The 72,089-nt window shown below is 30.9% G+C and overlaps 3 protein-coding genes across 3 annotated transcripts in view; all 3 read right to left on the bottom strand.

The window, feature by feature from the left end:
• Positions 1-9,600: 9,600 nt before the first annotated feature.
• On the bottom strand, positions 9,601-11,389 carry LOC107954197 (uncharacterized). The gene is made up of 2 exons (XM_016889686.2): positions 9,942-11,389; positions 9,601-9,858 (listed from the first exon to the last, which is right to left on the bottom strand). Exon 1 carries the CDS (start codon positions 11,093-11,095, stop codon positions 9,944-9,946), a length of 1,152 nt encoding a protein of 383 aa, XP_016745175.1. The 5' UTR covers positions 11,096-11,389; the 3' UTR covers positions 9,601-9,858; positions 9,942-9,943.
• A 27,819-nt stretch (positions 11,390-39,208) lies between these two features.
• On the bottom strand, positions 39,209-41,028 carry LOC107954198 (cytochrome P450 86A1). The gene has a single exon (XM_016889687.2). It carries the CDS (start codon positions 40,952-40,954, stop codon positions 39,410-39,412), a length of 1,545 nt encoding a protein of 514 aa, XP_016745176.1. The 5' UTR covers positions 40,955-41,028; the 3' UTR covers positions 39,209-39,409.
• Positions 41,029-71,589: 30,561 nt separating this feature from the next.
• LOC107956658 (josephin-like protein) overlaps positions 71,590-72,089 on the bottom strand; it is an 899-nt gene continuing 399 nt past the window's right edge. Inside the window, exon 1 of the mRNA XM_016892242.2 lies at positions 71,590-72,089. This exon is cut by the window's right edge and continues 399 nt beyond it. Coding sequence (XP_016747731.1) covers positions 71,870-72,089 — 220 coding nt within the window. The 3' untranslated portion in view covers positions 71,590-71,869.

Genomic DNA, 72,089 nt, shown 5'->3' with positions numbered 1-72,089 from the left:
AGGTTCGTCCAAGAGAATTCCACAAGGGGGACCTAGTGTTGAAAAAGATCATTCCAATACAAAAGGATTTTAGAGGAAAATGGATGCCAAATTGGGAAGGTTCTTATGTCGTAAAGAAGGCCTTTTTCGGAGGAGCATTGATCTTGAGTGAGATGGATGGTAAAAACTTGCCAAATCTCGTAAACTCAAATTCAGTCAAGAAATACTTCATTTGAAGAAGGAGGAAAGACCAATGTGAAAGCCCACAAATGGCACTTTGGGTTCTAAAAAAAAGACCAAGGTGAAAACCCGCAAAGGGCACTTTGAGTCCAAAAAATAAAAATAAAAAAATAAAAAATAAAGAAAAAGAAAATGGAGAGGCCAATGTGAAAACCCGCAAAGGGCGCCTTGAGACCAAAGGGGATTTGAGTTGAAAGCCCAAAAAGGGCAACTTAAATGTTGATCAAAATGAGGCACGAGATGATCAAAGCAGCTCAAATATTGATCAGAATGGGGCATGTGACGTTTAGGGCATCGACAAAGTACTGTAGATCTCCTAAACACATGACAAACTCAAAACGGTTCTTAGAAGTTCGTACGGAGAAGTTCAAGCTGCGATATCTAGGGTACCTAGTCTTCATATTACTTGTATTGGATTAGCCATTCTTGGAATACTTTATTCTTTTCATGATGCGTGTGCTCAATCAATTCCCTTTTATTTTTTATATATTATCCTTGATAATTTATTCATTCCGAGCTATGCTCCAAATCAATTTTATTCTTGTCCAGTGTTATGACCTTTTGACAAGCATGTTGCATTGGAATAATGATTAATGGACTAACAACACTTTCATAAAAGAAGTTCTGCATATTACTCTGGAAGTTTCTAAATAATACAAGAACTTAAAGTAGGACTATTGTTTAGAACGCACCCGGTTGGGAATATCTGAGAGGGAAAGTCTAAATTAGGACTATCCCTATGGATTTTGTTGCCAAAATATTGATTGAACAAAACGACAAAATGTCGCGTTGGTGATAAAGCTTAAATGAACGAACAAGCAATGATTGCAAAGCAATAAAAAGAGGTTTTTTGGGAAAAGGAAATTCTACATTGGTAACACGACACCCTAAGAGTGATGTAAATGACCAAGGTGATGGGAGAGAGGATTCACATCCTATACTCCTAAATTACAGTGGGAGGCGGATGATTCAAATTTTATGTCCCAAACTTACAGTAGATTGAACCTTGAAGATTACAGTGGATCGAGCCTTGAAGATTACAGTGGATTGAACCTTAAAGATTACAGTGGGGACAATCCGGTTAAGTAAGATATGAGTGTTACCGGCCGAACAAGATGGCGTTCTGGCGTGTTGGTAATAAAGCCTTAATGAATAACGAGCTATAACAATTCAAGCATTAAGGGATCATTTGCATGACATACTACATTCATGCATGCACATTTAGTTAAGAGATTTTGATTCATTTTGATCATAACATCCTAGTCATTAGGCATAAATAGGCCCATGAAATGAATTTTACAGGTCATGTTCCTCATAGAACATATCGATGAAACCATAAATCCTATACCGTTGAAGTTTTAGTGGAACAGATTAAAGCTGAAGGCGGCGAATCTTGTTTCCCTGGCATTGGAACAGATTAAAGCTGAAGGCAGCGAATCTTGTTTCCTTGGTGTTGCAATAGATTAAAGAAGAATGCATCAAGTCTCATTTCCCTGGAGTTGCAGTGGGACAGGCTAAAGCTAAAGGTAGCGAATCTTGTTTCCCTGACATTGCAGTAGAGCGGATTGAAGCTGAAGAGGAGCAGATTAAAGCTGAAGGCAGCAAATCCTATCTCCTTGGTGTTATAGTGGAGCAGATTAAAGCTGAGGGCAGCGAATCTTATCTCCCTAGCTTTAAAATTGAAGAAACTAATCCTATCTCCCTGGAGTTGTAGTGGAGCGGAATAAAATCTTAGATCTTATCTCTCTGAAGTTGTAGTAGAGCAGATCGCATCAAGTCTTATCTCCCTGAAGTTGCAGTGGAGCAGACTGAAGATGGAAAATTTCGTTCTCTTGAAAAGCTACGAGTTACGAATCCTATCTCCCTGAAATTGTAGTGGAGTGGATCGAAACACCAATTCCTATACCTCTGAAGATGCAGTAAGAAGGAATGAGGCTACTAGAAGAAAAGGAGCACCAAGATCCAACATGACCGGGCAAAATAGGTCATTTCCAAAGTCTTTGCTCCGTTCCCGGTACACGATAACAAGCAAAGAGAGGCAGCTGTAATACCCAATTTACCCGGCCCATAATAAAAATCAAATACAGCCCAAATCAAATAATATTAGTTCAAAATAAAAATAACAAATAAAAAACCCAAATAACTAAAACTTAAAACCAATAAACAGGCCAACAAACCCATTAGCCCAATACCCAATTCAAACCCAATAACCCAAAGCTAACCCTAGCCCAAAACAAAATGAAAAACAAAACCCTAGTAGCAGCCACCGGCAGCCGCCACACCCCAACGGTAGCCCCCGCGCGCACCGCCTTCTCCACATATGCCGCCACATTTGTACCTGCAAAACGAACTAGGAGAGTCCAAAGGCAAAGAAAACAGTGTAAAAAAATAGAAAAAAATAGAGAAATAGGTGATATTTTTGGGCTATAAAAAGGGCCCCAATTTTGTGTATTTTTACTTACGAATGAATCTAAAGAAAATGGAAAAAAGTCAATTCAAATACAAGCCATTTTCGAAGGTAGATATTTTTACCTTCTGATTTTTTATTTATTTAAAAAATCGAGAATATAAAAAAAATAAAAATAAAAATCGTACCTTTTTGCGAGGGAGGTACCGATTCCAATGAAAATCGGTGTTTTCTAGGTCCGAGGGTTGAAAAAACAAAAAAAAATTGAGTGATTTTTTGTTTCTTTTAAGACGAGGAAGAATGAATCTTTTTTAAAAAAATTTGGGTTTTATAAGCAAATGAAACGGCACCGTTTAGGGCTGCTCTCTATAGCCCAAAACGACACCATTTTGATCCTTATGGCCCCGTAACCCGCGCGTCGACCCTACCCGGGGAAGGATCTGCATGTTTTCTATTAATGGGCTATTTACACTTTAAGTCCTTCCCCATTTTCGATCTGTTTTAATTTAGTCCTTTTTGCACTCTTTTCTTTATTTTCAAATCGAGGTTCAAGTTTTTTTTATTGGCAATTTAGTCCCTAACACGCCAGTCCTCTGGGGACACGACATGTGTTCAGCAATTAGACTTATTGCTCATTTGGCCCTCGTTTCTTCGCTCGTATTACAATTGAATCTATTTCGATTTACCCTTTTATTTTATTACGAATTTTACTCCAAATTTTATTCTGATTTCAATGTAATCCTTGGATTAATTTTACTTTATTATTTACCTATTAACTTGTCTTTTGTTTTTCGTTTTTAGTTAATATTATTTCTTATATCTATTTTTCATGTATATTTGAACCTTAATATTTTTTTTCCTTATATAAGTCTTAAATATAGTCATATGTATGTTTTATTTACGCACTTATTATCTTGTTTTGATAATATTTTTACTATTATTATAATCATTATCATTTTCATCATTTTTTTACCGTGTTATTTAATATTCCATTTAATATTTTATTTATCTATCTACTTACTCTCATTTCATAAATTCATCATATATCAGTTCTTATTTTATCAATTTTTTTTATATACTGGATTGTTTATTTTGTTTTATTTTGCCATTATTAGTGTTTTTTAAAAAAATTTTCTAGTTTTAGACCTATTGTTATGGTTATTATACATTCGTTATTATTCACTTATTGGTTGATAATATTAGAATTGAAATGAGCTAGGTTATATTATTATCGTTATTATATGTAAAACGATTTGCTTATTTGTAATCATTCGATAATTTGGTATTTTATTTACATATCACTCTAAATATTGCATAAATTTTTCGTCCAAATTCGAAGAAGATGTTTTTTTAAAGGCAAAAGAAAATATTTCGTATCTTTGGAATACGAGAAGTCGTTCCCTAACTTACAAGGTTTCGATTTTCTGGAAACTCCAATTATACGAACCATTTTTAAAAAATACATTTTTAAAAAATAATCTCGGGATTAATAAAGGACCGTGTTCTAACTTACGGAATATGGTCTTTTCTAAAATCGGGATGGTCAAAATTTCTAAAAATAAATAAATTTTTGGGTGTTTGTTCTCGTGTTGGGATTAAAGGTATTGTGTCCTAGCTCACAGGATATAATTTTTTCTCGATTAATGTGAAATACACCCTTTCTTTTTTTAAGTGATTTTAAAATGATCATATTTTTAAATTTCTTTTCGAATTTGCAATTTTTTTTACATCAAGACATCAATTAATAGATTAGGTACCAATTTTGGGCGTGACGAGTGTGCTAATCTTTCCTCACATGTAACCGACTCCCGAACTTGTTTTTCTTGATTTTTGTAGGCCAAAATCGTTATTCTAATAAATCAAAATGCTTTATTAAAATGATTAATCTCAAGGTGACCCGATCACATCTCGAAAAATATTGGTGGCAACTCCATTTTCGTTTTAAAAGTCGACCCCGTTTTTCAAAATAAAAATAGTTTCGACAAATTTTGAACGAGATTAATTTAAGACTTTGAACGTTTCTTAAATCGAATGATAAGAAGTTAGATGTCTCGTTTAAATATTGTCAACAGACTTCTTTTAGAGATTTAATCGGTTTGGAATATCAAATTGTGTGATTGGTTTTGGTGGGAATACAAGTACAACATGGGTGGAGTTAGAAGATTCTCCAAACAACTTGGCTGAGTTTGAATGTTTGGTGATGCCCAAAGCTTTATACAGTGGGCTTCTCCCCTAATTTACGTACCATCCTAGGGTTTAATCGGGTCCGACTCCATTTTCATGCTAAAAGAACTAATCAACTGAAGAAGGTTTAGTTGTTTTTGAAAATATGTCTGTTATTTAGACTCGGATTTGAAAATTCAATTTCTTTATTTGTATAACAAATAAAATGTAATTTGAATTTGGACAAATCCCTAAGTTGAAAGTTGTAAAAGTTCAATTTTAGATTTTAAAATGCATTTTAAAACTTAAAATCTAAAATGGATTAAAAAAGCACTGACAACTTTTTTATTCTCTCTTCTTTCACACTTTCTTTAGAACTCAAACAATAATTAATTAATTTTACTTATAATATATCATCAACAAAATTTAAGGTTTTCAGAATTGAACTAGTAGGTGAATTGGTCAAATCATTTGTTCTTGGTTCAACCAGTCCGATTGAATCAATTATTAAAAATAAAAAATATTTAAAAATAGGTAAAATTGGTTCAACCAGTTCGACTGATTCACAAGTCAACTAATCTGACCCTTTATTCCGGACTAGTACACCGATCAATTCTCGATCCAATCATTCTAACCGGTCGGCCTGATAAGGTTCTGAAAACAATGATGAAGCTTCATACATTTAATTTAATACAGTATAAATATTCAAAAATTTCATTGATACCATAACTTCCACAATTTTAATTTATAAACCCCTGACTTTTAATTTATACCTAAATAAGTCCACTTATTTAAGTACAAATCAAATTATAACATTTTATTTAGGTGCACACAAAGAATAAATGAAATGTATAAATAATATGAAAAAGCTGAGAGTTCTTTTTAATATTTTAACCAAAAAAATTTATAAAAATATTACAATAGAAAGTTACATTTTGTCGGAAAATGCATAATTTAAAAAATGATCTCTTTCAAAGAATATACAAAAACAACCAACCTTATCATAAATTGTTCATAACATAACGTAGTGGAAAAGGTATTTTTTTAATTAAAAATTGAAGTTTTTCATAATCGAACTAGTAAGATTGGTTTGATTGATATGATTGATTTGACCAGTTCGATCGGTCTAGTTCGTCCAATTCTATTAAATGAATTATTAAAAAATTAAAAAAAATGATTCGACCAATTCATCCACTCAATCAATTGGTTCGTACTAATTTTCGGGTCAAACGGTACCTTGCCCAGTTTCCAATCCGACTAGTCGGTTGGTCTAATTTGGCTCAAATAACAATGTTCAAAATCCTCTACATAATTAAATTTAAATATATATATATATATATTTAAAGCTTAGAATTAGTTGAAATAAAAATCTAAATTTTAATTATTCATGCAATGAATTTGAATTAATTCAAAATCTTGAATTTCAAATATTTTAATTCCCAAATAAAGAAGTTGGAAAAAGAATTAGTTAATTTAAAGGTTTAATACATAATTTAGTACATAAGTTGCCACTTTTTTCTAATGTAGTATCCATGTTATTTTTGGTCGAATATGATACATGTATTTGACAAAAGTTATATATTTTAGTGCCTAAAGGTAACAATCTTAATTTTTAATGTTTAATTCGAGTTTTAAAGTTGATTTGATAAAAATTTATAAATAGCTAATATATTAACAATTAACTTTCATCAATTCAACCCTAAAACCCAAAGTAAATGATATCCATCGAACTAACAAATTTGACAAATTCACAATTAATACTAAATTTATTCTATTAACAAAATCAAGAAAATCTCAAATCTAATAATATTAGCAATTAACTTTCATCAAATCAACCCTAAAAACCGAAATTAAACACTAAAAAAGTTAACATGGTTACTTTTGGATACCAAAATATATAACTTTCGTCAAATACAAATACTAGATTAGACAAAAAAGCACAAGTACCTAAAAAAATGTCAAATTTAGGTACCAAATGATATATTATGCTTAATTTAGTATAATTATATATGAAATATAAATTTGAAATACCTTTTAAGTAATTAATATAAATGGTTAAAATTAATGATACATAAAATATTACAAAATTATAAATATAATGATAAATACCAAACGGTATTACCCCAAACCTTGTTGAGAGCAAGTCAATCTTAGACCCTCAAACGGTGGATGAATTGAGCTTGAGGTGTTTATACTTAGTTTTATTTTTGGAACTTGTCTCTCAAATTTGTGTAGAGCTCAATAAATTCACGGTGGCTAAGTGCTCAACATTTCCTTGACGACAAGACACTCCCCAAATTTCATGAACTCGTTGAAATCTCTTTGAAATCTCTTTGAAGCCGGGAAACAACCCTAAAATAAAAAACTGAGCATAAATTTTTCAAAAACTATACCTCTCCTATTTGAGGGTCCAATACAATCTCCGTTTTGCCTATAAGTGAAAAAGTAGGGTTGTACCTAAAAACAATAGTTGTTAGATACTAAGGCGGTGAAAAAGGGACAATTTACCATTAAAAGCCAATTTTTTTTAAAATTTACCGAAATAGGTCCGGTATTTTATTATTTACCAAATGGGTCATTTTCCCCTAAATCGTGTTCATGTCAGCGCGATGTCAGGGGACGAGTCAGCAAACTCGTCCACGTCAGCAAACCACGTCCACGTAAGCACGGTTTGTGTCCACGTCAGTAAAGCGCGCTGACGTGGACGCAATTTGCTGACTTGTAGCGCGCTTTTGGGGACGCGATTTGCCCTACGCGTGAACAGTGCAACAGTCATTTTTTTGACCCTTCCCCCCTCCAACGGTCCAAAAAGAAACTATAAATACCCCCACCCTTTTTTTTCACAAACAACTCCTCTCTCAAATTTCCTCTCAATTTCCTCTAAATTTCCTCTCAATTTGCTCTCAAATTCCTTCTAAATTTCTCTCAAATCCATATCTAATCTCAATTTGCTCACAATTTCCTCTTAAATCCCTATTTTTAAATAATTTTAAAAAAAATATTTTTAAAATTTTTTTAAATCGTAAAAATTTGTACGATTTCAGCAATGGCCGGAGAATTGACTCGTCTTGATAAGCAGCACATATCGGTGGAACAAATGAAAATGGTAAGCGTTAAATTTAATTTTTAAATATTATTTAAGAATTTTTTATTTATACATTTTTAGATAATTATTAATTTATTATTTGTTATAAAAGTCTGTAGATCGGATATTGGAATTATCCGGATCAACAGAAGAACAAAATCGATACGTAATAGACAGAGCTTTCATTGGCGTCGTTCCGAAAATTTTACGCCTAATTCTTTTACGAAGTTCTGTCAAATCTATATTCTGGTTAAAAACCAGTCGTACCGTATTCTTCGACAAAAAAACAACACCATTCTCGGTGTGGCAAACCTCACCATCGTAGTAAATAACAACACTAATACGTTCACTCATATTTGAAACTCTAACCTTCTTAGCCTCTCTAAATTGTTTCTGCGGTGACTTATGCATTCTGAGAACATTTTTTTGCCTCATTTATAGCCTCAGCCCAAACATGTTACTGTAGCAAAAGCGCGTCCACATGAGCGCGATTTCACAAATTCTTCTCATAAAGCATCCTGCTAGAAGCGATTTTATACTATTTGCTCAGAAACGTCAAGTCGAAATTATTTTTCCAGGACCTACTGTAGCAAAAGCGCGTCCACGAGGGCGCGATTTCACAAATTCTTCTCAAATAGCATCCTGCTTGCAGCGTTGTTTTATACTATTTGCTCAAAAACGTCAACTCGAAATTATTTTTTTCAAGACCTACTGTAGCAAAAACGCGTCCACGTGGGCGCGATTTCACAAATTCTTCTCATAAAGCATCCTGCTTGAAGCGTTTTTTTAACTATTTTCTTACAAACGTCAACTCGAAATTATTTCTTCCAAGACCAACTGTAGCAAAAGCGCATCCACGAGGGCGCGATTTCACACATTCTTCTCATAAAGCATCCTGCTTGAAGCGTTTTTTAAACTATTTTCTCAGAAACGTCAACTCGAAATTATTTTTCCAGGACCTACTGTAGCAAAAGCGCGTACACATGGGCGCGACTTCAAAAATCCTTCTGATAAATCATCCTACTTTGATTTTATCTTAAAAACCCATAAACACGAAACGTAATCCAATTTTGAATAAATTTTAATTAATTTAATTATGAAACCCTAAACCCTAATCCCTTATTTATTTATTTTTTTCTCTAAAAACCCTAAAAATCCTAAAAATCCTAACCAGGAAAACACGGCGAAATCGCATCCACAGGGGCGCACTACGTGGCAGAAAATCGCGTCCACGTCAGCGCGCTTTGCTGACGTGGACACAAAGCGCGCTGACGTTGACGCGATTTGCTGCCACGTCAGTAAACTGTGCTGACATGGACGCAATTTGCTGACACGTCCCCTGACATCGCGCTGATGTGGACGCAATTTAGGGAAAAATAGTCTATTCCAGTAAATAATAAAATTCCTGGTCCATTTCAATAAATTTAAAAAAAATTAGCTTTTTTTAAATATTTTGCCCGTGAAAAAGAAAACAGAAATAAGGGGGTGCAGTGTTGTTAAAAAAAAAAAGACAGTCTTCTTCAACTTTCCAGGCCTCAGTAACTTAAGTTGGCGGCAATCATCGGTAGGGGTCCAGTTCCAGAGGTACTGATTGATTAGTGTTTCGCTTAACATATAGCAGCACTGTGCTATATGTAGGACCCACAAAAAGATTGTACTCCTTACTAACAACTTCTGCTGCAATATAGAAAACAACAGCTAGCAACTACTCTTATTTCACGGTGGCTATAATAAGTATGATGAACTTGAAATTAGATCTAACATCATAGTACAAAACTGACTTTTACATAAATACAGAAAGAAAGGCTACTAATTTGATCCAAACACAAGATTTACAATCTCACATTCTCTAAACACACGTTTATCCTAATTAACCAAGCAGGCATATTCTATTATAGCATCACAGCAATCTCCATCATATGGTTAATTTTAGCAGCAAACCCGTTTGTTTCTATTGGGGTCATAAGGGCAGATATGCAAAAACCTGTCAAACAAAAACACCATGAACCCATTCACTGCCCCCCCAAGTGATTAAATGAGATTAAAAAGGAAAATCAGATTACTTACACTCAAACAGTGTACACAATCACAAAGCAAGGCAGGACAGCCCTTGGATTGAAAACCAGCAGCTCTTCTTCATCAACCTTGGTATGATGTGCCATATTCCCCCCTCCCCTCCCTATCACCGAATCAAATCCGCCATCCTCCTTGTTTGTTTCATCCCCTTCTGACCCCACCCTACCCGCTACCACCCGGCAGACAAGCATGGCCCGTTTCACGTTCATGAACTTGAACTCTTCCTCTACATCCTCAGGGACCGCCATGTGTGCTCTCCAGCTCGTTGATAGCGTGGAGATTCCGTCCATCTTTGGTGAAAAGCCAGACTTGATTATCCCACAGACGCTGCAATACTGCTGGCTGCAAATGCCGGAACTCCCATTAAGTCCCAGATCACACATGAATGTTGAACAGTAAAATCTCAACAGCTCGTTCCCATCGGCTATGCACCTCTCGTCTCGTCTCCCTACTACGGCACCATTCCTAGCAGCTTTCACTTTCACAAGCTCCCTGTATTCTTCGAACCTCGCTAGAATCTTTGGGCTGTTATGGATCTTCAAAATACGATGGATTTCAGGGTTCCTAACTTTGTCGGTCCAACCTGTTTTGAAAATGATCCGGACTATGTTCTTCCCTGAATCACCATCAAGGAGTTGGGAGACGGCGTGTTTGGTGGCCTGGTGTTGCTCAAGAAAATGGGGTTTTTGGAAAACCTCACCGCAAGCAGTGCAGGGGAAGATATCATTACGCAGAGGGGAGAAGGGGTTGTCGGAAGAGATGTCGGATTCCGGATGAGGTGGAGGAAGAGAGGTCTCAGATAAATGAGTTTCGGGAGGAATAACCATAGAGACAAGGGATTGTTGGGAGTTTCTAGCAGAGGTTAACGCAGGAGTGGGGGCGGCTCTAGGGTGTGTTGGGATGGTGTTTCTGCAATTGGCTTTAGAAGAAGTAAAAATGCGTTTGAGATAAGACCAAGTTGAAGAAAGAGATTTATTGGCGTGGGGTTTATGAGAAGGAGAGGAAGGAGAAAGCGGCGAATGTTTGCGTTTCTTGGGTGGTTTTTGGTGGTCTTTGGCAGTGAAAATGAAGCAACCAAGGTGAAGAAGAAGGATGAAGAGAGATAGGAACTTGTTGAAGAATGACCCAAATTTGGGTTTTGCCATTGATACAGAGACAGAGCTTGACAAAAAGAAAAAGCTTTATTTTTATTTTTTCAGAATGAAGTTAATTAGGCTGTGGTTATAGTTTTAAGAGGGCATCAAGCAGTGAATTACGATGGAGAGACGAGAGAGAAAGGAAAGGAAGCATGGAAAGGGGAAGATGATTGCAGTGTGTGTAAGAGTGGGGGCATGGAATGGAAGAATAAAGTTTTAGGAGTAGTTGTAACGCAACTTCACAGTTGCACATTCCCATCTCCATTTCCCTCTCTAATTCCTTTATAACATCCCATTCATTTCATATCATATCCTTACTTGTCGGTTTTTAGATGACATTATTGCTCTTCCAATGTTTTGTTTATAATTTTAGTTTTTTATTTAAAAATTTTAATTTAATCATCATCGTCCATAGTTTTTATCAAAGTGTTTAGTGTTTTTTAAAATATTTCACTTAATATGAAGACAGCTTAAATAACATGTGAAATTGATAAATTTTATCGAAAAATGCTAATAAATTAATAATTGAATTGAAACATAAATTTAATAATAGTGTTAGGGTGGAAGCTAATTTAGTTACCACCTTTAACCCAAAGTGGCAGTGAATCCCCATCTTGTCACTTTTCGATCTTTCTTTCCATTTTTTATAATTATGAACAGAAAACCCTAAGATTTATTATTATGGTGAAGTATTATTATTATATTTAAGTATAAGAAATCAATGTTAACATATATAGCTCTTTATTCTTTTTATATAAGCTAAATTATTAAAGATCCGTGGCACGCTATAAGAAATTTTATTCTTCTCTAGTTGGGCGGTAAAACTTAACCTTTTGTTGATTTTATAAATTGGTTTTTATTGATAAAAAATTAATTACATTGTATTGTTAAAAACTAGCATGGTTGCAGTGATATGTGAAGCTAAATTTTGTGGGGGTGTAATTAAGATGTATATTTTTTTTATGGTAGTAAAGATATAATTTCATCATTTCAATGACCTATATTTTATAATTTTTAAATGATTAAATCAAATATTTATCATTTTGAGGGGCAAAATGTAAATTAATTTAAATTTTTATAAATTATAAAAGAGCATAAAAGAAATATTTTGTATTTTAGGAGGCACCTCATGTTGATGTATAAGAATTAATTCGTTGTTTGGTATAGTATAAAATAACTAGCAAATTGTTTAAAGGAAATTAAATTTTATAGACATTTCAGATTAACATGGCAGAAAAGAAAAAGTATGCGTATATAGTGTTACCGAAATTTTAACCTTGTGGGAAGCCATAATTTTGTTGGGCCTGATTAATTGACAAATTCAGGTAAATTAAATTGGAAATTAAAACTTAATCAAAATGAAGAGGAGAAATTATATATAAATATCTTGTGGACGTGGTTACACACGTGCATGTTCCCCATTTCAAGTGGCCGACCATTTCTTTTTTCTAAGTTAAATGTTCTTGACTTATTTTACTAAATTATTAGAAAGGGGCTTCAACTGCAAGTTTTCTCATTCATAAAATTATTCATCTGAATTGCAGAAGCCCTCCTTAGAATCCAAAGCTATCATTACTTTTATCTGTTTCAGGATTTATTCTTGAATATATTCGACTTCGAATATCATAGTCTTCACCACATGATTTTGTCTAAGTCCTCCTTGAGTCTTTTTCGTGACTAAGCTGAATGGGGCACTTGCCATTACAACCTGCCAGAGAGCTATTTTAATCTTTACAAAAAAAGCAACCAAATTGGATGTAAATAAATCTCAGGATTTAAGATACCCAAATCAAACCAATACTGGTTCTGTTTTTGTGGGTAATTAAATTGAGTTTAAGCGACTTCCAAAGAGAGGTGGAAAAAGCGAAGAAGCAATGTTTTAAGAGGAGAGAAGCTTTAGAGTAGATTACAAACATTACTTTTTCATATTTTCCTTTAGTATATACCCATTAAAGCATTCTAACTTGAGATTTATTTATTATGAAAATTTTATAGAGTGTTTACTAATTTCTTTTATAATTGAGAGTGTGATATGAAGTTGTTTGGGATCCAACCCAAATTATTATCACTATTATGTTAGTCAATTTTCTACCCTGAAACTTAACATCTTTGAGTATCAATATTTATGTGTTAATTTAACAAAACATGAGTCCTAAAAAGTATATTTTGAGAAATAAAATTCTCACTTACACATTTTGAATAAATAATATTAATGCCCAAAATATATCCTTTGTTGTAAAACCAAGCAAATTGGTTTCTCCGTCGCAAAACGTTTTATATATGCTACTTTGTTGGGATAGGAAATCGACATGTTTTGTCCTTCACATATACTTTACCATAGTCAACAACCTACAACGGAAGGCTATTAAGGTCTATGGCTCTAGCATCTAGATTTTACGATACTACTTACTTCACACATGTACATTCTATTTCATTTTATTCTTTTTTTATTTTCTGAGATTTATACTTCAATTTTAAAATAATATGATATTTTAACTCTTATAATGTCATTAGTTATCTAAATACTTTATTTCAATTACAATGTTGATGTGAATTTTTTAAGACTTGTTAACACTGTTAAAATTCTCTATAAAATTCAAGTCTATTATGTTGCCAAGTGATTTTCTTTTTAATTTCAAATTTTCACACCTAGAAATTTAACAAATGAATTTTAATAGTGCTAACAAGCACACCTACATTTTTTAACTTGAAAAAATAGAGAGACTAAATTTCTGAAAATAAAAAAGTATGAAAACTAAATTCCAAATATATTAATGGTACAAAAACTTAGAGCATATTGCAACCTTTAAATTTTTACTCTATAATTAACAAAGAAAATAAATATTTAACCCCACTAAGCATGGGTGGGAATCATACTAGTTTTAATTAAAACTTATTTATTTATATGAATTTTGATTTATTAATAGCTTTCATATATAACTTAAATGTATAATGATAAATTTAACTATTAACATTTACATTTTTATCATTTTGATCCTAATTTTAATTTTTCAAATCAATTTGATTCTCAACCTTCAATTTTTAGTTGGAAAAATTAATTAGGCCATTAAAATTTTAATTGTACTAACATGGTAACTAATGTGGTAGTTCACATGTACTTAATAAAAAAAATAGAGATAAAGATCAAAACTATTGTTGATACAGTGATACAACAAGGAGGAGATATGATGAGAGAATGAAGATTAATGTGGAGGCTAGTTCTGTAACCTCCCTAACTTGGCTTTGACGCTGTGGTCAAATCATGAAAGCTACATTAGCCACCGAAATGGATAAGTAGTTCATTTTACTTACGAAAACCCTAATCAATCTATCTTTAGGAAAATCGCCACTTTTGAACTTGATGTACGTTAAAACATTCATTAATTAGGCCCACTTTACATAGAGTCTGTCTTATTAATCGATTGCAACATTTTTGAAAAACAATTGAGTTGTCGTTTTTATTTATGAAAAAACCCATTTTGTTCTAATACAACGAAAATTTGTAAGTATGTCGGATTTTACTTTAGGTCGAGTAACATGCAATTACTGGTTATTAAATTCAAATTACTTGAGTGAATAATGCATGCATAAAAATCCCAAACCAAAAACCACCAAACCATAGTCCAAATAATAATTTTACAATCCAAAACCAGTGAAAAATTATAAAAAATAATTCGATATCAATAAAATAGTTTGATGTCGGGTCTGGTCCTAGTCTCGAGCATTACCTAAGAAGTTTTAGACTCAAGGGGTGAGCTTATGAAAGCTCAATGTGAGTCAATATAAGGTATAATCGTACAATCAATCATAACGAATAAGATTCAATAGTGTCATTTCAAAATTGTACATGGCTTAACTAATCAATGTATGAACATGTCATGTGTATGATGCAATGCAAAAGGTTCCTACCCAACCATCCACTACAAACCATGAGTTCCCCAAAATTCGTCTACCGAACACCAAATAGTGCAACTCGAAGTTTGTTATGGATAAACCATCAGTAACAGTAATGCAATAAACTGCCAGTATAAGTGCAAATGAGCTGACAGTAGTGTGGACAAGCCACAAATAATGATAATACAATTGAACTGCCAATAGCGTGCGCAAGCCACTAATAATGCAGACACGCTGTTAGTAATGCGATTAAATTGCCCAATCTCCTCGGTATTCTGGTGCAGTGCACTAACAACAATATTGCAGACTTTAAATGCCGTTGGTACTCCACGAAACCTCTCCGTCAACCACAAATACCCACCCTATGCAAATGCAATATGTCATACAATCGGTAAGCACGTCATGCTTTCAATAGCTGATTCAGTACAATGGCATACTTAACATGCATGTCAATATTTAGTGTCGATGTATGCTTTGTATACTTTCAATTAATGGTAACAATGGCATGCTCACATGGTTTCCATACAGTCAATATCGATCATGGCATAAACATGCATCTCAATCGATGTTTCAAAATCTAACATGCTATACATGCATTCAATGCACAATTTCATCATAGATTAAGAAATTAGAGTCATAACATATCAATCATACCATCAACTAATGCATAACACAAGTCATACATTTCATGTAGTCCATACTCAATTTCATCACACTTAAACAGAGCCTTTAAAATTCGGGCTTTCTAATTGATTATGTACCTGGCTTGGCATCCTACTTATTGGCACTTATACCATTCAGCCAAGTCAAACCCAACAAGAAAATTTAGCATTTAAATACGTATTAAATAATTTTTAAGATAATTAGACATAAGGAAAGACTTGCACCTTAATTCGCAAACCATAACACTAAACCGTAAAATTCGTACTTTCGAACTTAAGCCTTAGATGACCACTGATCTAATACGAAACGAGAGTGCGAATGAGATCTGACTTCGCTGCTGATCTGGGACGTTCCGATCAACACTTACAATTAAAATAACACTTCAAATAAGTAACTAATGATTAATTAAAGGTCTTAGAACATTCGCCCAACCAAAAAATGTAACAAAACTAATGCGACATAATAGCCTGCCTAAAACCGCACTTACACTTCTTGTTAAGTAGATCTGAGATGTCAGATGAGCTAGATCGGATACGCCTTTAATTTGAAAGGCTAGGGGTTGTTTTAAACAAAGAAGAACCAAAGAAAATGCTACTATAAATGCGTGAAAAAATAAAAAAAATACAACAGTCCATAAATAAACACCAAGGGGGTGGCACCACAACCGGTGGCAAGAGTAAGCTGATTTGGGGTGGCACAAAATTGGATTTTTGGTAGCAATTGAGACGATTTGTAGAGGCTGGAAACAAAAATAAAAGGCTGTAAAAACAACAAAATCTACAAGTAAAGAGAAAGAAAAAAGATGGAAAAGAGGGGACAAACTAGCATCACCACGAGTGGAGAAAAGGGGCAAAAATAAAAGTTTAATGGTAGTAAAAAGAGGTTGATATAGACGGCTCAATGAAGGTTTTAGGGAACCAAAATAATAGGAATATGAGGTAGCCCAACAATGGTGGAAAAAATCTATGCTTGGGACGACACAAGGAGGAAGAAAGAATAAGAAAAAAATAGAAGAGGGAGAGAGAGGAGAGGAGAGGGACGACTAGGTAGAAAAAAAAGGGAAGAATGTAACACCCCTAACCCATATCCATCGTCGGAATATAGTTTAGGAGCATTACTAGGGTTTACTGATCAGACTTAAATATTTCATATTACTTTACATTCATATCAGAAATTAGTCATAAATTTATCATATCGTCCCTTATATGAGCCATCGAGTCCCAAAACATACATTAGAAACAAGTTGAGACTAAATTGAAAACTCAGAGAATTTTTCACAAAATCTCAAAATTTTTTCTAAGTTACAGAGGACACACACCCTTGTGGCCAAGCTGTGTGGCTCACACGACCAATTGACACACCCGTGTCTCAGGCCGTGTGGCGTTTGAAGTTGAGCACATGGCCGTGTCCCCAGCTTGTATAACTCTCTGACTTGTAATTCTTTTAGGTACATGAGTCACACGGTCAAGCCACACGCCCGTGTGCCAGGCCGTGTGATAAATTCTGAGCATTCTATTTGAAATTTTAAGATGCAGGGGACACATGGCCATGCCACTCGTCCATGTACTAGGCTGTGTGTGACACACGACCATGTCACACGCCCATGTACTAGGCCGTATGTCACATACGGTTGAGACACACGCCCATGCCTCTGCCCGTATGGACAAAATAAGACCATTTCTAAGCCCTATTTCTCACCTAATCTTGTCTACCACCTACATTAACACTTAAACACATCCCCAATCTTTAGAGTTATGGTATATCCGTAGCATATGCAGGACCACTATCTTTTCGGGAAACAGAACCCTGTATCCAATCGAATTTCATTCATTCAAACGGGATTTAACATTTATCGGGTATTTTTCAGATATATGATCATATTTCATATACATGCCCAATACATAATTCACATACAAATCATTCAAATTAATTCGAACATATAATTACACAATTAAGTTACACAAACTTACCTCGACAATGTTCGTGAGTTGTAATCTACTAATCCGTTACTTTTTCTTTACCTCGATCTAGCTCCGTATTTTGTCTTTCTGGATCTATACGAGTAAATTAACTCAATTTTATACAATTTTATACTCATTTCAATCCAATTTACATCTTAGGTAAAAGTACCATTTTTCCCCTATACTTTTGATTAATTCCAATTTCACCCCTAAGCTCGAAAAATGAAATTCATGTAATTTAATCCTTATTCCAAGCCTAACCAAAATTTTCATATAACATTTACAGTCCATGCATTTCACAAAATTAAAAATTTTTTCATGAATTTTACATCTTTTCAATTTAGTCCTAAAATCACAATTTCATGAAAATATCCTTTACAGAAGTTGTTTATCTATCAATAACCTATCATTTTCTACCATGAGTTTCAAAATTTCAACATACTCATCCATGAAAAAAATTTTATACTTTGATAACTTTGCAAATTGATCTCCAAAATAGATAGATTAGGTTATTACGATCTTGGGAATATAAAAATTACTAAAAATAGGACACGAATTCATACCTAATTGAGCCAAAATAACTTACTTCAACTCACTTTCTCTTAGCTAGGGTTTCCATGTATTTTAATTTGGGGAAGATGATAAAATAATATGATATTAGCTTATTCCATATTTAATTAATTCAATTTCCAATTTAGTCCTTTTCTTTTTCTAATTTTCCATGGATGAATCATCATAAATATCTACTAACTCCATTTAATGGTCTAATTTCTATAGAAGGACCTCAAATTTTGAATTCTATAGCAATTTAATCCTTTTAGCTACTAGAACTTAACTTTTACATTTTATGCAATTCGGTCCTTTCTATAATTAAACATGTAATCGGTAAAATTTTCTTAACAGAATGTTTATATGATATTCCTATCATAATCCAAACCATAAAATAATATTTAAAAGAATTTTCTTTTCAGATTCGGTTTTGTAGTCCTGAAACCACTGTTCCGATTTCACTGAAAATGGGTTGTTATAAATAGCTAATTTCTCTGATAAAATTTGTATTTAAACCAAGGGTTAGACACTATGTTAGACGACACACTAAGGGACTGGGAGCAAAAATAGCAAAATTAATTTATTTACTTAAGAAGGGATTCAAACTCGGGTCTTTAAGTCAATTACTCTATCTCCTTATTTCCCCTTAACCATTAAGCCAATAGCTCATTCTTGAAATAATTTTATGAATTTTAAACTAAAAATTTGGGATGTTACAAGTTCACCTATTCAGGGTGGAGAGCCGGAGGTTATAAAGAGTGAAAATAAAGATAGTATGAAAGCTTGAGGGCTAAAGATGAGTTAGCAAAATGTAGGCTTGGTATCTTTTAGAGTTGATCATTTCTTCATCATTCCTGAGGGTATTTATAGGCGAAGTTTTTATGTAAGATGATGTTAATGTGTTGAATCTGTCATTAAACCATCATTATGGAACACATGGAGTGGATGCCTTTGATGGGACAGATCCTATCATTTATTCTAACTTGATGGTATGGAGTGGTTAAGCCCACGTGGTATTTGGTGACCAAAAACTTCATGTTCCCGATGAAGCTTAGGGATCTAGATGATGGATGGTATGCGCTTGTCCGAATGGTCTTCTTGGAAAGGAGGCTTGTGGATGACCTTCCGACTTACTGAAAGTTGTCTTATTGTTTGGGTGTCCTCTTCACTTGCCACGTGTCTTGATACAGCTGGGGGTATAACAACTATAAATGAACTTTAGTCCAATATGCAATTTAATATATGAAGTTTGATTTAGTGCAATTATATACATGAAATTTTGATTGCGGTTCAAATGTATAAATGAAATTTTAATTTTGATTCAAGTGTATAAATTTAAATAAATACATGAATTTATTTTTATATAGGATGTGTGTAAATATTTGTTTACACAATATGTAGACGTAAAATGATGTTATAATGATAATGATGTTAGTGATTTGTAAAAATTGAATGAAATCAACATTTCAAGTTTAAAATTGCACAAAAATAAATTTAATGTATAACATTACATATTGGAACAAAGTGCCTTGGGACTTTATTAGAATTTTCAACAAATTTCAAAAAAAGGTTTATGATTAAAAAAAAACATTATCCACAAAAGCAATGGCCATGAAGGGTGCAAGGGGTAGGTAAGCCCTCTCTTAAATGACAAAATATCATTTTAGTCCTTTTAAAATTTTAAAATTATTAGTTAAATACACTGGGACCGTCAAGATGATAAAATTTCAGTCTAATTCCTTTAAAAGTTTTAAAAATAATAAGCATATACAATGAGAATTTCTAAAAATTTAAAATTAAATTTAATCTCCTTCTAAAATAATTTCTAAATTCACCTCTGGACTTCATTTTTGATAATGAAGTATACATAAATTGTCGTGTAAATTAATACATCTTAATATTTTAGTAAAGTTTTGCACTAAAAAATAAATTTACTAAAACTAAAGTAATAAAAAGGATAAGTGTTAGAGAGTAAATTTATTATTATAAAAGGAAAATGAAATGGAGTAAGGTATAGTATAGAATGATTGAATGGGACACAGAGATGAACATTGATTGAAAGTTGAACCACAAATTAACTAGTCGTCCGAGTTATTATATCTTGATTTCTCAAAATTTGTTCATGTCATGATAAATTGAGAGCTTGAAAAAGAAATATATGTATTGATGATGATGTGGGCCACCTGATCTTCTCTAAACTATAATCTTGCCGACAAGCTGGGTCCATATGATCTTCTCTCCCGCATTGTTTCAGGCGTTGTCCCCTTTTGTTGTATAAAATTATTACATACAAACGTATATACATACTTAATCCTTCATTTTAAAGAAATCCATCATTATTGAAATCTATAAATACTCTATAATAAAATTTGTTGCTTTCAAGGGTTTTTTCTCTCTCTAGATTTTCGTTGTTTGCAAATTTCTAATTTAAGATTTTATAAGCAATCTAAGTGTAATTTTTAAAGTTGCATTTCTATGTGTGTTTTTCAAATTACATTTTTACATATGTAAACATAAAATTTAAAGCCACTTAATTTTTTTGAGCTGATAAACAACGACCAAAAAGAAAACGTAGGATCAATATTTTTCCATAGAAAATTAATGGTGTGAAAGGAGACGAGGTTGAAGAAGTTATAGAAATTATTCAAATTTATCATTTTGTTATATCCTTCTCTTCTATGAGACAGACAATCCCAAAACCTCCAACCCTACAACTTGGTGTAAACTATTGCCATATAATTCTCATAGTTGCTTTGGAGCCTAAGCTTTTAAAACCTACCTCACCCTTTAAATTTAAACATCACATCTTCGAGATCCACACAATTTGAAAAAAAATATATGTTGAAAATATCACTGAAAACACCTATCAATCCATTACATCCAATAGCTTACCCATCTAGTCTCTTCGAGGCACTCTATCATGGCATGTAAGCCATATGAATGGGCCCACAAACGACTCTTTTTTTTTCTTATACCCCCTATGTCAAGAGAGGAGAAGGAAGACAACATACTTCACTCTCCTCAAATTTTCTTTCACCATCTATTTAGCTCTTTAAGAATAGCGACTCTCTACATCTGTCATAATGTGAATCATCCTTACTTCAATAGTTCTTTGCACTCCCATGGTGTGAACTGCCATTGTATGTCACCTTTTACTTTTGCATTATAAAACATGTGTCAATTTAATTTAAATTTATTTTAATGAATCATCTAAATATATATTAATGTAATGATAACTTCTCATTTAATAGTAACATTGATTGAATTTTAGGTCAACACCATTACTATTACAACAACTAAAAAATTTAGATTCAAATTTATAACTTTTTATAAAAAAAAATGTAACTTCATATTTTAGCCTTTAACTTAGGCACTAGATATAAGGTGCCATTTTATTAATTTTAAATTTTAGTTTTCAAATAAATGCTTATATGTTAAGAAAAGCCCTTAAGAAAATATAAAAAGAAATTAATTAATCCCCTATATTAAATTCGCACCTAATTAAATCCCTGCCGTTAATTAAAATAATTAATTAAGTCTCTTCGTTAACGATTTTCATCATTGACCATGTTGACCGTTAAAATAAAATTGATGAACCGATCAAATGGTGACATGTGGCAACATCTGGTTTAATCTAATATTTTTCTCATAAAAATGATTAAAAAATCAGAAACAATTATAAAAAATAAAAAAAATTATAAAATTATTAACTATTAAAAAATATTAAAAATTGATATAAACTTATAAAAATTATGAAAAATATAAAAACTTATAAATATTATAAAAATATTTAAAAATGTAATAAATTATACAAAAAATTATAAAATTAATATATTTTTTAAATAGTTAAAATTTTATAAAAATATATTAGAATTCTTAAAAATAATAAAAAATTACAAAAATTTGTTGGAGATCAACCTGTATAAACAATGAGATAGTAAAAGTAGGAACGAACGGACACAAATATTTTACATGAAAAACCCTCAAAGAGGGAAAAATCACGAGCAAATGAGGTATCGACTTTTCACTAAATGAGTAAACAAATAAGAGAACAATATGAATAAAACAAGCCTAAATGTACAACTTGTACGTTACCCAAAACCCCGAATACAAAGTTCAAAATCCTAAAGAGCAAACCGGTAAGCAAAACCCTCAATCTCATAGGGCACTCACAAGGAATAAAAATTCTCTCCATAATTACCACAGAACTCTCACTAAAACTCATATGCGACTACATCTTGTCGCCCTCAAAGAAAAAGCCTACGACTGTTTACCGGTCACTTAGGCATTTGATTGGCTTTTTAAAAAAGGGATACAATGACCCATTTAAATAGACTTAGATTACAGTTCTAATCATACTAAAATATCCATGAAATAATTAGAGTTTAACTGGGAGAAGAGGTCCTACTTGATGTCTAAAATGCGATTGCCAAATAGAGAACACGTCGTGACGTTGCAACGTCTCATTCGCCTCGTCACGGCATCGTCCATTGCGTCGTCTCGATGAGTCGGTGCTTCTCATCCCGATGTTTTAGTCTGTTGTTTCTTTTTTTTCGGTTGCTCGTTGATTCTCGTCTAAAGTGTCTGCAACATATTCGATAAATGCGATGCACATCCCACAAATATTCACATTGACTCGTTTTTATCACACCACCTTTTCTATACCCAGTCACAGGCCTAACTCGAATTTTGCTTAATGTTAACCAAGTCTAAATCGTGCTCAAACTTGGAAACTAAAAGACTCATAGTCTTCAAATCAAGGTTGTATAATGCAACAAGGGCCAGTAATACCCGAACAGGAGAGAAAACATCAATTATCTCCACCTGACTGTAACTCTCTGCGACTAACCTTGCCTTAAACACTCTGCAAATCATTCGAGTCCTTAAAAACAAAAAGGGATGAGATTCTTCTCTAAATCAGGCACATGCTTGACATCTTACACAACTCAACCTTCAAATGTATTATGAGAGCAATGAATCATCACCCTTGCCCTCAGTCACATCAGTTACCTCCGTAATTATCCGAAACTGTTAGAAACTGAAATTTGTGATCCGTCGAACTTCTCGATATCCAAAATCATTGTGTCACCAATGAGTCAATTTGCAGAAGCTAGACCAGGATCTGATACCAGATTATTGGGGATCGACTCGTATAAATAATGAGATAGTAAAAGTGTAGAAGAACAAATAAAAATATTTTACGTGAAAAACCCTCAAAGAGGGAAAAACCATGGATAAATGAGGCATTGAATTTTCACTAAATGAGTAAACAAACGATAGTACAATATGGAAAAAACCCTCAAACAGAGAAAAACCATGGATAAAAGAGGCATCGACTTTTCACTAAATGAGTAAACAAACGAGAGTACAATATGGAAAAAATAAACCTAAATATACAACCTATACATTACCTAAAACCTTGAATACAAAGCTCAAAATCCAAAAGAGAAAATTGGTCAACAAAACTCTAAATCTCATAGGGCACTCACAAAAGGGGTATAAAAATTCTCTCCATAATTACCACAAAACTCATTAATATGCGACTACATCTTGTCGCCCTTAAAGAAAAATCCTATGAATACATCTTGATTGACTTTTCAAAACAAAGATACAATGACCCCTTTAAATAGGCTTAGATTAGAGTTCTAATCATACTAAAACATCTTTAGAATAATTAGAGTCTAACTTAGAGAGGAAATCCTACTTGAAGCCTAAAACGCAACTACCAAATAGGAGAACATGTCATGACTTCGCAATGTCCCATTTGCCTCGTCACGACGTCATCCATCATGTCGTCCAGATGAGCCGACGTTCCTCATCTCGATGTCGAGTCTGTTTTGGCCTTTTTTGATTGCTCGTCGATTCTCGTCTAAGGTGCTTTACAACTTGTCTGATAAATGCAAGACAAACCTCACAAATTATTAAAAATATTAAAATTGATATAAACTTATAAAAATTATAAAAAGAATCATAAAAACTTGAATTGGATCGGATCAATCGGTTGGATCGATTAGCCTAAAATCGAGAAGGATATTGGTCTGGAGAAAGCCATTAAATATACTTTTTAATAATTTTTAACAAACCAAAATTACAATATCCAACTATTAGGATATGTCAGTGAAATATTCTTACCAAGGTTTTCAGAACTAGACTAGTGGTCAAACCGGTCAAGCCATTGGTTTGCCAATTCGATTGGTCTGTCCAGTTCAATTAAATAAAACATTAAAAAATAAAAGAATTGGTTCAACCATCCGGTTCCTAGGTCAATCGGTCTAATGGCTTTCTCCGGACTAATACCTTTACCGATTTTGGTTTAACTAGTCCAACCGACTGATCCGATCTAATTCAAGTTTTTTTTATAATTTTTATAATTTTATATCAATTTTAATATATTTTTAATAATTTTTAAAAATATTTTAAATATTTTTATAATATTTTAAATATTTTATTAGTTTATATCAATTTTAATAATTTTAATTTTTAACGATTTTATAAAATTTTATAAAATTTTATAAATTTTTTTCATGATTCTTAATCAATTTTATGGGAAAAATATTAGATTAAATCAGAAGTTGTCACGTGTCACCTTCCGATTGGTCTATCAATTTATTTTAATGGTCAATGTAGTCAATGATAGAAACCAGTAACAAAGGGGCTTAATTGATTGTTTTAATTAACGATAGGGGATTAATTGGATGCGAATTTAATATAGGGGCTTAATTGATTTTTTCTTTTTGCATTTTTAAGAGTTTTTTTGACATATAAACTTCAAAATAAACACATGCAAGTTTTTAAAATGAATTTTTTTTATAGGCATGACGGCTTATTTGACCTTCTAACTTTATACAAAAAGTCATTTTAGTCTTTAAATTAATTTTTTATTTTTTTTGATCTTTAAACTTGCGTTTTTTTAAATCACCTCAAAATAGATGAAAAAAGTAATATTTTTTTACTTTGTTGATGTGACATACACGTGGTTTGCCACATGTATGAGATGTCAATATCTAATTGATTTTTTTAAAAATTTTGAAAATTCAAAAAAATATAAAAATTATTTTTAAAATTAAAAATCATTAAAATTATTTAAAAAGAATAAAACTTATGAAAGAAATATTTTTTAATATTATTAATTTTTTTAAAAATAATTAAATGGATTGCCACGTGAATGATATGTCAACAAAGTTAACAAACGTTAATTTTTCCGTCCATTTTGAGATATTTTGATAAAAAAATACAAGTTTAAGGGTTAAAAAGATGAAAAATTAAATAGAACTTTTTTGATAAAGTTGGAGGACAAAAAAATCATTATTATTATATTACATAAAATGTTAGCTAAATTAACTAATTAATTTAATGTCGTCAAAATCGGGTGATGAAGCATGTAAGTTAGCCAAATAAAAATGAATCCAAAAGTTAATGAAATTTCCATGTTCGAGAGAAATTTTAATGAAATAAAATAACATAATGGTATAAAAAGAGCAGTAGAAAATATAAAAGAAATTGTAAAGTGAAGGAAGGCATTGACTTTGACTAAAATGAGAAGTAAAAGAACCCCAAACCGATCCTTTATTCTTTTTGAACGCTTTGCTTTCGTCTCCTTTTTCTTTTTTCTTTACTTCACTGCTCCCTTTGAATGTAAGAATGCTGCCGACATTATTGTGATATTAAGGTTTACATTTCTCTATTTTTTTAAATTTAAAATTTATTCTTTATATTTTAATTTTAAAACATTAAACCTTTTTTTCTCATTTAAAAAATTTACCCTTTTTATTAAAAATTTTCGTTAAAGTTAATAATATTAAATGTAAAATAACATTTTTTAACCCTTAACGTTTATAATTTTTTTGTTAATTTGATCCTTACCCTTTAAAACTACATAAAAAATTTAACAAATTATTATTTTTTCATATTTTCAATAAAAACATAAAAAATTAAAGAAATTATAAATTTAAAAAAGTAAAAAATATATAATTTTTAAAAATAAAAAAATTATGAAAAAAACTCTTTAAAATTAAAAAAAATAGTTTTAAGAAAACAAACAAAAAGTCTAAATTCAATGTTATCAAAATCGAACCGGACTGGATTGACTACTCAGACTGAGAACTAATAGGGGTATCGGTCTGGTGAGAGGGAAAAAAATCAATTGAGCCACGAATTGGTATGAACTAGTTGAACCGAGTTAAAAAATCGATTGAACCAATTTCAAACTACTCCGACCATTTGGTTTCAAGAACAATTGACCCAATTGTTTCAAAGCAAATAAATTATTAAAAATAAAAAAAATATTTAAAAATTATAAAATCAATTCAACTGATTTTTTAGTTCGTTCACGCATTTCATTTCGATTTGCGGGTCAGCAAGCTTCACAAATGGTTCTAACCAATCCCCTAAAGTTGAACCCTAGTAAATTGAAGAGTAAAGAGATTACCATAGCTTCAACAAGAAACACAACTTCTAAAATAAACAAGAGAAATATTTTGCAAAGAAAGAAACTCAAAAAATTGTGTTGAAAAAAAAAAACAGAATGATAATAATGAATATGTCTTTTATCAATCGAAGGAAAAAAGAAATATCATAATAATGGAAGGAAAAAAGTTCCATATCAAGTTGGGGAAAAAAATCATAAGTACCAAGTTGAGAGGAGATTCCAAATTTATAAACCAAATGAGCGTTTAAGCCTTTTATTAATTTAATCTCCCAACTGTGATGTGAGATGTATATTGTTTTATTAATTTAAAATTTTGAAAACTTAAATTTGAAAACAAAAACTAAAATTTTGAAAGTTAAGAAACTTTTTGGAGAAACTTAGCTCAAGATAATTCTTGAGTTCTATTTTGAGTTTTATTATGAGTCGTGTCTTTCATTGTAACATTGAGAGCTATTTATAGAGGGCTCTTGCCTTTTTACAACGTCTTTCTTGGGGAATTTGATCCCTTATATTATTACAAACATTACATAATCGTTATTTTTAAGACTATTATTATAATTGTAGAGAATATATTCTCTGAATTACAAAATTTTTTGTAGGGAATCTTTACTATATCTTCATATTTTTTTTGGGAGGATTTTTGCAGAGAATCGTTACTGTTCAATTTTGTTTCTTCTTTGCAGAGAATCTTTACAGTTCATTTTCGTCAATTCTTTGTAGAGAATCAATCCTGTTCATCTCCGTCATTTCTTTACAGTGAATCATTCTTGTTCATCTCTGCCTTGCTTTGCAGGGAATCACTCCTGCTCATCTCCCTCTTGTTTATTCATCACCATCTTTGCTTTGTAGGGAATCACTCATGTTCATCTCCCTATTGTCTTTGTGGGAATCTTTGAAGGTTGCAAACCCTTTTTTATTTCTTTTATTTTTTGTATTGTCACTGTTGTGGAGTCATCTGCAAGATCCACCATATTTGTGGGGTGTGCCTCACATTTATCAGACATTTTACAGGCATTTAGGAAGACGTTCGATAATTTACCGAAGCAGAGGTAAAACAGAGGCAACGTCATGATGTGAAGACAAGCAACGTTGTGATGAAACCCAAAACGGACGTGGCAATGACCTCGTTATGAGCATGCATGGGACGTCAAGACGTCACGATGATTTCTCCAAATTATACAACTGCATTTTAGACTCCAAACAAAACTTCTTTTCTCAGTTAAACTTTGATTACTTTAGGGATATTTTAATATGATTAAACCTTTAATCTTAACCTATATAAAGGGGCCTTGGATCCCTGCTTTGATAGGCTAATTAAGAGGCAATTAAAGATGTAATACTATAAGGCTTTTCTTTTGAGGGCAAAAACATGTAGTCACATATGAGTTTTGGTAAGAGTTTCATGGTAACTATGAAGAGAATTTTGTCCTCAAGTTAGGGCTTTTTTTAGGGTTTGGGTTTGTACGTTTAGTATATTTAGGTTTATTTTCTCAATATTGTACTTTCGTTTTATAACAACCCAAACCCGGTCTAAATGTTATGACCGAATCTGGCGATGTCACATTGTAACACCCCTTACCCATATTCGACGCCAGAATAGGGTATGAGGCATTACTAGAAGACATACATTTGCATACGTATTAAACCGAGTTACAAAATTTCATCCGAATTAAAACTTTTAAATTTTTAACGTGCTTTTATAATTCTTTACAACATATCCTCGAAATATTATATTCATAACAAATAGGGCATACGAGACCCGATATTTACTCATGTAATTCAAAGCTTCATTTCCATTTCATTAAATTCACAATTTCTCATGTTCACAATTCAAATCAATTTCTCAATCCAATATATATATATTTCAATCATCTAAGAATATAATTCAAGTTACATGAACTTACCAGGCTAAATTGCAGAAATACCAAAATTTAGGGACATTTTGGTAATTTTTTATTTTCCTCGAATTTCCATCCAATCTTGATATAAATTAATATTTCATTCAATTTATTAATTTAAATAATAAAAAAATTCATTTCATGCAATTTGGTCACTTTTTGACATTTTTACAAAATTACCCTTAAAATTTTACTTTATTCAATTTAGTCCCTGAACCTAAAACATGTAAATTAGCTATTTTAAAATAAACTCATATTAGCTGAATATTCACATATATATTTTTATCCTCCTCCACTCCATTCCACATCCTTGATATATATACATAATACCACTATTAACTTGTTTACTCATAACAAGCTGTTTACTTGAGTCATAGTCACTAAATTAATTATATCTTAAGTTAAAGAACTCCGAATTGAGATCCGAAAATTTTATCTGAAACTAGACTCGCATATATTCTTACCATAAAATTTTCATAATTTTTGGTCTATCCAATAAGTACAATTAATTCTTTAAAGTTTTCCCTTTCACTGTTTGAAAGTTCCGATCCCTCTTCACTAAAAATTAATTATCTCTTTGTACAGAATTCGGATGATGTTCCCGTTTATTTATATTGAAAATAGACTCATTAAGGATTTTATTCATATAAATTATAACCCATAATTATTTTTTTACAATTTTTAATGATTTTTACAAGTCAGAACAGGGGAACCCAAATTCATTCTAACATTGTCTCACAAAATATATTATATCTCATGATTTACAATTTCATTACTTACACCGTTTCTTCTATGAGAAACTAGACTCAATAAGATTTATTTCCATATTTTATTCATACTCTAATTCTATTTCCAAAATTTATGGTGATTTTTCAAAGTTAACCTACTGCTGCTGTCCAAAACTATTTTAATGCAAAATGTTGATTACTAGGTGTATAACTCCCTTATTCCCTTTCTCTATAATATTTCCCATCACTTTCACTTATTTCTCTTCACTAATATATCAAGAACATAAGAACTTATATAAGAAAACTCTACTATAACATTATTTCCATGCTTTTTCAATAATATCAAACTTAAAAATATATTGAAATCTTGATGTTCTTACCTTGTGCTATTGATTTCAATCTTTAACTTGATTTTCTCTCTCCTCCAGCTTCTATTTCTTAAATCTAACTGGATATTCTAGCTCTCCATTGTCTCCTTGTTATTCTTCTCTCTTGAAAGCTATGGAAATTCTTTTGATTTCTAGGTGAAAATGGTAAATTTTTGGTGGAAGGACCAAATTGTAAAGAAAGCAAAACTTTCTTTCTTCTCCTCTCTTCTCACGTTAGTTGCATGGAAATATGGTGGAATGGATGATTCTTCATCTTCCTTTTCTTATATATACTAAATAAAATACTAATAAAATAATAAAATATCATTTAAAAATCAAATTAAAATATTAATAAACTAATATTTATTTATTTAATTAATATAAAATATCTCCAACATCATCATTTCTTCTAGATTTCTCTCTCTTCTAATTTACCATTTTGCCCTTTATAATCTTTAAAAATTCCATCCTTGAGTCATCACTTAATTTGGTAAAATTGTGATTTAGTCCCTCAAAATTCTTCACCTTTTCAATTTGGTCCTAATTCATCCATTTTCCTTAGTTTCTAGATTATTCCACCCTTAAAATATTTACACTATTGGTCCTTCAAATTTTTCATATTTACACTTTAATCCCTCAAATTTTGAGTATTTACTCTTGGGCAACAAAACTTTTCTCACTTTTGCGATTTAATCCTTTCTTGAATTAATATGTCATAATATAATTCCCAATGTTGCCATAACTCAAAATTTCCCTTTTTTCACTTTATTTCCTTATTTTACTATCAAGGATACCTACTTTCTTACTGTAGTAATTTTTGAGGTATTACACGTTTGTTTACTAATTTAGTGAAAATTCGAAGCTTCCTTTGCCTGTGATTTTTATCCTCTTCGAAGGAGTTTTCCACGTAAAATATATGCATTCAATTTTCTTTATTTTACTTGTTCTTTGCTTATATGGGTCGATCCCCCAAAAATTGGCATCAAAGCCAAGATTTAGCTTCCGTAAATCGACTCGTTCAGTGACATAACGAATTTGGATATCGAGAAGTTCGACGGGATCACAGATTTCAATTTCTAGCAGTTTCGGATGATTACAAAGGTAGCTGATATGGCTGAGCATCTCAACCATAAGTTTTGTGTATTCCTTTTTGGTTTTTGCCTGAACCAACAATGCAATGGCAATTGATTTAGCCTGAAGAAACTTTCCAGTAGTTTGGTCGGGGGTAGCAGACTTGCATAATCCTGGGTTTTTGTTGAAGAAATCATCAAAATACTTGGAATCATATTTTTTATCATTGAATTTTCCCTACCATTTTGTTTTGAAAGTTTGAACTAACAATGGGATTCCCATGTATGGATCTTGTTCATAAGCATAATTCCAGGAAACAATCTAAGAAATACACAATGTTGAAAAGAAATGGATTCTTCTATAGATGTGTTTTTGGTCCAGTTTTAGCTGGAATTTGTCAAAGAACTTAGGCCATTTATTTTGAATTTTTGTTGGTAGGATATCAAAAAAAGATGGTCCATACCAGTTCCACCATTCTTGAAACAAATTTGGGAATTTAAGTTGGGTGTCATACTTGAAATATATGAGCCAAAAATGTCTCATATGTTGATTATTGATAAGAAAGGCATTGTATCAGGCTGTTTGATAGTCCAATATGTAAAATATGGGCAGTGGTCTGTTTTGGTGGTAAATTTGGTTGATAATTTCTTTGGAGAGTTTGGATCTTCACCCTAATCTCTTGGTCTAAGAATTTTAGTTATTTGGGCTATCGAATGGGTAATGAAGTTAGGGTCTTTTGGATCTGTGTAATGTTTAAACAAGATTTATCTAGTTTGAACTAGAATGTTTTCATATATTTTTGGGTTTTTTGGGAGTCCAATGGCTTAAAATGTCATCCTTTGAAAAGTTCCTTGATAACAATATGTGGAATTTTTCAGAAAATTCTTCCTTCATAGTGAATTTTTTTTCAAACCATTTGTTTGTAAAATATTGTGAGGATTTTTGTGTAGTAGTCTATAAAGATGCTACTTCTTTTGAAAAAACCTCTTGAAGCGATGTCTCTTTTGAAATGTTTTTAAGAGATTTTGGTTTGTGTAAAATAATCTCTCTATTTTTTGAAATCTTGGTCACTTCCGCAACAATTTGTTTGAGATGAGTTTCCTCTTTGTATTGGGTTATGGCTAATGCCACTTACGGTAATTAAGAGAGACTCAATCCATTTTTTGATTTGTGAATTGATTTTATTTAGGTCTTGTGCATCCCGGAGGGTTGCATTATTGGAGGTTTTTGATGAGGATGATGATATCTCGTTTTATGCTTATAGGAAAATTTCATACCATGATTTGATGAGTTTTGAGGAAATTTTTATTTTTGGGGAGGATTTTTCTACTTTTCCTTTTCTTTTTTCTATGAGTTTTGGGGTATTTTTTGAAAGAATTCTCTCGTGAAAAATTACTTTATCCTTTTATATATTCAATTCAAAATCAAATATACTCAAAATTGCTTGCCATCTTTAAAAAATATGTTTTGAGGCAATATTTTGAACATATTTTGTAGATTTGTAATCAAATTCTAAAAGAAATTTTTTATTTAATAAATCACTTTGAAATTTTGTAATACATAAAACAATTGATAAAATTTCTTTTTTGATTACATTATAATTTTGTTGAGTTGGATTCTAGTGTCTAGATGTAAACTGTATTATTTTTGTTCTTTTTCTCCCTTGATCTGCTACAAAATCCCACCATACCCTACCTTAGAAGCATCTTTTTCTACTATATCGGGGGCGGCTAGATCAATTAAATGTAAACAAGAAAGTTTGATGATTTATTTTTTGATTTGAGTAACTATAATTGTGTGAACATTTGTCCAAGGTTGTGGATTCTTCTTGAGCCTCTCATACAAGGGCTTGCATAATTTGCTAAGACCAAGATAAAAAAACTATGACATAGTTTAGGCTGCTTAAGAACCTTTGTAGTTAGACTTTATCAATGAGTAGATTAGGGAATTTGTTGGCAATTTCTATGGGAGTAATGGTCCCTTGGGTAAGATAATGATCTAAAAACATTACTAGGGTTTGAAACTAACTAATTTTGGATTTAGATACTACTAAACCATTATTTTTATAACTTTGATAAAAATGGTTATGTGTTTGAAGTGTTTTTTTAAATTTTCAAAGAACACTAACATATCATCAATGTATACTATTGTAAATTGGGAATATGGATGACAAAATGTCGTTCATAAATCTTTAAAATTTAGATAGAACATTTTCTAATCCAAAAGGCATTACGTTCCATTCGTATTGCCCAAATGGTATAGTAAATGTTGTTTTGTATCTTTCTTCTTCTTTTATTTGGATTTGTCAAATTCTTGATTTCATGTCAAAATTTGAGAAAATATCCGCATTGCAAAGTTTTTGCAATAATTTTTTTTATTTGGGATTGGGTATCTAATCCATTTCAAAGTTTGATTGTGAGGTTTGTAATTAATAACTAATCTTGGCGTACATCTTTCAAGTTCTACATTTTTTTGTCACATAGAATGCTGAACAACTCCAAATTAATTTTTTATTGGGAAGATCTTGTATTTCTTTTTTACAAAATTCTTCCATTTATTTGTTCATTTTTGTTGACATTACTTTTGTTGGGATTTGTCTTTCATCAAAATCATTTTCATAGGGTAATGTTATTTCATGTTTTTTCTTATTCCAAAAGGCATTAGGAATGTTAGAACATATTGTTGATTTTATTTCTTCTTTAATTTGGTTTATTCTTTTTTGAACTTCTCTTTTTGCTTATTGTTCAATTAATTTTTTAAAATAGATTTCTTCTTTTAGAAAAGAAATTTGCTTTGTTTATTATTAATCAAATTGTTAATTTGCTCATTATGGATGAACAAAGATATTAACAGGTTGAGATTTCTTATTTTGGATTTTTCCACAAAATGAAATTCTATCTTAGTATTTAAAACTTTAATAGAGATTAAATGATTTGTTATCTTATAGGGTTTGAGTAAAGATATAAATAAGGTTCCTAATATGACGTGTTGGGTAATATCTTTTACTATTAAAAACATGTTTGGTATTTGATACATTTATTACAAATTTTAGCATTAGGAAATTTGTAAGTAATTTTGAGCTTTTTACCGTTTGCAACTTTAAGAGATTATGATGTTTTGTTATAGTATTTTGTTGGAATTATGTCTTCTCTAATATATTTTTGATCTACTTCTGTGTTGAAAAGGGATATTGTTTCTAATTGGAATTCATTGTTTATAAGATGATTTATTTTTATCAAATATATTTGGATGGATACTTTAGTAAGAACCATCATGTACTCTTGTGAATTTTTTTCTGGCTCGAGTTTAGTTCTTGAAGAACTATCTTCTGAGATTTCATATTTTAAAGTTTGCATTTGTTTCTTCATTTCTTGTTGTTCATTTTTAAGTTGAGAAAATTCTAATTTAATTTGTTTTATTTATAATTGTAATTAAGAATTTGTGATTTGTCTAGGTTTCAATTTACATATTTATTAAGTATTATATATTGTATACTGTACATTTGTGATTGACTAGGATAATTTCTTTTTCTTTTTCTGGTTTGTCTTTTAATGAGGATTTTAATTTTAAAAGATATTCCCTTTTTAAGTTTTGGGTCTTGGATTTTATCAATAACAATAATGAAATCTTAGTCTTTGGTTAACATATTTATTGAAGGTTCATTTTCATCAGAAGATTCGGATGTTGTATGTAATTCATCTATTTGTAATTGATCTGATTCAATAGATGTATCATTTCAGAGGTAGTGGATTCTAGAAGAATTTCATTGATCTTTTGTTCTATTTCTTCATCTAGATTTTTATTAATCCTTCTCTTAATCTTACAATATTTTGATATGTCTTGGTTTTCCACACCTATAATATTTTATTGTTTTATCTATTGCATTTTGTGACTTTTGTTGTTTCTTTTCATTTCTATATTTCCTATATTTTGGTTTTTTATAATATTTTGAGATATTTTTTCTCCTATTTTTTTGGTTTTACAGGGTAACATTTTTTTTTGAAGAAGGCTTACTTCTAATGTCAAAGTGGCAGGAAAATGATCCAATTTTCTTTCTGTATTGATATATTTCTTCTTTTTTTAAGTTGTTTTTGTACTTTTAAATCTTGACAGATTTTAATCTTTTATTTTTTTGTGAAACTAATTAGTTCATCATATGCAAGTTTTTCATAGGGAATAATACATTTGTAATTTTCCCTAATTTGGTTTCTAACTTTTTCTCCTAACAAAGTAGAAAGTCTTGTTAGAAAATTTTCTTTCTAGAATGATCGTTGATTATTAGATTTTTGTATGACCCTGGTCATAAAGATATTTTTATACCATTTAAAATCTATTAATTTTATGTATTTTAAATTTGATAATGATTTTGAATTTCTATCTTTAAAATGAAAAGGATCTCTTATAAAGTGTTTAGAGATTGAAAAAAAAAATCAAAGTTGTAAATGCATCTTGGATTTCTCTTTCTTGTTTATCTAGAATTTTTTCTTGTTGGGTTTTAGTAAATGCATGGTCCCACCATCCTTTTAATTGGTTAATAAATATATCAACTAAAAGATTGACTATAGTATGAACACTAATCAGCGCATTTTGATTTTGAGTTTTATAAACTTTTGTTTTTGAAGTAAAACTGGCCTACTTTATAAATATTTAAAACCAATGTCATTTGTTGTAATGAACTAAAAATATTATATTAGAATTTACAAATTAAACAAGATAATTATAATATTGATAGTGTATTAACTCAATTATCATGGTTGTTGTTTCAATTCTTGGAGGTTATGGGCTCAAGTCGCGTAACGTTCCTCTTACTTAATTAATTAAGGTTTGGGAGGTTATTGGTAGTTTTAAAAAATGTATTGAAAAAAGAGCACCGTTAGAGAGAAGCTTTATATTCTCTTTAAAAAGCCACCACCTTTGTTGCTCATTTTGTGCCTCCTTGGTGGTTGGCCGCTTGGCTCACCAGTGGCCAATCATAGCCACCACATTGGCCCTTCCTTCCACGTCTCTCATCCCTTATTCGGCCTTTTTCATTTTCTCCTCCTTTCTTTCCCTCTTTGCCCCTTCCTCTCACCTAATCTTTTTCTTTCCTCTTCCCTCCCTATTCCATCTCATCCACCCCTCATGTTCTTACTGCCTCCTTCACTGGCTAGTGACCATTTCTCAGCATGAAGTGGCCTTTTTAGAGTAAATTTTTTTTTGGCCTCGATGTAGGCCTTTGGCTCTCCTTGATGTGAGATTTAACTTATGCTATTTGCCTCTTCACTATATGTAATTTTTTTTTCTATTCTGGTGTGTTTTAAAGTGTGAGATTTGTTGTGTTTGCTTTATCTGTTGCGAGATTCAACACTTCATGTGGGGACTATTTTTTTAATCTAGAGGCTATCATCACTCTATGTTGGCTATGATATCTTGAAGAAATTACTACCGAAGGGCCACCTTCGCTTCTATTTGTTTTGCACGGCTTAGACCTTTGTTCAAGCATGCATACTGGGTCTCTATAAAAGTGTTTAGCTTAGAGCTTATTTGTTCCTTTTTTATGGGATCTTTTGACCTTCTTTTATTTATATTATAATGCTATTCACACTTTTGATTAATCATCAATTGATATAATACACAATAGATATAATGCTATATTTTTTTTCAAAAGATAAAGAGTGAAAAACCTAATAAAAGTAAAGGAATACCGAATGTTGTGCTTTCCTTTTGTTTTTTTATCTAGGCTTTTGCTTAAGCATGGCCATCCTTTGTATTCAAATTGCGCTTGGGGATGTGCCCAACCCCATTATTATTATTTGTTTAAATAAAAGGGTATAAAATCATTGAAATGGAAGCTTTCGGGTGAGCCTCAAAGATGACATTTTAATTGAATTTGTGTGGAATTAGGGGGAACCACTTGATGCATACATTTGTCTTCTCTTTTGCCAGTGGTTGGGTAACACATGGGGTTGGCATTAATATGCCTTTTAGCAATCAAAAAGATGCCTCGAATTTAACCAATTTATAATATCGAAAATTTAATTTATTATTCTATAGTAATTAAAATAAAAGGTTAATTAAATTATATAAAAAAAAGTTTACTCACTGTTTAAATTTTGCCACATAATTGTAAAAAGTCATCACAAATATTATCTATTTATTGCGTTATTATTGAATTTGTTAATTATCGTATAATGATATATATATTTTTGAATATAAATATTATTATATGTTTTAATTATATTTGATATTTTTAATATAATATCTAGAACTACCCATAACCCATTCCCAACCCTTAAATAGGAGGATAATGCGCTTTAGTGTACTTGAATCCACATCATCCTGCACTGGCAACAATATCGATACCAATCGAGTTAAGACTCAATCGACATGTATAATGATATGTTGATATCACTGTTAGTAGTATCATTTAATCTTTTTTTTTCTCCCTTTCTTTTCTCCTTATCTATTTCTTTTTTTATTGAACTTTTACATTAGTATAAATTCATCATTCTCCTTAATCTGGTGAGGAACTCATAGGAGAGATTGCATTTGTATTTAAAATTCTAAAATTAATCTATTTGTTTGGGTAAAATATATTAGAGAATTTCAAAATTTGTGAGTAATTTCAAGACATAATTTTAATAGCTCAAAACCCTTTTTCGAATCTCACCTAAATAGGTGGTTTTTCAAAATTCCTAGTACTTTTATTTGATTTAATATATTTGGTCCCACTATAAGATAAAAATGTAAGCTTTAAAAACGGTTTTATTTAATTATAACATATATATTTAAAATTTTATTTTATTAAAGCTATTTATAAAATTTTACAAATATAATGATATTCATATTGCACTTTTTTATATTATTTATATTTAATATAATTATTCTTATTTTATAATTATTTTTAAATTTTTATAATTTCTTTAACCTAATTTCTTCTAAATAAATTTATTTATCCAACCAAAGAAATTACAAATCTTAGCATTTTGAATTGATAAATTTTAAAATACTAGTATTTTAAAAATCTTAAAATTCTTTGTCCAAACAAACTCTAAAGATTTTAATTTTTATTGATGATTACTAAATTCTTTGAATGGTTGATTCAAATTATATTTAGAGCTTAAATAATACTGCAATGATCCTAAAAGTCATTTTTAGGCATCCAATAAAAATATGCCACTTCATATTGCTTTAAAAGAATTTCATAATTAATATCACACACTTTCTAACACCGGACCCTAGTTAGTGTTGATTAATTAAATAAAATTAATGTAAATAAATAAATATAATTAACAAATAATAGTAGTAACACAAAGTTTGTTGAATTAGATTTATGATTTATTGTATGGTAGGTTAGAATTTAAGATTTATGATTTTAGGGAAATGGTGAGATCGGTGGCGTATCTAAGGGGTTGACAGGGGCCTAGTCCTATCTAAAATGGAAAATTATTTATTTAGAGTCTTTACAATTTTTAAAATTTTAAATTAGTAAAGGTAAAAGTACATTTTGCCCCCCTAAAAATAATAAAATTTTAATTTAATCTTTTAAAAATTATAAAGATATAGATAATTAAATATTAAAATTTAATTTCGACTCCCCTAACAAAAATCTTCTGACTTCGCTTCTAGGTAAAATTAGAATTTAAGATTTAAAAAGGTATAAAATTTAGAGCTTTAAAATCTAAGATTTTAGAAAATAAAGTTTAGAGTTTTAGATTTTTATAAAATAATCATATACTATTTATGTACTTTGAAGATGTTATTATTAAGTAAATAAAATTAACTTTTAGAGTGGTTTTGATTTAAGATAAACTCAAATATTTTAAATAAAGATGAAGCGAGGACACATAATATTATGCATTTTCTTCCTGTTTTTATGATAGAAAGGGGAAAAATCACATCCAATTATGAGAGGGATTTGGCAAATTGAACATGCCCATTTAGCGTCTAATTAATGAAGTTGCGAGTGATAAAAAAATAAACTTCGATTAAAAAAAGAATAAAGATTAAAGAAATAGAAGTAGAAGTAGAAATTTTATCCAAGTGAATGAATAATAAAAAAAAGGAGGGAAATTTACCTGAAGTTTGTGTCTGGTTTTGATAGCTGCAACAAGACAAGACATTTAGTTTTGTACTTTGTATTAGAGACTCCATCAATTCAAGGATGGATTATCTGCTCTCGTTAAATGGTTAACTCCACAATATTAGGTTAAAAGGTTGTTTTCATCAATACTAATATATGACTTTGAACACTCATGAGTTGAATAATAATGTAATTGTGGAGCTTTAGGGGTGGTTGTTTTGCTGGTGTAGTGATGAGTGATGATCCACCCTAGTCATGCAGGGGTTCTGGCCTCACTTGCTCTGCTTTTTTTCAGTTTATTTGAATGAATATAATTGCCGCTTTGGGTAAGGAACCACAAAGGAAGACGGTAATAATTGTGTTGGGATAAGGACATTGGATCAGGTTGTAAAAACATTAAGGACAGGGCATCTAGTCGGGCAAAGCCCATAAACCTAGCGAGATGGACGAACCTAAGCCAGCCCAACCCCTAGTGTCTAAAACATGGAGAAATTCAAATATGCATCTTAAAGCAACTGTATTGTATTGAAGAAACAAACATTTGTTTGAAATGTTGAAACCAAATCAAATCAAACTATACCCCCCCCCCCAAAGCCAACATGAACAACAATGATATATCCTCCATGCATGCTTTAATTTCCTGTATATAATAATAGTATAAGAGGTGGCAAATACAAAGTTAAGAGATCAGTACAATTTGTCTATGCAAGTAGACGCGGCTGCAAGTAAACACGAAGACCTTTCTTCATAAACAGTGTGAGAGACATCTTCTGCTCCACCCTGTGTCCAGGAACCAGCGAAACCCGATAACGCAGCAGAACTGCGGAGGCCACCGACTTCATTTGCAAGTAAGCCAAGTCTTTGCCCAAACAAGTCCTTGGTCCAGCGTTGAACGCCACAAACTTGTAACCATCCTTTGGTGCCTCGAACTTGTCACCTTCTGCTGATAGCCATCTTTCGGGCTTAAACTCCATGCAATCTTCTCCCCATATACTCTTCATTCTTCCAACTGAGTATATTGAATATGTGACGGTGGAGCCAGCGGGAACCAATGTGCCATCTGGTAACACATCGTCTTCGACAACGTACTTGAAGTCCTGAGGAACCGAGGGGTATAACCGCAGTGTTTCAGCTAATGCTGCTTTCAGATATATCAGCTTGTCTGCTTCATCGAACATCAGTGGCTCTTCCACCCATTTCTTGGTATCTGGGCCGCGGGTGTTGCGGAGAACCCTTGATATTTCATCGATGATCTTTTGCTCAATCTCTGGGTGGTTCATTACGAGCCAGAAGAACCAGCTGAGGGCTACGGAAGAGGTGTCACGACCAGCGAGGACGAAGTTCAGAGCGATGCATTGAAGAACGGTGCTTGTGAAAAGGTTTCCCCCAGCATCTTTTTTCTTCATGAAACGGGACAGTAGATCATCCAATGGAGCTTCTTTTCGTGCTTCAATGGCCTCGTTCATGTAGTTTTCAACGATTCGGAGGCTACTCTTTAATCTTTTCTCAGCTCCTATCCCCAAAATCTTCTTCAATCTCCATAGTAAACCAGGGTAAAGAAGCCTATTAAGAGTTGCTTCAGTGGCTGTATCGAAAGCAGTAGCAAAAGGGTTATCTGGTAACTCGTGAGAAAGTGTTTGTGGGTCTTTGCCAAATGTAAGCCCACAAATGTTGTCAAAGGTTAAACGAAGCAACAAGTCTTGCAAATCCACTGCTTTCTTCTCATTTGATGCTTTGTCCAAAATACACCATAGACGATTCTTGATAGTCCTATTAACCCAACGACCCATGGCTTGCCTGAGTGTCCTGGTCGTGAACTCAAGTGCTGCTGTTTTCCTCTGTATCAGCCACGATTCTCCATCACTGTTGAAGATCCCTTGCCCCAAAAGATCATGAAATGCAGCCTGCCAATGAGGCCCTTTGGGGTAATTATCGAACCGGGTCCGGAGAATGTGCTCAATGTTTTTGGGGTGACAAGTGACAGTGTAGAACCCTTGCTTGCGAGCCAAAAATGGAACAGCAATGGTACATGTTTGATAGGTGGCTGAACCACCCGTTGCTCGAAGATTACTAGCAATCCAATCATGCATCCTCCTCCGGTTCATGAAAAGAAATGGTAGGCTACCGACCAGAGGCCATACCCTTGGACCACTTAACCTCTTGGCTAGCAGATAGAACCATATTGCATAAGCAAATGTTGCAGCAGCTGCTAGGGTGAACCCAAATGGAGGGTTTTCCAATTCCATTGCTAGGACCTATATTAGAGAATTGATGCTATGGTCTAGAATTCTTTGCACTAGACAGCTTAATTGGACAGAGATTGATAGGATTGAAGTTATATATATGATTATGAATATGTTTATATATAAATATGAAGTGATGACAATGGGAAAGGTTTAGGAAGAGTAGTTAGGAAATTTCTAGTCCAAAGTCGCTGTTGGGTTGATAGGAACTATTTATTTTAGGGAATTTACACGAAAACCATGCAAAGTATGTTTTGTAGGTAAGTGACACAACTAATGCTTCGAAGCCATAATTAACTAATTGGTTGTTTTTACATTAATTTGATTTGTTTCTTAAGTTTTACCCGATATGTCATTATATCATCATCTACTCATGTTGAATACTTTTTTAAGACATAATCCTTTAAATATATATATATATAAAATTAGGCTTTAGGTAATTTAAAATTTTTTATAAAATAATTAACAATCGACTATTTAATTAAAAAGTGCAATTAATTGAGAGTTAGCGATCGGTTGAGTTCATGTAATATGGTTTTCATCAAAGCCCCTAACGGGCCACTAAGTGTTGCTTAGAGGTTATCATGCGTCGGGTTGGGCCGTAACAAAATTTTAGGTCTGTTTTATAGGCTTGGTCCTAAAAAATGGACCTAAAATATTGCCTAAGTCCGATCCGGATAAAAAAAGTTAAAACCCGAGTCTGACTCGGTCCGCCTGTATTAAAATTATTTTATATTATTTTTATATAAAAATAAATTTAAAAATAAAATACATTAAATACACTAAAAACATTAAAATAAATGTTTCCCAATAAATTAAAAAAAGTCTTTATACTTAAATAACACTAAGATATGTAAAACTTAACAAGTAAATACCTTTAAAGTAGTAGCAAAATTAATAATAAAACAAGAGTTATATAATATTCAAACAATAACAATAAAATAATAACAATATAATAGTGAAATGACAACAAAACAACAATATTTTTTTTTGCAAATTTGGGTCGGGCCAGGCCCGGGCCGAAAAAAATTTACTCGAGGCTCGACCTGTTTTCTAAATGGGCCTTATTTTTTTATTCAAGCCCATTTTTCAAGCCTAGTACTGATGTAACGTGACAACTAACTTGAAAAAATGATGATGTGATATTTGACATGAAAAAATGCTCATGTGAATTTTATAATTATTTTATTAGGAGGGCTTAATTGCTTTTCAAGGATATAAAAATTTTCAAAAATTTTATAAAATTATAAATATTTATAAAAGGGAAGTAATTTTAATTTTTTTATAATATTTTAATAATTTCTAACAATTTTTTTAATAAAATACTAATTTTTCCCCTCACAAGTTGCTTACATCATGCCTCAGTCCATCCTTATTAACTTCACTCGTATCACCTATTCTAAACTAAAACCATTACTCATCACTTATCTTAAGCTATCAAACACTAAATTCATTGTCTTTTAAACCCCTTTCTTAGCATCTGGGGTAAAGCCAATACTATGATATTAGGTGAGGGGGCAAAATAAAGTTTTAAAATGTTGGGGGAAAAAGCAAAAAAGACTTAAAAAAGACTTAATTTGAGTAATTCATAATTAAAATGGATTGGAAATGTTATTCTACCCCTCAACTAAAGGGTTCCAAGGCCACTGCTTGTCCGATTGCCTCCCTTAGTTACGTCTTTGCTCGACATTTTATACAAGTTTAATCATCGCATTTTCAAGACTATAGCTAAGCACTGTAGATGTGCCTAGCTTGTTTTTTTTGGGTGGGTGGGTGGGTGAGAGGGAAGGGAAGGAGAGAAAGGAAAGAAACATAGAAGGAAAAATGGAAGGAGGGAAAATGAAAAAGAAAAATAAAAAATTGTGTGAGCTTTTTATTTATAGACTTTTACATATTAATAATTTATTTTATAATTTTATTATGATTGTATATTTTTTTAGCATTTTATGTCGTTTTTTTATCATATCTATTCTTTTTAACATGATGCTAAAACTATCTATAGTTCCTCCTCAACTCATAAATAAGAGGATAATGTGCTTGAGCGCACTTGAACTCACATCCTTCTATATTTATAACAATACACATGCTAATAGAGCTAAGACTCAATCGACCAATAAATATATATTTATTTATTTGCATAAGATATCAAATTATTTAGGCGCCTTAAATAAATGGTTATGGTAATCCAATTTAGTGAAAATTTATACATGTAAATTAGTTAGTCTATAAGTTGAGTCATGAATAAATTTAAGATTAAATTTGAGAAATTAAAAAAACTTAAAAATAAAATTATTTAAGTAGTTATTTGTTTTAATTTAAAAAGTTTTTGGTGGATTTAATTTTAAATGATATATTTAAAATACTTACTCCACGTTTAAAAAATAAATTAACACGAGAATTAATATATTATATTAAAAAGTTGAGTTATTATTCTGAAATATTCATGTTTAATACGTGTTTAAGGCATAATCTTATAAAAAGAATTATATCAAATATATTATTCATATCCAAAAGCTAACTCCTACCAAATTTAATAATAATAATAAAAAACAAAAAAACTAAGCTCTTGTTTTTCCACGAAACCAATAGTTTACACTTTACTTTTCTTGGTGACCCTATTTTCCAAAGTAAAACAGAAAGAGAAGTGGTTAGAGACAGTTGATCTACATTGAGAAAGCTGGGATTTTTATTTCCATAAAGCTTTTAATTTGACTCCCATTGAGAGAGTAGTTTCAAGAGAGTGGAAACTTGAGGAGAAAGAAACATTGATTTCTTTTCTTTTTTGCTCTTTAAAATTAATTTTGTTCTCATTCTATCTTTCTATCATATAAAAGGTCGTAACAATAACCATTAGACTAATAAAATATCTCAACATTATTGCATCCACCATAAAATGAATATCTTTTCATAATCAATGTTAGCACTTAGTAAAAAACTTCATATTTCTTATTTTGTTTTCCAAAACTACTTCATTTGTACCCTTACTAACTTTATACATTTACATATTTGGATGACTGATCCAAAAATTTTCCAAATTTAATTCTACTTTAATTGCGTTTTTTCATTTTGGCCAATTTATTTCTTGTCTATCTTTCTTAACAAATTTATTCATGATTTTAACAGTACTATTGCATGCAAAGCTATTGCCGACAACATCTATTTTTCATGGTTCCATATTTTCTCGTATTGACATAACTTTTCAAGATCTCTTTGTTTTCAGTATTTCCATCTTCAATTTCAAATTGATGAATGTTTTCTAGAATTTTAATAATTAGTTAGGTATTTGGGTCTCTTCAGGAGCACCCACCTCTACTATATAACCATCTTGATTCACTATTTTCTTTTACAAGAATTTTCATCTTTGGAACCAATCAATCTACCATGCTTCAAGCATGCACTACTTTCATTTATTCTAATAGGATGTCCTACTAGGACTTCAAAACATCATCCGGTATATGACACTTGGTTATTCTCATCATGTCAAAAAATACATCTAGCAGTTAACTTGTAATAAAGTAAATTATCTTTTTGAATTTCTGGTTCAAATTACTTTCTACAAGGATCTAGATAATGATAATTCATTCTAAGTAATTATTTCATCCAGCCATTATTTCTCTTCCCCTATTTTAGGAAAACTATTAAATCAAAATATATATCATATCATAATTGAATCTATAATTCGTTCAAAACATCTAATAAAACAAGGAGATTCATAATTAATATATATTCTCAATATTCATTGGATACTTATTTTATGCATCGTGGTTGAACAACTTAAACATATACTGCACATTAAAAAAAAATCTAAAATGAGTTTTATTTGACTCCTGACCAAAAACCAATTATATTGAAGATTATTTATCATAACTTGTTGGCATGATATGTACAAGTGCCGATTCATGTAAAATATAATATCCTTACACATATATACAAACAGTTTCATTCTCAAAAGATATGATTTAGTTGGAGGCGTTTACTTCATAAATTGTACTAAATCATTTTTATATATGTGATTAAATTCGTCAAAAATTCAATTACCTAAATATCATGCATAATTTAATTCGATAAAAATAAACTTTAGCTTGAAAGAAACTTTAAAATAATAATTTTTTCATAAAATAAGAAAATAGAAAAGAAAACATAGATGAACTGGTTTTATAAATTTGTTAGCTCCAAAAATATAAAAAAAACTTTGAGTGGTTGAATGGAAAAGAAAATTGTTGAAGTGTTACCAATGGGGGTAGGTTCAATTCCCTTATTCCGTGATTTTGTTTTTCTGTTTCCTTTTTCTTCCCCGGCATCAATTGGTTTTATAAATAAGTGGCAAAACGAACATGGAGATTTGGGGACCCAAGTTTGACTCCCTTTAAGAACAGTAGGTTTTGTTTTCTTTCTTTCTTTCTATCAGATTTTGATGAAAAATCCCAAATGGCTAATGCTTGAAGAAATTGAAAGGAATTCTCTCATGAGCAGGATTTTAGACGGTATTTTTTTTTATTGTAGAATATCGTACTGTTATGAAATAAATAGAGTAAAGAACAAAAAATAGAAGAGAACAAGAAATAAAAAAAAGGAAAAGAGAAAGAATTTTTATTGATAAATAGGGATTTACAAAGTTTGCCCAAAATCTATATTTATGAATATAATAAGTACTTTTAAAAGATATTAGAGTCTAACCTTAATCTTGATAAGATATTAATAATTGTAATTTATTTTATTCCTTTTCTAATATAAAATTGTCATAAATTCTCATCTTTTCCTTAATATTTTTGAAATGATACAAATTAGTACATATGAATGCGATTAAATTATTGACATGAATTTCTACTTATTTAATAATTTATTTGTCATAAGTATGTGAATTGATAAACTTCGCATATTGACCGTAAAAACTTATTTAATAATTTTTGTCCAGAAATACTTCAGATAAAAAAAAATTTGAAATTCACATACTCATCTCGACAAAAATTTTTAAAAAATAATGAAAGAAGATGGCACTTGCCCTCAATAATCGATGGCATCTACCAATTCACATGCTCATGGCATTTGCCCAGTTCAAAATGAAAGTTTGTTGAATTTACCTTCCACCTTCACGTCCAATCGCAATTTAGCTTTACTAATTGAAATGATTAAAATTAGACATCGCGTCGAAGTTGGTTATGTAATTCACAATTTATCAATTTACAGTATAAAATATGATTTGCTCAGCAAATTATAATCTTCCTCTTATATATTAACTATATCACGCTCCCCATTAAAATTTTTCTTACAAAACAATTTACTCCTTACACGAACAAGATAAATACTCTCAATCTTGTGTATAAAACTATAACAAACATTTTCTTAAATAAGTGTAATGTCTTGTTCAATTACTATCAATGTAAATCTGTAACTCTTAGTATTCAGCTCGATAAATTCTTTAATATGGAATGAATCAACTAGATATTCTAAGTGTGATCTATTTTATAAATCTTATTCAAATAAAAAACTTTCCTTGAAATAAAAATCTTAGTATTCAGCGCCAATTACTTGAAGAATTAATCATGGATGGCATAAGATTTCTTACAGATTGGCATGTTGAAACTTTCCTTTATATGAGCTTAAGTTAGTAATCGATTTTTTTTAATGGAGTTGCAATTACATGAAAGAGGGCATGAGAACTAGCGTTGAAGCAATTTTTTAACAAATAGAAAACATAGAAAAACTACGTTAAAAGAGATGGAGAAGGGAGGAAAATAGAGGGAGAAGTAGAAGAGAATAGAAAATAAAGAAAAAAAAAGGAAATTTAAAAGAACATAAAAGAAAAATAAAATTGCGCAAAACGAAAAAATATAGAGACCAATTATATAATTTAATCTAAAATTTTTGTTTGAAATGATGATTTAACGTGTCACGTTAGCTTACTGTTACATCGTTAACAACAATTAACGGCTCAATAACTAAAATGTTACAATACGTAAACGTAAGTGACTAAAATGTAACATTTCAAATATAAGTGAATAAAATGTAACTTGAGGTAAATAAAAATGACTATTTTAATAGTTTACTCATTTTTATAAAAGAAAAATGGTTTTGAGTGTGACTTTATTTAATATTTATATAATTATATGCACACTCATATTAATTTGTAAAAGCTTTTAGAATTTTATTAAAAATAAATAAAATTTCAAGATATAGAATGATATCTATGCTAACAATATTTGTTAATGATAGATAGTTGGAACCTTTCTAATAATGTGAAAATAATATTAGGAATCCATTAAATAGTAAAAAATTGAATGAAAAAAGTATATTAATATATGATATCTTGAGGATTGAATTAAATATTCTATAATAAAAAAAGTGTACATTTTTCATATGATAGGTGTGTTCATATCTTATAAATTAAAAGATTTAAAGAAACAATATATAGTTATATACTACCATATATTGAACATATATATACAAACTACCATAGAAAAGCCATCTTAATTTTTAAAGGGATTGACTTCATTATTTATTTGATCAAATTATACTCAAGCTACATAAAAGTTCTTAGAATTTATTTTAATAAGAATTAGAATTGAGGTCAAAATTAAATTCGATTTTTTTTAGAAAAAGGTAATGATGTTAAGAGTATGTTGTAAATTAAAGTTTGGACATATTAACCTGTGAATTGAGTATATTAAAGACTAAACCTCTAATTTAAGAAAATGAATGTGAGAGTAAATAATTTTTGTTTGATTACTAGTACTATAACTAGAATGAATTTCAACCATATTATTAGATACTAATAATGAGAGCCCAACTTTTAATTTGTAATCTCTGATTTTAAAGTTTGATGGGTAAAAACAAACTATACTTACATGTTTGTAATGCATTATTAAAATTTATCCTACAACAAGAATGGAAATTAATGTGGTACATTGAGCATATAAACATAAGTGATTTTGCTTCAACAAGAAGAGGGGTCTCTCTTGTAAATCTTTAAGATAAGTACATGCCCATAATAGTGTTAAAAGTGAACCATCTCTTACCAAAATATATATAACTATTATATGTCGTGCATTTCCACTTCTTATAGTAGGAGTTGGTAAGTCTTCAGACACCAAAAACCTCATTAAAACTCTAAAACACATTTGCTAATTAATGGTTCAAGTCGGGATATACCATCTTATATGCATGATATTTGTTTGTGTGAAATATTATAAAGCAAGTTATCTAAATTTTAATTATAAAGTAAGTTACCTACATTTTAATTAAAACATAGTGGTTTGTTACTAGATTATAATGTTAGAATTATTTGGATATTTCATAAAAAGATATACCCATTAGACATTTATTTAAAAAAAATTCCTGTTAATCATTTTTACTAAACTACTTGAAATGTTCAACACTTTGTTACATTTTGGAGACATATTAAAGACATCAAAGGCGTCATAGTTTACTACCACTACTTTTTTTTTTTTCAACTTTCTTATTTATTTATGGCATAATAACTTATTTGACCCTCCAATTTTATAAAACTTATATTAGCTATTCATATAATTTTTTACCTTTTTTTAGCCCTTGAACTTTTTTTTTTGTCAATTTGCCCTAAAATGGATGGAAAAGTTAATATTTTTTAACTTTATTAATACGGCATACATGTCATCCACATGGTAATCCACGTGTATGCTACATAGCAAAGTTAAAAACCGTTAACATTTTCATCTATTTTGGGGTGATTTGACAAAAAATGCAAGTTTAATGATTAAAAAAAGGTGAAAAATTAAATGGAGGACTAAAATGACTTTTTGGATAAACTTGGAGGGTAAAATAAGTTATTATGCATTTATTTATTAACAAAAAGTATATTATTGAATTTTAAACTATTTTAGAAACTTGAGCAATAATGAGAGAAAAAAATTCTATAATTATTCCTTTAAATTATTAAAGATGCCACTGACAACCCTTAGAAAAATAATGTTGTATCTTGTTATTGACAATCTTAACAACTGTCTAATGAAAACTCAGTGAAACCTAGTCGTTTTGGAGTGTGTCACTGTCAAAAAAATTTATAAGTTGGTTAACTACCTTGGGTTTGTAAATTTATTTTACTATAATGTTATTGGTGAATATTTATATATTACTTCCCTCAACTTTTGACTGATTAATTTATAAAAAAGATAGGTGATGTTAAAGGGCAAGGAGTGGGTAGGATTGATAAAGTAAATTTCTATTAAATAATGCTATTGAGTTGACAATCACCCGCTTAGGGATAGGAGGATATGATTTATTATTATTATTATTATTTTAGTTTAGATAATATTAGGTTTTTTAATATAATTTTAAAATTATTTATAAACATCTCAAAATTTTTTATTTTAAAAATGTAAGCGTCTAAAATGGGATGTTTATGTGGTGGGATATGATAAGATTCATTTTAGACCAACGACTGTGATTGTTAGACAAAAATGAGAATACTATAGCCGTTAGATTAGGGCATGTCTTTAAATGAAAAAAAGTGTGCTAAGGACTTGAAATTGGTTACTACTGTTAACGAAGAGAGAGAAGATATGTCTTCTCTTTTAAACTTTTGCTCCACCAAACAAAATCTCAGTTGTTAGCAAAAGGTCTAGCATCAAATTTGTTAAAATTTTCATAAGGTGCTGAAGAGGATTTTCGGTGGGACATTGTCATTTTTAGAATTAATGGTTTGAAACATTATAATATTCGAAATGAAATACGAGAATCTGAAATAAATGGAAAAGGTAATTTAATTTAAGAAATCATTTCCGATATAATGACAAGTTGATAAGGACAAATATTGCATATTATACGTAAGATATTAGATCCCACAAAGGCAAGTAAAGGGTCTTGGAGGATTGCTCAACAATGGCGTTCGATGATGAAATGAAGGCGAATCAGTGTGGTTGCTGATGACGAAGAAAAAGATGAAGTGATAGTTATGGCGAATGAAAGAAAGAAGTGAGAGATGTTCAGAATATTGTTTATTAAACACACTGTTTCATTTAAGTTCCAGCAAAATTATGGTTATCAAGAAATTGGGAACTGGATAAATAGATATTGGTCGAGCTGATTATTTTAGTTTGGGCAAATGATGGGAGTTGGGTTATTAATAAACTTTTGGTTTAAGGTATATAAAGGAATTTTTCAGTGGAATGGTTTTGTAAGTGGTAGGGTTGATGTAACACCCCAACCCGTCTTCGTCGCCGAATTAGGGTTACGAGGCATTACCGAACAAACACAACCATTTTTAAAACCAAACTGATCACAACATGAAAATTTAATTACTTTCGCATAACTATTATAATTTACAATCAAAATGTAATTAACATCGTACTCAAACCTATACATGCCATAAGATTGAGTTCAAATATTTAACAAAATACCAAAAGAAGTCGATAGTGTGATGGACTATGCTGATGATCCCCGAGCTCGTAACGCGTCTCCAAAATCTATAAAAGCAAATGGATGAAAACAAACAAAGTAAGCTTTTAAAGCTTAGTAAGTCTACAACATAACTAAATGTATATAAATATAAATAATATAACTCTTTAATCTATTTCACTGAGATTTCAATTAACACGAATACCTAATATTTATACATTATTGTACTCAGATCATTTTATTTATAGTCCAACATATATACCTGTCGAATGCGATCAATTGATTATATATTTATACCAAACCACATTACAACCGAATGTACACAACCAAGCATATATATATTATACACATATCATAACCGAATATGTATGTATACTCATGATAAACATTAAGCAAATACAAATCTAATACATATGAATGAATGCATTCATTTTTATCAAATACTTATAAACAAAGGTATATATATCTCGAATGCATATGTAGTTACTAATCAAGTATGTGTACCAAATATTTATAAGAATATATATTTATCAAATACAAAATCCCAAAGCATATATATATATATATATTACAAGTGCATAAGCCGAATATATATAATCATCAAACGCACTTAGCCGAATGTATATATAAATATACTTATCAATTAAATATATCCAAAATCATATAATTGTACACTTAATCACATACTTAAAAACAGATTCACCGGCATTTAGCCTGCTAGGCTCAAAGCCTGATTCAGTACACCGGCACTTAGCCTGCTAGACATATAGTCTGAAATATTTCACCGGCATTAAGCCTGCTAGACATTTTGTCTGAAGTGTTTCACCAGCAATAAGCCTGCTAAGCTCTAAGCCTGAAAATGTCAATTTTCCCATATACAGAATAATTTCCTCAAATACTTATTAATAGCAAACACACATTCATTGTAGTCCATATTCAATCACAAAGAGTTTGCAATTCATACATTCAATTAAATTCAAGAATCTGTACACAAATATACATTTTGATGATTATATATATTCGAACTCCCAAGTACGTATTTAACATTTATACCTTAAAATATAATCAAGACCTATTCATATATATATATATAGATGTTCCAACTCCCTTATACCTACTTATTCGAAATTATCTGTACAATTACAACATACATACTTTTAATCAAACCCAATGTTTTACCTACATATATATGTTCGAAACTTATGTATACATATGTATTATACATATCTTTAATTTAAGCAAGAATTTCTACATGTATTTACTTACATATATTTGAATCTTATGTGCACATATATAAGTCTCATACAACCAACCATATTCAAGTATATATACATATAGATACATATATAATTATTTGAATATATATATATATATACCTTATACCATTCATACTTTAACTTAATTCAAAAATATTTATAGAAGCATATATATATTCGAACATTGTATATACATATTTGTACCATTTATAATTTGAATTTATTCAATTAAATTTCTTTAATTTTAGCTCAACAACAAACATAATAGATATACCTACATATATATTAATTTAATAACATTAAATAGCTGATAGACTTACCTCGGATATCAGCAGACACGATCGACTATTCGATTACTTTCGTTTTTCCCCGATCTAAATTCGTTTTCTTCGTTTCTTGATCTAAACATAATCAAATTTAATTTTTTTATTCATCAAAACATTCAATTAAGTCCAAAAATACATAAATGGGAAAATTACCATTTTGCCCCTAACATTTTGCACTTTTAGCAATTTAGTCCTTTTTGCGCAAAACACAAAATACACAAAATTTTCCCATACCACACAAGGGCCGAATATTCATGGTTCTCATACAAGTCCACACATTGCATTTATTTCACATTTTAGTCCCTCAAAAAATTTATTTTTACAATTTAGCCCTAAATACTCAAATTCATCAAAAATCCCAAGACAAAACATGTTAATCTAAGACATATCTTCCATTATTCATCATTAAACATCACAAAACACAAATATTCAACAATGGCATAACTCAAAATATTCATCAAAATCAGAAATTCAAGCATGGGTCGGGTAGTATTCAAAGCAACGATATCAAAACGTAAAAATCATCAAAAACCGAAGTAAAAACATACCTTAATTAGACCTAGAGATAGGCGAACCTTATTGTTCTCTTTTCCTTTCTTTTTCTTTTCTATATTCGGCTAAAATGAAGAACATGGCCCTTTTAATTTGTTATATTAAACACATATTAGTCTTATTTTTAATTTACTATATTAACCTTTACACATATATATAACATATATAATAAGGTTATATTAGTCCTTTGCCACCCACTAACATACATAGTGGACTATTTGCATAATAAAACCTCTAAGTTATAAAGACAACAACAATTAGGTGCTTTTGTAATTAACCCCTAAATTTTCATTTTACGCGATTAAGCCCTTTTATTAAATCGGACACTTAAACGACGAAATTAAAACACGAAAATTTCACACAATCAAATGCACACAAAATAATATTAATAATATTTTTCTAATTCAGATTTGTGGTCCCGAAACCACAATTCCGATTAGGGTCAAAATCGGGTTGTTACAGTTGAGACCCATTAATGGTTATGGGTAATTGAATTTGAAGTTCGGTTCCATTAAAATGGAATGAGTTAGAAAAACCCAAACCCCCTCTACGAAAACAATATAAGGAGTCAAAACAAATGTCACATTTAACACGAGTTGTCATTCCAATAAGACATGAATGTAAACTAAATTTTTTGTTACATTGAAACTAAAACGTCGGTTAGACTTTGTACTTAGTTTAAAACAAAGGACAAGAGACGAATAGACAAATATTTCGTCTAAGAGAGAAGAGTTATCAAGGTACAGAAAATGCCAATTTTTTCATGTATTCCAATTGGGAAAAGCTTTTTTTTTTGTGGTTACATAACCGGTTACCAAGTATTGTAATCAAGTAGTTTATTGGAAAAAGAATAAAGAAATGCAAAAGGTTAGAACCGATGAAGAGTAATCATCAAGATTGCTTTATTTGACGGACATATCCTGTTCGATATTGTTTCTTAATGCATTCGACGAGGTGCGGACGCAATTGGAAGTCTACTACTGAGGTGGGTTTGTGAATCTTTGTTGAGATTAAATGGATTTTATCATTTGTAGAAGTTTCGTAGTTGAATTGCAAGAATGATTTAGATTTAAGTGTTTAGGGCATCATATGTAAAGGGTCGAGTTGTAATTAATAAATAAGATTTTTGTTTTTGAAGTGAAACAATGGAGATTTATGTTTTTTGTTATATAGTTGGTTGGTTTATAAGAATTTCATAAAATAACTATAAAGTGTAATTGCCCTTTAAATTGTGGTGTTAAGGATAGAAAAGTGTTTATGTTTTCGTTTGAAACAGTTGTAAAGAGATGAGGTGAACCGTGAATGAAGAGAAAGTGGTGGGGGACGGAAATAAACTAGAACAGCATAGTTCATAATGTATGGGTAATGGAAAGGAGACCTTGGGTGCGAGAATGCATTATGCGATTTGTTGACATCAACAATATTCAAGCTCTAATCTTGCTAGGATCTTCACTATTCCTAAATTAAGGCAAAGTGGTTGAGGGTGAAGGGATTTTGAAGCGTGCAATGACAGCCAAGGAAACTATTCTATTGGTTGTCTACACATTGACGATATGTTTAATGAAGGTTGGTGAGGGTGACTTGTCTCACCTAGCAAGGGTGGAAGGTGTAGCACATATGTTACACTTTTTTGAAAAAAAAAATTCAAATAGGAAGATAAGGAATTGCAGGAATTTGTTGCGGAAGATGTTAAATGTTGAAGGTGGGAGCACGATTAATGTTTACCTGTAATAGCCCGATTTTTAGAAATGTTGAAAATAGTGGTACGAGACCACCAAATTCAGAAAATAAGCTCTTAAATTTTATTATTAAATAATTACGGGTCAAATATGATTGTTAAGAGATTTTTAAATTAGTAATTTGTGTTTTTTTTAAATTTATTAAGTTAAGAAATTGAGGAAAAGAGGTATCGAGACCTCGATGTTATAAATCGATCCGTAAATATTTTTATAAATATTTAAGGAGTGTCAATATGGTAGTCTTAAAGTTTCGTCAGAAAATTTTAACGTTTCGACAGTCAATTAATTAAAAAGAACTAAATTGAAAAGATGCAAAACTTGCTAAAGTGATTAAATAGCTTAATAATTAAATAAGAAAGGACTAAAGGAGCAAATGGACCAACTTAAGTGGCAGAGGTGGCATACCGTTAAAAAAATCAAAGATTTTTATGTATTTAAGGACAAAATTGGAATTACAATAAAGTTTATGTGACCAAATTTTATTTTAAGGATTTCAATACCATTTCTTCTTGAAATTTCGGTGGGAAACAGCCATGGAAGAGGGTTTGGAGCTGGTATTCCATATTTTGGCTTCAAGTAACTTTAATTCTTGCTTTTTCCTTGAAATTTTTATATTTTTAGACTTTTACAATTAGATCCAACTTAGTATTCTACTAGTTTCTCATTTTGTTGAAATTTTTGGAAGATACCAATGATAATTTCATATGATTTTTGTTATTTTATGATGAAATTGAGATGTTAATGGATGTTTAAAGGTGTTTTATTAAAGAATTTTGGATGAAAACATGTTTTAGGGATTAAGTTGAAAAGTATTGAAATTATGGAGAAATTCTGAAATTTCATGGAATCCATGGGTTGTTATTGATATGTATGAGAACTATTAGGCTTGAATCAAGGATTAAATTGCAAGAATTTAATTTTCCGAGCCTAGGGATGAAATTGTCATGTGTTAAAAGTTTAAGGTCAAAATGGTAATCAAAATGTTGCACTAAAACAGTTTTGGGCAGCAGCAGTGTGCCAACTTTGAAAAATCACCAAAAATTTTGGGAATCGAATTAGAAGATGAGTAAAATATGAAATTAAAGCTTATCGAATCTAGTTTCTCATAGAAGAAACGGTGTAAGCAATGGAATTGTAAATCATGAAAATTTTGTGAGATAGAGTCAGAATAATTTTGGAATCCCCTGTTCTGACTTTGGAAAATCATTAAATATTTTACAAAATTAATTAGGGGTTAAACCTTATATTTTTAGAATCCTAAACGAGTATATTTTCATTATAAATAAACAGGAATACCATCTGAATTATGTACAATGAGATAATCAGTTTTTAGTGAAGAGATGTCAGAACTATCGAGCAGTGCAATAGGGGAAACTTTAAAAAATAAAATGTACTTATTGGCTAAACCAAAAATTCTAAAAATTTTATGTTAAGAATATATGTGAGTCTAGTTTTAGGGAAAATTAACGGATCTTAATTTGGAGCTCTGTAGATCAATATATAAATAAATTAGTGACTCTGACTCAGATAGACAGCTTGAATTTACATACAGGAAAATAGTGATAGTATGGAAAATGTTGCTTAAATGTATTATACACATTAAGGATGTGGAATGGAGAGGAGGAGGAGGAAAATTAGAGAATATATAAATGATTTGTCTATAATTGGTCATATGTTCGATTATAATTGATAAACGATGAAATAGAAATGATACTTATATTTGTGCATTATTGGTCATGATTTAAGCTCATGGGGAAAATAAAGTTTTATAGTATGTGTATGGTATATATATATGTGTGTGTGTGTGGTAATTTAGATATATGGATGTATTTTGGTTGTGGATTGATCATGATGATAAAGATTAGGTATATTTGGTATATTAAGTGACATAATTGAGAAGTATGATAGGTGGGTCATTCTATGTGTGAGATGATGGTATAATTTGGCTTGGTTAAGTAAGTTAAAAGGATGATTACATCATTGAGGTTGCACTGATTAATCTGGTTTGTGTGATAGAAATATCAAATACATTTTTCTTTGATGCGTGATAATTATTTAATGCCATGAGAATTTGTTTATTGGTGAGGTTTAAAATGTATCTATATTTGGTTATATAATTTGTTTTGTAATTTATTTGACAAATGATAAAAATTAACTCAGTTATTATGTGAGGTGAATTATGATTTGGGTAACACATCTATATTCTGCAATAATAGATAAAATATATTTATGCCATGGGTGAATGGTTAAACACTTGGGCTAATTTAAGGTGTATACTTAGTAAGGGTAGTTGGTAATGAAGTAACATGTTTTGATTTAGCATCGAATAGAGAAAATTTGTTCTATCTTTGTGGCTAATATTGATAGTTGTATGGGAGATGAATGGATAATGTATATGTGACACTTAGCTTATAAGATATTGAGTAATTGATATATTACAATAGTTAAATAGGAAAATGTGACGATATTAGAATATGTAATGATACGGATCAATTCAGGTACTCGTGATAAATTCAATAAGTAAATGGAAATTTTTTAATTCATACGACGAGGAAATGAAAGATTGTAAGTATATTGGGCTATGTAAACCCTAATTAGCGAATCAAGAATAACAATTTGAAAGTTTTAGTTTAGATGAAATTTTACAACTCGGTTTAATATGGTTAAAAGTGTATATGTTCTGGTAATACCTCGTACCCTATTCTGACATCGAATACGAGTAAGGGGTGTTACATTACCATTATGGTTATGTAATGGAGAAGAATTCTTTAATGACCATTGTTCAAGATACGCATATGAATTGGATAGGAAAATTGCATTTGGTGTCAAATATCCCTATTGCTACATTAAAGTTGTGTTGATAAAGCTTACTATTAGGAAGGAATAAAGATAAGTTTAGGGTTTGTTTGTAATGAAGTTTTTTTTTTGTTTTATTTACATTTTGAAGTGTAAACCGGAAGTATTGCAATTATAAGAATATTAGAATGATCTAATATGATATTAATGAATTTGTGTATTAAATTTATGTAGTTATATTAGACATTTATACAATAATGCATAAGTATTAAGCTTTATAATATTGTTTAAGGGAATTTTGTTTTTGCAAAACTATAATTTTTGTAACGAAAATGGATTCGAAGAAAGAAATGAAATAAGGAGAGAAAAAAATTAATCTAAAATCATATGCCTATGTAGTGGAAATTGGTCATTTTTTAAAAAAAACCTTAACGACATTAACTGTTGATTTAGAACTAAATCCTAAACAATTTTAGTAATAGCAAAAAATTGAAATTTTAGAAATAAACTGTAAATAATTTTAGGAAAAGGTAAAAATTGAACTTGTAAAGTATATCATTGATTGTTTAAACATACAGTTGTGTACTTGTGTTTGATTAAAGGTTTAAGAATAATATCTTTTAATTTACTTTGCACATATTTAATGTGTAACCGTACAAGGTTAAATACAAAAGTATCATTATTTAATGTATAATTGAATTTTTTTCTATTTAATATGTAGTTTACGCACCCACAAGTGTCTGATTAAAATATTTTTTATTATTGAATGATAAAAATAACTGAGTTGGTGTAATAAGTTGGGATGTTCAAATGGCTGGTTTGGTTAATACCCGAATCGAATTACTATTAACTGAATTACTTGAAATATAAAAATCTTTAACTGTAAATCGAACTGAATTTTTTTTTCAAATACATTAACTGAATCGAAATATTTCGGTTAATTCGATCGGTTAACTGAATTAACCGAAATTTATATATTTTTCCTTTTGGTTAAAATAAGTATAAAACATATTAAAAAAATACATTACTAATGCTTATTTTCTTTTATTTAATAGTTCAAAAAACTTTGGATGGAGGTAAAAACAACAAATAAGACATTAGAAATAATATATAAGTCTTAAAAGTTAACAACCAAACACTACTTAAGTCTTGAAAACAATAAATATTTCGTTTAATTAGTTAATTCGGTTAATTACCCGATTTCAAGCTGAATTAACCGATAACTGAAATTCCAAAAAATCATTAATTGACCTCCGACTGATTAACCGAATTAGATCAATTCGGTCGATTAATTTGGTTACTGAACCATGAACACCCCTAGTAATTAGTCTAACCCAAAACATTTATTTGTTATATTTGAAAAACAAATTCAGCCTTACCATTATGGATAATACATCGAGTAGGAAAAGTAATATGTATTAGATAGGAATTATGTTTGCTAGCATGCATTACCAGATAGTAATTTTGCTTAATTGTTACAAGAAAATGTTTAAAAGTAATTTCCCCTTACAAAAAAAATTAATAAAAAGTCCAAAGGACATCATTTTCGCCTATGAAACAGGTCTTCTCTGGTAAGGGTGTTTATTGTTTTAACTTTTCATTCATTGTCGAAGAAAACTATTACATTCTCTTCCACCGAAAACCATTCTTAAAAATCATTTTTTAAGTTTTTCTTTTGAGAAAAGATTTTTCTAATCCAATCATGTTCAGAAAGGAGGAAAATGAAACCAACAATAACATCTGATCACCAATTGTCCAGACTACTGTCATTTCCGGATGGTATCCTTATGGATATTTGCTGTCACTATGTTTAAAAAGATGAAAATACATTGGGTAGTCTACTGTTGAGGTTGGTGTAGGAATACTTTGAACTTAACTAATGTTTTGTCTTAATGTGTTTAGATGTTGAATTATTTTGTCGTCTTTGAATTTGTCTTTTGAATGGTAACGTGAAATATAAAAAGGGGATTTTTTTTCCATTATTTGTTACCCCAATCAGTTTAGGGGACATTATGGCTTTAGGATTGTAGAAATGAAGGACTTGTTTGACTTTGTAGTGAAAATGTGTCTTTCTTTATTTGGATGATTCTGTTGAACAATGTTAATGGATTTAATTTATGACTTTGAACCATTGCAATGTTGTTACATTTGCCAAGCAATCAGCCAGAAAATGAAGGAAGAGAATGTTATGAAGGCTGGCAACCTAGAAAGGATGGTCGCCCTTGTCCGGTCCATGCATATTGTGCCATAGATATGTGGATATGTGACCGCTATTGCGCGTACATATAAAAACAGACAGTTTTATAAAATAATTCTAAAGGTGCGGTTTTGACTACAAGCGGACAATGTCAGTTGTAATATTTATAGTGTCTAATGGAACACCAAAGTATTTCAAGAGGTTGAACTCAAAGGATTCGATGATTAAGCAATTACTAAACTATAAACATGCAATCAACAAAGTCTAGCTAACTACTCACTAAGTACTATATTATGACAGACCATTCACAAGTTTAATTAAGCTAATTAATTACCTAAAAACAAAAAATGACTAAATTGTAAATAAAATAAAATATGAAACTAACAAATTCAGACAAATATGATAACATGCAGTGGTTGGTTGACTTTCATGAGGTTGTTTAACCTTCAAATTAGGGATCTAAATCGCTATTACTCCTAAATTTGTCCAATTTTATCTCTCGACCTCAACTTTACCAATTTTGACAAATTAGTCCGATTTATCTTTCAACCTTACCAATCTAACTCGGGACTTCCAAATTGATGCCCGATAAGATCTACTTTCAGTTTCACTTATCTTAATTTTCCCTTAGGGTCGTCAATCCTAAGTTTTGAAGTTTATTCGATTTAGTCCAGCTTTTCCAATTTAGCTACTCATGAATTTAAATACCATTTTCCCTAGAAATAATTTAATCATGCAAAACACACAAATTAAACTAAAACAAGAGGAGAATAGATATCAATCCGTTTGAGATGCCAAACTAAAAAAAGAAGAGAATAGAAATCGATCCATTTGAGATGCTAGTTGGGCTAGGTTACAAAATTCCTTTAACTGCTAGCGAGATATCAACGATTGCAAGAGAAAATTAAAAGAAAAATAATAAATAATAAAATAACGAAGGCTTGGAATCAAATCGAATCCAAGTCTGAAACAAGAAAATAAACCATTTTAAAATTGAAATAAAAACTTAATTAAAAACTAAGTCTCCATGGAAAAAGTCTCCATAGCTTAGCCTAAGCCTTGCTATTTATAGACAAGATTAGCTGCTTTACTTAGGTCAATTACATACCTTAATCCTATTGATTGTGCGGAAAAAAACACCCTCACTTAATTTCTGGCCCTTGTCACAGTTGTGTTGCAGCATACAATTTAGAACCTATACTTTGGAGCTCATGCTATTGTGTTGCAATCCTAGAAGCTCGTGTGGCGACCCAGTTGTCGTTCTTGATGCTCCTAGGCTTGAAAATAGGTGTATTGCACACTTGATTAAGCTCATTAAAACTACCTTAAGCCCGTATCGACCCATTAGGTCAACTAAAGTTAAATTATGCATAAAAACACTTATTTTGCTAGAAATTAATTATCTAAGTTACTAAAACCAAAAATGAATTAAAATAACATAAAATGACTTAAAAAGGCTTGTTAATTGCCAGAAAGAGTCTAATTTACCACAATGAATTGTGGCGGGTCACAGCAAGGCACTTGAGAAACACCTCTTTGATCAATGTTGGCCGACTAGTCATCAAGAGAGAAAATGACTTGGAATGCCTAGTTCCAGCTGACCTTCTATTTTTTCTGAAAGGGTCTTGGTCAATCACCCCTATGAGATAACCACATGCTTTCTACAAAAGGTCTCTGCTCTACACCCGCTTCTTTGTTCAGAACGTGACTCTTTAGACCATCAAACCCCACTAGGGCCTGAGCATTTTGCACCATGGTTCTAAAGGAATAATAGAATTCATCACATCACACACATCCTCCTCGTGCTTCCCACAATGATGGCATGATAGCAAGTTCACCACGTTAACACCACCAAACATGAAACCTCCTCTATATATACCTCTCTGCACGATAAAGACAGGGTCGACATTTAAGCACCCTATCCATCATGCTATTCTCATCCATTTACTTTGTATTCTCAACCTCTCTGCTCACTTAACTCTTTTGGCTCTCTGCCCTCATTAGATGAACCAACCTCCATCAGCACCACATCTCCTCCATATTTCTTCCCTTATTGATCCCAACATCAACAATATTTAATATGGACTAATATCTATTTACATCGAATTTGCAATAAACTCTGAAAATTACTATCCCTATACAAACAATCCCCCGTTTATCATTCCAATCACATCTAATAGTCCAAAAGTCACTTCAAAATCTATCCCCATGAAAATATATCTCTCCAAAATAACATAATCTTCAGTATTTTTCTAATAAAAATGAGAAAAAAAATATCCCCATTATTTTCATAAAAAAATTTCTCTTAGTCACAATGACTTTCTTGTAAAAATATATTTCCTTTGCTCCTTCTACAGCAAGGATATTTGCAACCACAGATGCAAGTGGAAACAAAGAAGATAAAGATTTTTTTATTGGATTCTTTGCAACTTGCACACGGATGACCAGTTCTATGAACTGGTCCTATTATCTAGAATGTTGAAGAGAAAAATGGTTGTAACAGCCCGTTTTCAGTGAAATCAGAACAGTGGTTTTGGGACCACAAATTCGAGTTAGAAAGAAAAATTATTTTAATATTAGTGCATGGGCTGCATTATGATAGGAATAACGTATGAAAGTTTTGTTAAGAAATTTTTTCCGATTACATGTCTAATTTAATAAAGGACCAAATTGCATAAAATGCAAAAGTTGAGTTATAGTAGCTATAAGTATCAAATAGCTATGAAATTCAAAATTGGAGGTCCTTATATGGAAATTAGACCATTAAGTGGAGTTAGTAGATAAGTATGATGATTCATCCATGGAAATTTAATTAAAGAAAAGGATGAAATTGGAAAGTATAAGATGAAAAGATGATAAACTAATAAAATAAGAAAATATCATCATTTTCCTCACCTTTCCTAAATAGAAAAACATGGAAACCCAAGCAAGCTTACTTAGCTTAATTAAGTAATCTTGTCCCGTTTTTAGTAATTTTCATATTTTTGAGATCGAAATAACCTAATCTAACTATTTTTGAGATTAATTTTGTAACATCCCTAACTCGTATTCGTCGCTGAAAAGGGGTTACGTGGCATTACCGAGCATAACACTGTCTAACACAGTTCTTTATTACAATTCATGCTTTGAAATTTAACCGAGTCATAACCATTTAATTATTCAAATTTCAAGACAACTAACATTCATTGAAACATATTACATATGCTTTATAAATCCAATAGCCGAAGCATATGATCAACAATCAAAACATTCGAATAATCAAATTATAAATAAGCTTATTACATGGTGTTTGCATATACCGAGTAGATATATATAACGCAACACTCAATTGTATACATCTATCTCATTGGCAATTTATCCAATACTTCAATTTAAAAGCCTTTGCACATTCACATATTTAACAAAACAAAGTGTAATACACATCCTAAAGTTTCATTTACCTATAAAACATTAGTTAACATTACTACATAGTCAAAATTACTTTTAATGCTATCATATCTTGCGTATATCGCCCTAAAACCAAAGCCAATTCTATGTAATATATCCAACCGTAACATTCCTATTCCATTAACTATCTAATGAACATATCATTCCATAAATTATACACAACCGCACCTTATTATAAGTCAAGCTATCCCATACGACTTACTAGGCATTGGAAACACGAAAATTTATGTGTTTTATATGCCCTTTTTAACTTAAAATCATGCTATTTCGATTAAATTCTTGTCGAAAAATAATTAAATATTATAAAATAATTAAATTATGTTAAAAATATGAACATGATGAATTTTAATTAATTTTATAGTTAATTTTGATTAATTTTGACTATTTTCGATAGATTCGCACAAAGGGCGAAAATTGGCTCGGCAAACAATACTCGAAGAATAAAACCGAAAAGCAATTTGAAGCATCGAGGAAAATTTATTTCCAGCCTATGATGGTCCAAAAATGTGTGCTAATTCATAATATAATTAATTTTAATTTATTCCCAATTTAATTTGGGCTAAATAAATTATTATTAATTAATTAATTATGGAAAAAAGGGTCTAGTTGAACCGCATTGGTTGAACCGAATCTAGTAAACTGAACCAACCACCAATTGGGCTGCTCAGAACTGTCCATATGCTGACCCAAATCAGCATTTTAGCTGACTAAATAAGATTGCAAAGAAGCCCTTGAATAATTTTAAACCTTGCATTCAAACCCCTCCAAAAAATGTGGCTTTATGGATTTGCCCCAGGCTATTTTTAGCAAAGTTGAATCTCTCAACTTTGCCATGTGTGTGGCCAGCCAAGGGGGGTCTCTTTGGCTGATGGAATTTGCCATTTTTAGCAGCCACAATCAGCTATAAAAGCCACCCCTTGCCGATCATTCAACTCATCCCTCACACTCTCATTCTCTCTTCTCCTCTCTCACTTTCTCTCAACTTTTCCTTCCCATTTTCCCTTTTGTTCAAGTGTCGATTTCTTCTCTTGAGAAAGAGGTCCTCATCAGCCATTTCTGAGCAGTAATTAAAGTGTTTATAAGCCACCTTGATAGCCGATGACAACGGAGAACGAAGAACGGAGAAATCAGTCAAGCCACAGAGAAACACCGGATTTGCTTCTTGTTCCCTATCTCTTTAAATTTCATTGTTGTTTTGACAAACATGCTTATGAATATTTATGCTATTGAAATGGTTATTTTAATCAATCTAGCTTGAATTTAATCCGTGTTGGGTTGATTATATTTTGCGTGCTTGAATTATTGAAATTGTGTCTGTGCTGTTATAGGCCTCGGTAAGATTCTTGATTAAGTAAAATCATGCCTAAGTTATTCTTGCAATATTAGTTGTTAGATAACTAATGAATTAATTATCAAATTGTATTGAAATTGTAATTAGTCAACACAATACTTAATCAGTGCATGTTTATTCTTCTAAGGTAGCTGAAGTTAATTTAGCATTGTATTTGGCAATACATATGCCTTGCATAACTTGCAAGATTATTGTGATTAAATTGTTTCAAGGTAAAAATACTCTGTTACCTCACTTGATCTTTTATATGCTTGTGAAGATTGATTAATCGCTTGGATTGACATTGAAAAATGTTCAAGAGGTTGATTAATTTAATAAGTATGCATGAGCAGTAGTTAGCAAATTACCGAGTTGCCGTGAATTTGTTCGTAGCAGTATAAACGTAAGTTTAATAATTCTAATTTAAAGGAATGTAATTAATCCAACACAATTATATCATCTTGATTAAACCTTATTTGAAATCGTGCATTAGAACCTTTTTATTTTTAATTTTTTTACTTAGTTTTTAATCATCTTTAAACCAAAATATTTTCCATCACCAAAGTATTTTAACATTACTTTCATAAATATTCTTTTTTACAGTCCCTGTGGGTACGATAACTAGACATTTACTTGTCACTTCATTACTTGTTACGATTGTGTACACTTACACATTTTTGCCGTTCCAGGCATACATATATAAAACATAAACAAGCATCACTAAATAACCAAATACAATTGTAACCATTACCAGCTTAGGTGCATTTCACAATAGCCACATTAAACATTTTTGTACACAAATAACAAATCAATGTTCACCTGATTTGCATGATAAATAGCATGTCTAATTTTCATATACTCAACCAATCAATTAATCATTTATTCAATCATCCAATTTAACCTTTATAGGTCATACCAATATCAAAACAAAATCTCAACTAGGTACCATTTCATGACTAAATAACATTTTTAACCAAACACATTTTACTTGCTCAAGTGACTGACTAAACTTCTATAAAACATAGTCATCTGTTGCCATCACCAACCGTACCTAAACAACCAATATGCAAAACAATCTCTTATACATAACTTAACTTACAGGAACTTATATATTATAGTAAAAACACATCAATCAACTAAATCATTACTTAACCTAAACACATAAACCAAACACCATACATTTATATACCATGGCCGAATATACTCAAACATTTGCATCATTATCAAGCCATTTTTGCATGGCTACATATAAATAGATCAAAATAAACCTTATCGAGACTAGTCTATACATGCCATAAGTTGAAAATACAAACTTTTAAAGTACCAAAATAACGATCGATAGTGTGACGATGTTCCTGGATGATCCCCGAACTCGAGCTAGCTTTCAAAATCTATAAAACAAAGAAAAGACACACAAAGTAAGCTTTGAAAGCTTAGTAAGTCATAAGCAGTTAATTCATCACGAGAACATATATAATTTGATATGTAATAGACCAAAAATTTAGCTAATCTCAAACACATATTCAGTCATTATTCTTACATAATCCAAATTACTATGTTAAGTAACTTCACTTACCTTATTCTTTAATGAACATATACACCATATACGTACCTTAGTCATTTAGCTCAAATTCACATTCGAACTCGTTTTGACCTTGCACGTTGAACCATTTGAAATTGTTAAAGACACTTAGAAATCATGTAAAGTGCGTACAATGCCATATCCCGAATATTGTATTACATGTTAACATATATCGATGCCACTGTCCCAGATAGGGTCTTATACGAATCAAATACAATGCCAATGTCCCAGACATGGTCTTACATGTTTTCTCACTTCGATGCCAATGTCCTAGACATGGTCTTACACGAAATCACTCCTCTAAAATCATAATGTCATGACATCAATATCCTATACATTTCCTAAGGTTCATTCAGAGCTTCTGACTTTGTAACTAAATCAATTCATGCACGAAACCAGACATCCAATGCTCAAATCAAATCAGCAATATATATATATATACAAATACAATTCAATTCAGCAATATAAGTATACATATACAATTCAATTCGGCAATATAAGTATATATATACATTTCAATTTGGCTATAAATATCTATATATAAATCAATTCTGTAATATATAAAACATATACACTTCAATTCAAAACAAACATTTATTTACTTATGAACTCACCTTGTTTTCGGGATAAACAGAATGGATCAACTATTCGATAACCTTTAATTTTCCCCGATTTAAATCTGATTTCTTTTGTTCTTGATCTATATACATTCAAAATTAACTCATTTTATTAATCTAATCATCCAATTCAGTCCACGAACACATATTTTGGCATTTTTACACTTTATCCCCTAAAGTTCCACATTTATTCAATTTAGTCCCTATTTCACAAATACACAAAATTCATGCAATTTAATACCTTCCTAAGATAGCTGAATTTTCCTAATGCACATATCAGCCCATATTTATCATTTATTCACACATTTAATCACACATTTTCACATTTTCACAAATAAATCCCTAATTTGGATTTTCATCAAAAATCACTTTATAAAATATGAAAATCTAACATCAAATATTCATATTTCATCATTAAACATCAAAGACTACATAAAATCATCAATGGAAACTATCAAAATCTTTAACAGGTTTGAAATCGAAGACACGTGCTAACTAATACTAGTTGCAACAATCACAAAAACATAGAAATCATTAAAAACAGAGTTAAAATCGTACCTAGATGAGCAATCAAAGTTTGGCCGAACCTAATGCACTCCCATGGCTTTTTTCTTCTCAAAATTTCGATGGTGCATAAAGGAAGATGATGGCTTTTACTTTTATTTTAATTATTATAACATTATTTACCAATTTACTATAATAACCTTTATTTTAACATTAAAAGTTCACTAATTTAAGTCCATTACCGTCCACTCATGCTATTTGTGGGCTAATTTCAATTTAAGGACTTTTCTTTTGAGATTCTATAGCTATTGACCCCTTTTTGCTAATAGAATTCAACTTTTACGCTTTACACGATTTAGTCCTTTTTACCGAATTAACCACTCAAACAGTAAAATTAAATCACAAAATTTTCAAACATATCAAATAACATGCTGTAAATACCAAAATTAATATTAAAATAATTTTACGACCTCGAATTTATGGTTTCGAAACCACTGTTCCAATTTAGCTAAAATCAGGTTGTTACAAATTTGCAAAGTTATCAAAATATTAAAGTTTTTCCATGGATGAATATGCATGAATTATGAAGTTTTATGGTAGAAATGGAAATGTTGTTAATAGGTAAACAACTTTTGTAAAGGAAATTTTCATGAAATTTTAATTTAGGGACTAAATTGAAAAGATGTAAAATTTATAGAAAAATTATAATTTTTGTGAAATATATGGGCTTTAAATGTTATATGCAAAAATCAACTAGGCTCGGAATAAAGATTAAATTGCATGGATTTCATTTTTCGAGCCTAGGGACAATCATAATTAATCAAAAGTATAGGGGAAAATGGTTGCCTAAGATGTGAATTAGATGGAATTGAATGTGAATTTTATTAAATTGAGTTACATTTACTCGTATAGATCCAGATAGACCTAGTTCAAAATTGGATCGGGGAAAACAAAAAGTATCGGAATAATAGTCTACAAACACGAACATTGTCGAGGTAAGTTCGTGTAACTAAATTGTGTATATTTTTATGTTTGAATCGAATGTTGTATATATGAATTGTATAAATGTCATATATATAAAATAAATTACATATCTGATAAAGCCTGATAAATGTCAAATCTCGTTTGAATAAATGAAATTCGACGGATACAGGATTTCTCGTATTGGTTGTGGTCCTGCATATGTTGCGAACACACCATAGCTTGAAAGAGCGTCCCGTTATAAGCCCTCTCAAGCTTCCTGTTATATGTTTTTACGACCTTTCCGTTAATAGCTCTTCAAAGCATTCCGTTTGGTTGTGATTCTACATGTGTTGTAGACACACCACAGCTCTTATGAGCGTCCCGTTATATGGCTCTTCATGATAATTGGCTCTCTGGAGCTTCTCGATATGGCTCGCTTGAACTTCTCGATATACGGCTATCGGAGCTTCCCGATTCATGGCTCTTCAGAGCTACCCGTTATTGGCTCACATGAGCTTTCTGATTATGGCTCTTATGAGCTTCCTGTTATAAGGCTCGGATAAGCCTCCTGTTACATGGCTCACATGAGCTTCCCATTATATGGCTTGAGAGAGTGTTTCCTGTTTATGTGCTCTTATGAGCATTCTCGAATATGAATTGATGAATTACAGTTTTTTACACTTAGTGTGTACTACCCGTGTATCCATCGATATTTTAAATAATTCAACGGGCAAAAATCTTGACCTGAGAACATATGAATCCAAATTGAATCGTTACTCGTATATATATATATAAAATACATGGAACTTGACTTTTGATGAGCTCATCCTTATTTTTGATATTCACATGAAATAAATAACTAACATGTTTGGTGAGATTATGTGCTTAGGCTTTTGGCCAAGTTGTTTGGAATGCATTTGTATGATTACCGTAAATGTAAATGAATTGTAAGATAATTTCTGTTATACAAACATACTAAGCATTAATTGCTTACCCTGTTTTATTTCCTCTGTTTTATAGTACTCGTAGGCTCGTAAAGGTTGGAGCTACATCACACTATCCCACAGCTCGTTTCGGTATAAATAGCAAAAATTTCTTTTGAGTATAATGGTATGTATAAGCTAAAGTGGTCAATGATGGCATATATGTGTTTGGTTGGAATTAGCCATTGGTATGGATTGTAAATGGTATGTTTCTATATGTAAAATGTTCCTAATATGCTTAATGTGTGTTTGAAATGGATGATTAATGAAAATCATATAGGCATATTGATTATGATAGTAAAAATTGATAGAACATGCTTATATGTACATATGGTATTTTGGTAAGTATAGATACTTGAACATATGTGTTGATATGTCTTACATAAAAATTATTTTGGCTTGATTTGAATGATTTATACTGGATTGGGAATGTGTTTAAATGTTAATGTAGGTGGAAGACAAGTTTGGGTGGGAAATAAAGCTTAGAAATGACCTTATTTTGACCACACGGGCAGAGACACAGGCGTGTGTCTCAGCCGTGTGTGACAAACGGTCATGCGCACAGACGTGTGGTTCGACCGTGTGTCTCATGCATCTTTAAAATTTCAAAACAGAATACTCAGGTATTTTCACATGGGTAGAGACACTGGCGTGTGTCTCAGCCGTGTGTGGCACACAGCCTGGCACACGGACGTGTAACTTGGCCTTGTGACCCCTGCACCTAATTAATGTAAATTAAAATGTTCACACGGCCTAGCACACGGGCGTGTGGCTTGGCCGTGTGACCCAAGTCAGTAACCACCCTAATTTGGACACGGGCTGGGACACGGTCGTGTGTCCCTATTTTGAATGTCTACACGGTAAGAGACACGGGCGTATCTCTAGACTATGTGAGACACACGGCCTGGCCACACGGACGTGTCCCTTACAGCTTGGAAAATTTTTGAGATTTTGGGAAAAATTCTCTGAGTTTTCGGTTTAGTCCCAACTTGTTTAAAATGCATATCTTGAGCCTCGAAAGTCGATTTAAGGGACAATATGATTGATTTCGGATATGAATAGTAAATGATATGAATTAACTGTATTTGTTCTGTAAACTCCAGTAATGTTCCGTAACCGTGTTCCGGCAACAAATATGGGTTAGGGGTGTTACAATGGTGGCCGCAAGAACTCTGCTTCTGTCCTTCTGAAGAACAAGGGTAGTGGCTTCTTGATTCTTCTTCACTAAGTTGTTATTGATTTCCTTCATTGAACACTACTTTTATGAAATTATTTAAAGTTAATATGTTAGGGATTTATTAATTTTGGCCATTTCACTAAGGCAGGTTGATTTTTTGGGATGAACACAACAATTTAGATTAGGGGTCAGTAAAACTTGATTTGATTTAAAAAAATCGAAAAAAAAATCAAATTTCGAGGTAATTGAATCGAGTTATTTGCGTCAACTTGAATAAGTAATTCGAGTTTCAAGTTCGAATCGAATTGAATTTTACAATTCAAATAACAGATTGGTGTAAATACCCTTTTGGTCCCTGTCAAGTTTGAAAATGAGTAAATTGGTCTCTCTCAACAAAAATTACAAAAAAATTTAAAAAAAATTTAAAAAATTTTTAAAAAATCAAAATATTTTTAAAATTCAAAATATTTATAAAAATTTCAAAATTTATATTTTTCAAAAATTCTAAAAAATATATAAAGAAAGTTAAAAAATTAAAATGTTTTAGGATAATGATTTTAGGACCTACATAAGTTAATTAATTACTCAAGTTTATCATGCTAAAGTATTCCTATTATTTTACTTTGAAAAAGTTTTCTCTAACATGGAAGTTATAATGTAATAGGATTTTAATTTCACACGTTTAATTTTTTTAATTTAACTTGAACAATTTCACTTAATTCGATTCGATTCAATTTTCATTTCAGTTGACTTAAATCAAAAAAAAATCAAATCGAATCAGAATGATAAAACAAAATTCGTTAACTCAAAATATTTTTATTCGATTAGACTCAATTCAATTAAATGTTTGAACCGTAATTTAAGTTGTGAATTGAAGTCCCCGTCGGTTTTATAACACTAGATTAAAGCAAGCAAAAGTGGAACAACATATTTAATTTACTGTACCTGATAGATTTTGTCTGCAAAAATGGTGACTGTATATGACAACATCTCATGCAAAAATAGTGAAATAAACAGAAATTGCTCTATAAGTGATTGAATAGTATTAGGAATTACCTCACTATTTGTTGACAAGCCTTTTTTTAACATTCCTGTACTTGTCGTAAGTTGACAGCTTCTAATTTAAACATTGCCAGCTATAGTTGCAATTACATGATTAGGCGAAATATAAAGCATGGGTTTGCTGTCTTTTTGAGTAATTATATTCATCTTAACATTTGACAAGATATTTAGGCAACTGACAACATTGGACAAACAAAGCAATTACATCAGGTACCTAACTCATTTCTGTCATAGTCGACATAATTCAACGTCAGATTAGCTAGCATATTGCTGTTTAGAGAATGTTTAGAACAAAGGTTAGTCCAACCAAGCTTACCAACACGGTAAATGGAGGAGGGAAGGATAATGTAGAACCCAAATCCCAAACATGATCTTGTTGTTTAATAAAGGGGTTTCAAATCAAGCTTTTGGTGGTGGACAAGATGGATAATGGAGGACTTCATTGTTGGGCTCCAATTGGCATATGAGGACGAATGTCAACTATTGGGATGTCAATTTTGGTCTTGCACTTAAGAAAGCTAGGCATGTTCATCCAATTCCGTCTCAAAGAAAAATTAAAAAAGCAAAGAATTTTAATGCGCACGCTTGGTTTGGAAAACACTATCATGTGATTGCTGTCTCAACTCCACTGTAGTTGGTTTCTTTGTCATCTTTTAATGCCGTAAAAAGATCAAGATCTAGAAAAAAAGCCTAATGGATTTGATAACAAAATATACAGCTGTATAGGTGCCGAGCTCTCAACAAATCAAGTTTATTTTCGATTAAAATTTTATCTCTCAACTTTAATAAGAGTCTTCACGATAAATTTATAAAATAAAAACACCTCGAAATACTTAAACAAACAAAACTGATGCTCTATTTATCTTTTTCATAGTTAAACTAAATATATATGGAATGATTTACCTTCATTATCTAAAGAGAAAGACAATGTATATATATATAAGGTACTAGGATAGGATTGTTGGTAAACATCAAAGTATCTTTAACAACCAAATAAGACCATTAACTGCAGAGTTCAATGAGGATTAGCGGAAACGGAATTTGATCGAGGCAAAGAAGCAGAAGAGTTGATAAACTCGATGCAGTCCTCGACGGCAGCAGTTCTATGAGAATCAACAGGTGTTACAAATGGCTTTGATCTTCCAGATGAAGAAGAAACCTTAGGAGATTGCCTGATTTTCATGGACACAACATGTAAACCTCTGGCTAATTTACCACCAAGATGCTTCAGAAAC

This window comes from Gossypium hirsutum, chromosome D07 (genome assembly GCF_007990345.1).
Source record: "Gossypium hirsutum isolate 1008001.06 chromosome D07, Gossypium_hirsutum_v2.1, whole genome shotgun sequence".
Taxonomy (NCBI): Eukaryota; Viridiplantae; Streptophyta; class Magnoliopsida; order Malvales; family Malvaceae; genus Gossypium; species Gossypium hirsutum.
This window is presented reverse-complemented; position numbering and strand designations above follow the sequence as displayed.

Bases quoted from the DNA above. Each gene is read 5' to 3' on its own strand.
- LOC107954197 (XM_016889686.2), bottom strand. From the start codon at position 11,095: ATGGCAAAACCCAAATTTGGGTCATTCTTCAACAAGTTCCTATCTCTC.
- LOC107954198 (XM_016889687.2), bottom strand. From the start codon at position 40,954: ATGGAATTGGAAAACCCTCCATTTGGGTTCACCCTAGCAGCTGCTGCA.